The sequence below is a fragment of the Phyllobates terribilis genome, unplaced genomic scaffold (genome assembly GCF_046119375.1).
Source record: "Phyllobates terribilis strain yellow unplaced genomic scaffold, ASM4611937v1 Scaffold_12__6_contigs__length_324123572, whole genome shotgun sequence".
NCBI lineage: Eukaryota > Metazoa > Chordata > Amphibia > Anura > Dendrobatidae > Phyllobates > Phyllobates terribilis.
Window position 1 is genome coordinate 173,148,074 of NW_027362772.1, and position 72,089 is coordinate 173,220,162.

At 47.3% G+C, this 72,089-nt stretch overlaps 1 protein-coding gene across 1 annotated transcript; it reads left to right on the plus strand.

The window, feature by feature from the left end:
- The first annotated feature begins 17,217 nt into the window (after positions 1–17,217).
- LOC141171745 (prostamide/prostaglandin F synthase-like) lies at positions 17,218–36,953 on the plus strand. The gene is made up of 5 exons (XM_073655389.1): positions 17,218–17,316; positions 22,586–22,790; positions 31,545–31,596; positions 32,123–32,186; positions 36,843–36,953. Exons 1-5 carry the CDS (start codon positions 17,254–17,256, stop codon positions 36,951–36,953), a joined length of 495 nt encoding a protein of 164 aa, XP_073511490.1. The 5' UTR covers positions 17,218–17,253.
- Positions 36,954–72,089: the final 35,136 nt, after the last annotated feature.

Genomic DNA, 72,089 nt, shown 5'->3' on the forward strand with positions numbered 1-72,089 from the left:
TCAGGGGGACGCTCCTGCCTCCTGCCCTTCAGGAAGGTTATTTATACCATCTGATCTGTGCCGCAAAGTAATTAAGGAACATCATAACTCTGTGCTTGCTGGGAATCCAGGTGGTAAGGCAACCGCGGACCTCCTTTCTCGTCATTTTTGGTGGCCGGGGTTGCATCAGGATGTGATTGAACACATAGCTGCTTGTAGTATTTGTGCGCGTTCTAAGGTTTCGCATACCCGTTACCTATCCCTACTAGGCCATGGACACATGTGGATTTTGTTAGTAACCTACAGGTTTCTGCAGGCAAAACGGTGGTTTTGGTGATTGTAGATAGGTTCAGTAAAATGGTTCATTTTGTCGCATTACCTTCACTTCCAAATGCCAAGACTCTTGCTCAGGTCTTTTTAAATGAGATTGTGAAGCTTCACAAGGTTCCCTCCAATGTGGTGTCAGATCAGGGGACCCAGTTTGTTTCCAAACTCTGGAAAGAATTCTGTTCTCAACTGGGGGTACAGCTGTCCCTTTTCCTCTGCCTTCAACCCTCAGTCGAAAGGACAGACCAAGCCTGTCAATCAGAATCTGGAGACCTAACTTAGGTGTTTCGTCTCCGAAAATAAGGAGGATTGGGCATCCTACTTACCGCTGGCAGAATTTGCCATTAATAATCATCGTCAAGAATCCACTGGCAGGTCACCGTTCTTCGGTGCATACAGTTATCACCCATAGTTTGGTACATTTAGTGGGGAAGGAGCTTCAGGAGTTCCTGAGGAGGAACGGTTTGCGTCGTCGCTCTCTTTGGTATGGCAGGGTGTTCTGAGTAATTTAAAGATCATGGGAGACAGGTATAAACCTATGGCTGTCTGAGGGGCTCAGGGTGGTAGTTGTGGCGAGGGGCTGGTGTGTGCCTACACCCTGGCTCCCTGACAAAGACAAATGTCCCAATTCTCCTGTGCTGTTCGTGTGGTGCAGAACACTCTCACGTTTTGGTCGCAGATCTCTGCTGTCTTCGGTTCTTCCACCTCAGGAACTGCCTCACAACACATTTAGGGACTTCCATTCCACTTTATAAAAAAGAACTTTACTTGAACACTTGAAATCAACTTCATACAGCATGCAGCATTTATCACATACTTTTCCAGGGTTACCGTCCGATGCACCGCACGTAATGATGTTCACTGTCCGTTTGTCCTGAGCTGTCCCTTCCATAGTCGACCTTCTTAGCCTATGAGACACTCGCAGTTCTAAGAATCCCGTACTGTCTTTGTACTATTTCCCGTCTGACTTACCCTTCTGGGAAGATTTCGAAACACACACTTCTCTGTGGCTTCTGTGGACTATAGGCCCCAAACTTTGAGGAAATATCTGCTTCAGAGTTTCTGACTGAGGCTTCTTTGCTGTTGGACAGACCGTGCACCCCGGACAACCAACTGCTATGCTGTCACATCTCTCTTACTAGAACTGCCTGCAATCAAGAAGTGTCTCAGTTCTTCACTGAACCTGCTCCTCCCACACTGGAGCAGCTCCTGAACCCCTTAACTCTTTCCTATCTGATAACTAAGTAGTTCCTATCCTATAGTGCCCAAAGCTACACTATCCCATTCCTAATTTAACACCCTATCTACACCTATCCTATACTGACCCTGTAACTGACACATCAGACAGTCGGTCATAACACATACTCATACATTAAACAGGGTATAACATTATGTGCATACAGATGGAAAAGGTGCATGACCATCCAGGTCACCCTCTTACAGCTGACAGAAAACGCTTGCCAGGTCCGGACCTGAATGTGAATGACTTTGTGTGGGTGTCTACCAGGAATATAAGATTGAATGTTCCTTCTTGGAAGCTGGGACCTAGGTTTATTGGTCCCTATAAAATAACTGCCATCATTAACCCAGCAGCATTTTGTCTTGAAATTCCTCAGGCCCTTAAGTTCCACAACATGTTCCATAGGTCCTTTCTGAAGAAGTATGTTGAACCTCTTGAGCCCTCACCTCTACCACCGCCCCCAATAATGTTTGACGTTAATCTGGAGTTCCAGATTTCGAGGATTGTAGATTCTCATTTCCAATGTCGTTCTCTACAATACTTGGTGCACTGGAAAGGCTATGGTCCAGAGGAGAGGATGTGGGTTTCAGCATCAGAGGTGAACGCTCCCAGGTTGGTTCGTTCATTTCACACCTCTTATCCTGAAAAACCCGGTTCTGAGTGTCCGGAGGCCACTCATAGAGGGGGGGGGAGAAGTCACGAGTGTGTCAGAAGTGACAGACATTTGACCTGCAGTGTGTTGCAGGAGATCTCTATCTTTGGCATTGCAGAAACCTTCTTAGAGGCTGTCTCTAGGACCCAGCGGCTACCTTCCTCTGGCTAATTAACACCCTGGCCTGGGTGTATAAATACCTGTTGTGTTCCAGAGGGAAGTGCCGGCGATATTCATTACTCCCTCTGAAGGCTTTAGCAAGAGCAGTACTTCTTCATCTCTGGTGCTGAGGACATGTGTGCATTTGTCTGGAGTCATCTAGAACTAAGCAATTTCCCCGTTTGTCCTCCCTTGTCTTTAGTTTTGAGTGGGGATCGACCAGTGCTCATCTCCTCCCTTCCCTAGCCTTAGCCAAATGCCAGGGAAAGATAGGGCGAGGAACTCGTGCGGCGATTGGTGAAGAGCCATTATAGGGATGTTAGGGGAGACAGGGTGATATTCTATCAGCCAGGAGGTTTCCACTTCCCCCTTTCCCGTGAGTCTGGGCTTCCTTTCCTTCTTCCCTTTGTGTTGCACTAAGTCTTTCCCACACCTTGTGTGACAGCAGCCTTCGGCTCGTCTGCATTGTTAGGTCTGGTGTCTCTCATCTTCCTCTTGACAATACCCCATAGATTCTCTATGGGTTTAAGGTCAGGCGAGTTTACTGGCCAATCAAGCACAGTGATACTGTTTTAAAATCAGGTATTGGTACTTTTGGCAGTGTGGACAGGTGCCAAGTCCTGCTGGAGAATGAAATTTCCATCTCCAAAAAGCTTGTCGGCAGAGTTAAGCATGAAGTACTCTAAAATTTCCTGGTAGACGGCTATGCTGCCTTTGGTCTTGATAAAACACAGTGGACCTACACCAGCAGATGACATGGCTCCTCAAACCTTCACTGATTGTGGAAACTTTACACTAGACCTCCAGCAGCTTGGATTGTGGCCTCTCCACTCTTCCTCCAGACTCTGGGACCTTGTGGAGTGTGTCAAAGACTGCCTTCTGGACATCTGTCAAATCAGCAGTCTTCCACATGATTGTGGAGCCTACTGAAACAGACTAAGGGACCTTTTAAAATGCTTAGGAAGCCTTTGCATGTGTTTTTTGTTAATTATTTAAATTTACTGAGATAATGACTCTTGTGTTTTCATTGGCTGTAAGCCATAATCATCAACATTAACAGAAATAAACACTTGAAATAGATCACTCTGTTTGTAATGACTCTATATAATATGAGTTTCACTTCTTGGATTGAAGAACTGAAATAAATTAACTTTTTAATGATATTCTAATTTAGTGAGATGTGTGTGTGTGTGTGTGTGTGTGTGTGTATATATAAGAAAAAAAAGAGATGAAAGCAGCACAAGCAAACAATAATGTGAATAGCTGGGTGCCCGTCCTCCAGGTAAGTACCAAACCTTCTTGCATATAGAAAAAATAGTAGAGACAGCACTCCAAAAATAGATGATTTATTTGCTCAGCAAGAGCTGTGCCAACGTTTCGGCTGAATAAGGCTCGAAAAGGCAGTATTCAGCCGAAACGTTGCCACAGCTCTTGCTGAGCAAATAAATCATCTATTTTTGGAGTGCTGTCTCTACTATTTTTTCTATATATAGAGATAGAGAGATCATTGGAATTTTCCCATTAGGCTTTGAGTAAGAATGCTGCTTGCAGTCAAAACGTGTCGCCATGTGTTTCCTTGCTCCCCACTTTTAGTATATGGAATTTTAATATTATGGAAAAAAGAAGATTTTTATGGATTTCACCAGAAGCTGGACTCCTTTCCTTCTATTTCATACATATTGGCTGTGTGCCCACGATGCGTTTTTTCAAGCGTTTCCGCAGCAGCAAAAAACGCTGCAGAAACGCTTAAAAAACGCATGGTAGAAGGCCTGCCATGGTCCCCAATGATAATCCACATGTGCTGTGCACATGCTATGGAAATTTCCGCTGCGGATTATCATTGCAGAAAAAAACGCAGCACTACCAATTAATTTGCGGAAGTGCTGCGTTTTTGCCACCATTGACTTGCATTGAAACGCATGGATTACGCATCACTGCATATGTAGAAGCGCATTCCACGCGTTTCAATGTGCAGTTGATACCCGGGTGTGGAGGACAGGAGACTCTCCTCCAGACCCAGGTACCATAGAACCTGTGAAAAAAAGAATAAAATAAAAAATAAATGTTATATTTACGTTCTGATGGCCCCCGCTGTGCTCGTCCTCCCATGCCGGCAGATCGCTGTGGACTGAAGGACCTGCGCTGACGTCATAGTCATGTGACAGCAGGTCCTACAGTGTACCACTATCTGCCGGCAGCCAGGACAGAGCGAAGCAAGACAGTGCGGGCCATCAGAAGGTAAGTATAGATTTATTTTTTACCATTCTTTAAGGTCACAGTATATAAATCCATGCCGTTTGCATGGATTTATATAGTGTGACTGACGCGCCCCCTGGGCCGTGTGTGGGGGAATACCTGGAGCCGGGTCTCTGTGTAATGCTGGGGGTTGTAGTCTCCGTGGCGGCGACCCAGTCCCGTGGCTCAGGGTGGTCAAACCAGTGGCGGATCTGTTTATTTGGTTTTCAATGTTTAAATGTCCGACTACGCCACCCGTGGATCGCGGCCACTGAGAACCGCCGCTGCGGGGCAGACCGCTGAGGCTGATGTTGGGTGCGCAGCAGAGGGTAGTATAACTCCCCACGGGAGGAGTATAGCCTCAGGGCAGCGTGTGTAGATGATGAGGGTTGTGGTGCATGGGCGCAGCAGAAATGACTCAGAGTCCGTGCAGTGCAGTTCAGAGTCTTTACTGTTGGTAATGAAGAAGGCCCTGCCGGGAGTACTGGCTAACATTAGAGGCCTGGTCAGTCTGTGAGCGAACAAGAGTCCCCCTGGCCAGGTGGAGGTGTAGGCCTTCCCGTCTGACTGCACTCTTCCTGGCTACCTTGCTGTAGTCGTGTAGTAGCCCACGTCCCTGAGTGTACCGTGTGGTGCTCACCCGTATGGCTGGTGACTTGGGGCTTTTGGTAGCCTCCGCTCCTCGATGGCGGTGCCGGTACCTTGCGTGTGACTGAGCCTCTGGGCTTCCTATGGCCAGAGGACCTGAAATCCCCTGCCAGGTGGTTTCTGCTGCTGGATGTGGAAATCCTCACAGCCTCGGACTCCTGTGTCCGGTTCTCTGCGTCTTCGGCCAGGACAAGCTCTGCTAGCTCAAGTCCCTGGCCTTCAGCTCCTGTCTCCTACAGAGCTCCTTGCTTGCTGCTTTGACTCTCACTAGACTCTGACTCACTAACCCCGCCCCAGACCCAGTTTATAAAGGGCAGGTTCCTCAGCTCCCTGGACTGGGGCAGGAGGTGTTGCATGTTACAGTGCTCCTGACAAGGAAAACACATGCTCGCTCTCAGACATGGTATTTCTACCACTGTGGCAACCAGACCCCTGGGGTGCCACATTTCCCCCTAGAAAATTTTAGTACTCCAGGACTAAACATAACTTTCATTAAAACATAACAGGGTATAAGCAATAACACAACATATATACAAGAAGTTTAGTCTTTATAGGTCACGGCGCTTCCGTAACCAGGTGTCCATGTCACCCAAGATGCACTTTGAGGGTCCCATCCCAAACCCTCCACGTAGGCCCTGGGGTGGCTACAGGGCATCGATGATCCGGAGTTGGACCACGTCTTCCGCCACCTCCACGGGTTTTTGTTCTGTGGTCTGGACAAAAGGGGCACTTAACAGGTGCAACTATTTACAAGGTACAGTTCCGGTTATTCATTGTCCATAACCTGTCAGTCCATAAACCCTGTCGGGTAACTTGAGAAACATAATTATTATTCATGCAACAAACATTAAACATTTCAACATTTGCAATGTACAGGTATATATCACTTTTTAGATTCTCCAGTGAGCGGGCATCTGACCTCTAGTGCTCCTGGTGGACCTACGTAACACACTATCTGGTGGTGTTCTTTCTGGGTCCCCTGTTTCCACCTCTTGTGTAGAGGGATCGCTAGTGTCTGCACTACAGGTGTTTGGAGATGTTACGGGTAGGTTGGGCAGCTTTCTGCGTACTCTTTGGCTTACCACGGGCACGGCAGGCTCACTACTAGCAGAGGGTTGATTCTCCTGGGCTGCTGGTATGGAATCTTCTGCCTCCGGGGCCGGTTGCCCTTCCAACACTACTTGCTCTTCTGTAGGCCCTTGAGGGGCTGGCTGGAGAAAGGTAAGGACGGGTACCACAATAGCATTGTTAATTTGTGTCCAGGACTGGGGAAATTCTCCGAGTACTGTACTGACCATTTCTTCCCTTTCCTCTGCGGGTTGAGGGCTATCTTGGTCTTCATCAGTGCTTTGCAGCTGTTCGGGACATTTCTTCTGGTGGTCTCAGGAGACAGTGGCTGTGGTCTCTCCTCCATCCTTACTGATAATGCATTCTTTCGGATTTTCATGGCTTGAGGGCAGTACTGTGTACGGGTCTTTCTCCCACTGGTCATCCAACTTATGGAGCCGCCTCTTCCTCTTCAAGACCTGCTCTCCGGGTGCCAGGGGAACAGCGGGAGCATGCTGGTTGTAAGTCCTCTCTTGCCTTTCTCTTGCTTGAGACAGACTTCTCTCAACACTCTCCTGCACTTTCCGGTACTGCTGCTGCTGTTCTGTATCCCAGTCGGCCTCTGGCGAGGTGTCCTCGGGTGTCAGGACTCCCATATCCAGGTCAATAGGCAGCTTACTAGGTCTTGCTCTCATTAGGTAAGCCGGGGTGCAGTTGGTGGAATTTACTGGGATGTGGTTATACAAGTCCACCAGATCAGGCAGTTTTTCAGGCCACAGACTGAGTTCTTCCAGGGGCAACGTTTTCAGCAAGTCTATCACCACCTGGTTCATCTTCTCGCACAATCCGTTGGTTTGGGGGTGATAGGGCGTTGTCCTTATCTTCTTGCAGCCATACAGGTTGCAGAACTCCTGGAAGACCTCAGCTTCGAAGGCTGGACCTTGGTCAGTCAACACTTGCTTCGGTTACCCGTGTGGACGGCAGAAGTGCTGCTGGAAGGCTCTAGCTGCTGTCTGAGCCGTTAAGTCTTAGACAGGGACCACCACCAGGAACCGGGAGTAGTGGTCTACGATGGTGAGGGCGTAGACGTACCCGAACCTACTTGGAGCCAGCTTCACATGGTCCAGGGCTACCAGTTCTAGTGGCTGCTTGGTGATGATGGGCTGCAGGGGAGTCTTCTGGCTGGCACAGTCCTTTCTTCTCAGGTTGCATGGGCCGCAGTCTCTGCACCATCTCTCAATGGCCCCTCTCATGCCTACCCAGAAGAACCATTCACGCAACAGGAACTCCAACTTCTTCCATCCAAAGTGCCCTGCTCTGTCGTGGTATGCCTCCAGGACCATAGCCGTGTCCCGTCTCGGGACCACTACCTGCGAGGTCAGCTCATGTGTCCGGGAGTTGACAATTCTCCGCCACAGCTTCCCCTTGTAGAGAAACAGTTTACTCTTCTCCTTCCACAGCTGTTTGGTCTCTTCCGGGGCGTCTGGGTCAAGGCGGGCATCTGCCTGTGTCAGCATCTCTTTTACCAGGCGGACGGCTGGGTCACTGTCTTGTGTCTCTGCCCAGCTGTAGTGGGGTAAGGGATTGAACGTGGCAGAGTGCTTGTCCCTTACACAGTGGGAATACTGGGTAATCCCATGACGGTGGAATGCAGGGAGTTCAATCTCTTCCAGTTCTTCTGGATCTTCCCCTCCGTCCGGCAAGTTTGGCATCCTGGACAGGGTGTCTGCATTGGCATTTGTGCGTCCCGCCCAGTATTTGATGGTAAATTCATAGTTGGACAGCCGGGCCATCCATCTTTGCTCCAGGGCACCAAGTCTTGCAGTATCCAGGTGCGTCAACGGGTTGTTGTCTGTGTACACAGTGAACTTGGCAGAGGCAAGGTAATGTTTGAAACGTTCCGTCACTGCCCACACCACTGCCAGGAACTCTAGCTTGAAGGAGCTATAATTCTCAGGGTTTCTCTCTGTTGGCCGTAGTTTTCGGCTGGCGTAAGCAATTACCCGCTCTCTGCCCTGCTGGATCTGGGATAGTATGGCTCCCAGCCCCACGTTACTGGCGTCCGTGTGGAGGATGGAAGGCTGGCCGTAATCAGGGTAAGCCAGGATCTCATCCCCTGTGAGGGCCATCTTCAGCTGGCGGAAAGACTCCTCTTCCAGCTTGTCCCACCTGAAGGCCGGCTTCTGATTCTTGGTCTTTGACTGAACCAACAGGAGATCTTGCATAGGGGCTGCCATTTTGGTGAACCCGGGGATGAATCTTCGGTAGTAGCCTACCAACCCGAGGTACTGCTGCACTTCCTTTATGCTGGAGGGTCTTGGCCAGTCCTTAATCACCGTGATCTTATCAGGGTCTGGAGCTACTCCGTCAGCACTCACCACATGTCCCAGGTACTGTACCTTTGGTTTCAGTAGATGACACTTGGAGGGTTTCCCCTTTAGGCCGTAGCCTGCCAGGGCGTCAAACACTGCCAGGTGCTTCAGATGGTCCTCATATGTTTTGGAATACACGATGATATCGTCCAGGTATAGCAGGACCGTCTAGAAATTCTTGTGCCCCAGAAAGCACTCCATCAACCGCTGGAAGGTTCCTGGTGCATTGTAGAGTCCGAACGGCATACAGTTGACTTCACTGAGACCCATCGGGGTGGTGTCACGGGTGTGTCGCCACGAAGATCGTCGCGATTACACAGCCTGACTTCTCGCAGCTGAGTTTTTGGTGCTTGGTGTTTTTCGGCAGGGAGGGAGTTAATTCTCTCTCTCTGTGCTAGACGAGGCCCAGCCTCGCCCAGCTGTAGTTAATTCTGCAGTATTGGGACTCCTTCAAATACCTGCCGTTCTGATAGGGTAGTTGTCGGTGAAAGCTTCTCATGCAGACTATCAGAGCGGTACGTGGTATTGTGGAGTTGGGAGTGAAGGGTACTCGGTGTGGTTTTTTCCCTTCCTCGCTTTATTCTTTATCCCCTTACCCGTTGGTGTTCCCTCCGTTGTAGTGGTGTAAGTTTTTGTATGCGAGGTGGTTTTTGGTTTGCCCCTTGTACAGTCTCGTTCGTCTTGTATTGTGTTTGGCAAATACGGTCCTGTCCCCAATTGTTGTGATCGGGGTCCTTCTCAGGACTAGATTACTGAGGTTCAGGGATTCTCAGGAGGTAGGTTTACGCTGGCGGCCTGGACCTCTGTACCATCAACAGTACCTCCAGGTAGAGGGATTAGGCAGGGCCTCAGTGTAGGGTCAGCATAGGCTCCTGACCTCCTGAACGCCGAGACAGCGTGACATTTTCACCGAAACACTAAAAGATTCTCTCCAGCCACCATGGATCCAATAGCCAATATAGCTCGGCAGTTGCAGAGTTTGTCCTTGGAGCTGGCGGACGTTAAGTCCAAGGTTTTGCATCCCCTGGAGCAAGCCGGATCAGAACCCAAAGTAGCTCTCCCTGACAGGTTCACGGGGGGGCGGGACAAGTTTTTTGTTTTCCGGGAGGCATGTAAGTTGTACTTTTGGCTGCGGCCTCGGTCATCGGGGAGTGAAGAACAAAGGGTGGGAATTGTCAACTCGCTCCTTCAAGGGGACCCCCAATCTTGGGCGTTCTCTCTTCCCCCGGGCTCTCCGGCTCTCCGGTCAGTGGATGGGTTTTTCTCTGCTCTGGGTCTCGTATATGATGACCCGGATCGGATCTCCCTTGCTGAATCTAAGTTATGTAGGATCCAGCAGGGAGATCGTCCAGTGGAGGAATTCTGTTCAAAGTTCCGTAGGTGGGCCACGGACACCCAGTGGAATGACCCGGCTCTTCGGAGCCAGTTTTGTCAAGGTTTATCTGACAAATTAAAGGATATGTTGGCACAGTATGACTCTCCCGCGTCGCTGCAAGCCTTGCTATTCGCATTGACAGACGGCTTCGGGAGAGGTGTGGGATAACTCCACCCCCTGTGATGACTCCACCTTCTACAAGGGTCCCTTGTATGGAGGTTCCCCTGGTCAGTCCAGAGGAGCCTATGCAGTTAGGAGTGACATCCTTTCGGGGGGGTGGACCGGTTGTGCGCCACAAGACAGGAAGGTGTTTCTTATGCGGGAGAAAGGGACATTTTATTGGGGGGTGTCCTTCCCGTCCTTTGCAGAGCAAAGAGTCGTCGGAAAACTATTGATCCCAGGTTGTGTGGTGGACGGCAATCTGGGAGTAGGTATTTCGTCCCTAGGTTCGTCTCAGTTTCTTGTACCGGCGGAGGTGGTGGTGGGTACGAGAACTGAGAGGTTATCTGTTCTTCTGGATAGTGGGGCCGGGGCTAATCTGGTGGATGCTCGGTTTGCTCGGGTTCAAGGTATGCGATTGAGTGTGTTGGCTAAACCCATCTCCATATTCTCGATCGATGCCAGGCCTCTCGGTCAGGGAAGTTTTTCGCAAGTGGTGCATAACATAAATCTTCAGGTGGGGGCGATACATAAAGAACTGTTGCCTTGTTACGTGTTGGAGGGTCTTCCCACTCCTATTGTGTTGGGCCTTCCTTGGTTAATTAAGCATAACCTGGTTATTAATTGGCAATCCAGAGAGATAAGTCAATGGAGTAAATTCAGTAAAAAAAACTGCATGAATACGGTCATCGGTACGGTCGCTCCTAGGGTCTTACTCCCATTTCTGGCTGACTTTGAGGATGTGTTCTCGGAAAGAGGGTGTCAGGAACTACCTCCTCATCGCGTGTGTGACTGTTCGGTAAAACTGCTACCTGGGGCCAAGTTACCTAAATCTAGGTTGTATAATTTGTCTGGTCCGGAGAGGCAGGCCATGAAGGATTATATTTCTGAGAGTCTGGCTAAGGAGCATATTAGACCTTCATCTTCCCCGGTGGCCGCAGGGTTCTTCTTTGTGAAGAAGAAAGATGGAGGCCTACGCCCTTGCCTGGATTTCCGTGAACTTAATCGGATTACGGTCCGAGATCCGTATCCACTCCCACTTATCCCCGATCTCTTCAATCAGATCGTGGGCGCCAAATGGTTCTCTAAATTGGATCGCAGGGGGGCGTACAATCTGATTAGGATGAAGGAAGGGGATGAGTGGAAGACGGCTTTTAACACTCCGGAGGGACATTATGAGAACCTTGTCATGCCATTTGGTCTGACTAATGCCCCGGCGGTGTTCCAACACTTTGTTAATGACATTTTTCACTGCCTGGTGGGTCAGTTTGTTGTTAATTATCTGGATGACATCTTAATTTACTCGCCTGATCTTGTGTCTCATCAGGAGCATGTTAGGCAGGTGTTACAGATCTTGCGGGATAATAAACTGTACGTCAAGTGGGAAAAGTGTGTGTTCGCCGTTCAGGAACTCCAGTTTCTAGGCTTCCTGGTGTCAGCGTCTGGTTTTCGTATGGACCCTGGGAAAGTGCGGGCAGTTCTTGAGTGGGATCGGCCAGAGAATCTTAAGGCACTACAACATTTTCTAGGGTTTGCTAATTATTACTGGAAATTCATTCGTAATTTCTCGTCCATGGTTAAACCTCTCACAGACATGACAAAAAAAGGGACGGATTTTTCTAGGTGGTCTGACAAGGCTTGTCAAGCTTTCTCCTCCTTGAAAAAATGTTTTGCCTCGGCACCCATACTCATTCAACCTGATGCGTCACAGCCATTCATTGTAGAGGTAGACGCTTCTGAGGTGGGGGTAGGGGCAGTATTATCACAAGGTTCGTCTCCTGGTGAATGGCGTCCGTGCGCTTTTTTCTCTAAAAAATTGTCGTCCGCTGAGAGGAATTACGATGTCGGCAATAGGGAACTCTTGGCCATTAAGTTAGCTTTTGAGGAGTGGCGCCATTTTTTGGAGGGGGCAATCCATCCGGTCACCGTCATCACCGATCACAAGAACCTGCTATATCTGGAGTCCGCAAAACGTCTGAATCCCAGACAAGCTAGGTGGTCATTGTTTTTTACCAGGTTTAATTTTGTCGTCACATATCGTCCTGGATCAAAAAATGTAAAGGCGGATGCCTTATCTCGTAGTTTCCCTGGGGCCGGTAATACGGATGACCCGGTTCCTATCCTTCAGGAGGGGGTGGTGGTGTCGGCAGTATGCTCTGAGCTTGAGGAGGAAGTATTGGAGGCTCAGGGGGACGCCCCTGTTGGACCTCCTGGGAGACTGTTTGTTCCAGATCAGTTGCGACAAAAGGTGATCGAGGCACACCATAACTCAGCTTTGGCAGGACACCCAGGGAGTAAAGCAACTGTGGATCTCCTTTTGCGTCGGTTTTGGTGGCCTAATTTACATAGGGAGGTGGGAACTTTTGTTGCATCCTGTGGGGTTTGTGCACGCTCTAAGACCCCACGTACCCGTCCGTCTGGGGCTCTCTTACCTTTGAAGATCCCGGAGCGTCCTTGGACTCATCTGTCTATGGACTTTATTACGGATCTCCCGCCATCTTCGGGTAAAACGGTCATACTCGTTGTAGTGGACAGGTTCAGCAAGATGGCACATTTTATCGCTCTTCCTAATGCTAAAACTCTTGCGCAGGTGTTCATTGGGGAGATTGTAAGGCTTCACGGTGTACCCTCTGATGTGGTGTCAGATCGGGGGTCTCAGTTTGTGTCCAAATTCTGGAGGGCTTTTTGTACACGGCGGGGGATGCATTTATTGTTTTCTTCGGCTTTTCATCCTCAGACCAATGGTCAGACGGAACGTCTGAACCAGAGTTTGGAGACATATCTCTGGTGTTTTGTGTCAGAGAACGAGGAGGACTGTGCTTCTTTCTTACCTCTGGCGGAGTTTGCTCTTAATAATAGGCAGAGTGAGTCCACTGGTAAGTCCCCGTTTTTTGGGGCATATGGTTTTCACCGCCAGTTTTGTTCTTTCAGTAGGGGGGGCTCTTCGGGGGTTCCTGAGGAGAAACGATTTTTGTCATCACTTGCTTCGATATCAAAAGGGGTGCTGAATAATCTAAGTACTATGGGGAACCGATACAAACGTATGGCTGATAGGAAGAGAGTGTCTGGTCCGGACCCAAGTGTGAACGATCGGGTATGGTTGTCTACCAAGAATATTAAACTTAAGGTTCCCTCCTGGAAACTGGGTCCCAGGTTCATCGGGCCGTATAGGATCTGCTCTATAATTAATCAGGTGGCATTTCGTCTTGACCTCCCCTCTACTTTTAAAATTCACAACGTGTCCCACAGATCTTTGCTTAAAAGGTATGTGGCGCCGGTGATACCGTCACCTTTACCTCCTCCTCCTGTGGTGGTCAATGGTAACTTGGAGTTTCAGGTATCGAAAGTCATCGATTCACGTTTTAATCGCCGGTCCCTTCAGTACCTGGTTCATTGGAAGGGGCATGGTCCTGAGGAGAGGATGTGGGTTCCTGCGTCGGATATTAACGCAGACCCTCACCCGGATAAACCTGCGGCACGGGCTGACCATTGCTGGCTATGATGCTCAAATCGTTATCTGGGTAGCGGGTAATATCTGAGTCATTCCAGTACCGCTTAAAAAGCACATAGGGGATGGTGGTTACCTGTGACCCGGTGTCCAATAGTGCACTCATAGGAATGCCATCCAGCACCACAGGCAAGACCGGTCGTCCCCCTATGTACTTATCACGCCAGCTCGATGGGCCTGATGGTCTTATGCCTGGGGGTCGGCCCTCAGCCCCAGGTTGAGCCCGTTTAAATGACAGTACCTTGTCATATGTCCTGGTTGGTTGCAGCGGCGGCAGATAGATTGTCCGTCCTGGTCGTAGCGGTCGCTGGGCCTTCCTCTGGACGATGGGACCCTCCTCTGTCGGCGCAAAGGGGCATCCTCCGGACTGGAAGCCAGCTGGCTCTTTCCTGGAGGGGACACCTGTAAAGACTGCACAGTTCTGGTTAGCGCGGCAACGCTTTTGGTCAGCTCTTGGACCTGATGGTGCAGGTCTGCAGCCAGGGCTTTGTCCAAAGCCTGTGCATCAGCTCCCACAGGCTCTGCAGACAAGGGCGCCGCCTCCTGGTGATAGGGGGGCGCCTGTGGGTTACAGCGCCACCTGGTGCCGGTTCTTGGAGCACCCGGATGGCGCTGTCTTTAAACTGCGCAAAGTCTAAATCAGGGTTCTGCAAGGCCATTACACGCAACTGGGTTCGGTGGGCGCTGGACAGCAGACACTCAATGAACTGTTCAGTCAACAGCTTATCCTCATTCCGCACGCTGTCAGGGTCTGCCTGCTTAATGGCTCTCAAGGCCTCCTGCAAATTCAAAGCATAGTCCTGTATACTGTCTTGTGCCCGCTGTTTGCACCCATAAAATTTTAGCTTGATCTCTGCTGAGGTGCGGGTATCAACAGTGTCCTTTAGACGGGCCAGTATTTCCTTTACAGTCCCCTTTTCCCTGGCTGACCAGGACTTTACTTCTCTTTGGGCTGCTCCGATTAACTGGCCTATCAGGATGCTCACCTTTTATTCCTCGGACAGGGGGTATACTTTGAATAGGCTATTCAGTATTTCCTTAAAGTCGCTCAGGGTATGCGACTCCCCTGAGTATTGGGGTAACCATGCCGCTCCGGGGATATACGGCATCGTGAACGGCATCACTGCGGCAGCAGCCGCGCTGGCAGCTCCCTCCATTCCTGGTGTATTCCTCCCACCTAGTTAACCGCGGCCTACCTTCCGTTGCTTTTTCTCCGTAGGCCGCGGCTCTGCAGGTGATCGTCGGGGTCGAGAACCTTGCGTCGTGTGCTGATGACGTCGGCGTCTGCTGGGCTCCTTCCAGGACCTTGCGCAGCGTCAGTACGGAAGGCGGGGCTTCAGCTCTCGCGCGCTTTTTGGCGTCCACGCCCCTCTTCTTCCCGTGCGGCGTCACGAAAATGGCGCCCAAAGGCGGGAAAATGTCTGCGGATGGCGGGAAAACGGCTGCCGATGGCGGGAAACTTCACCACGGTAAGTATCACAGTCTTTCTTCAGGCACGCAGTACCCGGTGGTTGCGGGCACAAAATCCTGCCGACTACGCCAAAGTTGACGCGCCCCCTGGGCCGTGTGTAGGGGAATACCCGGAGCCGGGTCTCTGTGTAATGCTGGGGGTTGTAGTCTCCGTGGTGGCGACCCGGTCCCGTGGCTCAGGGTGGTCAAACCAGTGGCGGATCTGTTTATTTGGTTTTCAATGTTTAAATGTCCGACTACGCCACCCGTGGATCGCGGTCACTGAGAACCGCCTCTGTGGGGCAGACCGCTGAGGCTGATGTTGGGTGCGCAGCAGAGGGTAGTATAACTCCCCACGGGAGGAGTATAGCCTCAGGGCAGCGTGTGTAGATGATGAGGGTTGTGGTGCATGGGCGCAGCAGAAATGACTCAGAGTCCGTGCAGTGCAGTTCAGAGTCTTTACTGTTGGTAATGAAGAAGGCCCTGCCGGGAGTACTGGCTAACATTAGAGGCCTGGTCAGTCTGTGAGCGAACAAGAGTGCCCCTGGCCAGGTGGAGGTGTAGGCCTTCCCGTCTGACTGCACTCTTCCTGGCTACCTTGCTGTAGTCGTGTAGTAGCCCACGTCCCTGAGTGCACCGTGTGGTGCTCACCCGTATGGCTGGTGACTTGGGGCTTTTGGTAGCCTCCCCTCCTCGATGGCGGTGCCGGTACCTTGCGTGTGACTGAGCCTCCGGGCTTCCTATGGCCAGAGAACCTGAAATCCCCTGCCAGGTGGTTTCTGCTGCTGGATGTGGAAATCCTCACAGCCTCGGACTCCTGTGTCCGGTTCTCTGCGTCTTCGGCCAGGACGAGCTCTGCTAGCTCAAGTCCCTGGCCTTCAGCTCCTGTCTCCTACAGAGCTCCTTGCTTGCTGCTCTGACTCTCACTAGACTCTGATTCACTAACCCCGCCCCAGACCCAGTTTATAAAGGGCAGGTTCCTCAGCTCCCTGGACTGGGGCAGGAGGTGTTGCATGTTACAGTGCTCCTGACCAGGAAAACCCATGCTCGCTCTCAGACATGGTATTTCTACCACTGTGGAAACCAGACCCCTGGGGTGCCACATGACCAAGTTGACAAGCACTTTCCAAGTGATGCTAAAATCGCTTAGAAAGCGCTTGACAACCCGCATGCGGAAATGCATGTGAACAACGCTTCACATCTGCATGTTCCAAGCAAGAAAAACGCATGTACAATCCAATCCGCATGTACAATCCGCATGCGTTTTTTCTGCCAGGGAGATGCAGAAACACTCAGGAAAAATCCGGAGCATTTCTGCATCGTGGGCACATAGCCTTAGACACATTATGTAGTACACACAAGCATACACAGGTATATACGAAACCTTCATATGTACACATACCCTATAATATACACAGGTATACATACAACACTCACATTTACACACACTATAAAGTATATAGACACACATATACACACAGGTATACACACACCACTCACATATACACTCATACTATAGAGTATAAACACATATAGACACTTTATATAACATACACAGGTATACACACAACATTCACATATACACACATACTATAAAGCATTTACACACTATAAAGTATATACACATAGACACTTTATATAGCATACACAAGTATTCACACAACACTCACTATAAAGCATATACACACATACTATAAAGTATATACACATAGACACAACACTCATACACACAGACACTTTATAAGACATACACAAGTATACACACAACACTCACATACACACATAGAAACGACATACACAAGTATACACACAACACTCACATGTCACACACACAGTATACAAGGACTGTTCCACCACCCGCTGTAGCAGCAGTTCTGCCGGAGCCGTTATCTTGTCACGTGTCATCTTTTCAGAGCGATGTTATGAAAGATACATTGTATCGACTTATACAACTAAGCCCCGCCCACATACCATATAAGGCTCTACAGCTCGTCCTTTCAACCCCATCCCGGCGAGGTCCTGAGCTGTGATTGGCTGAGGGGATACCGCTGCAGGACCAGTAGTAATACTACCAGGAAGCAACTCTCCAAAACACCGTACGATATGGGCGATGTGGACCTGGTGAAGCTGGGAGCTCTCCCAGTGAAGAATGCTCTGACCGGGGAGGTGAGCTGGGGTCTGGTCATAGTGTTCTGGGGTCTTAATACCATTGTTTCCTTATCCTCGCTGTCTAGATCACACCCAGATCCGCAGTCTCAGCTGTGGTAATGAATTAGGGGATTTCATCACTCTCTGCAGTGCCTGGTTATATAGCAATGCTGGTGAGTGATCATTATACATGCTCTGCAGTCATTATGCACATGTCTGCACATTATATACCCTATAGACTAACTATGGGGCTCACCTGATCACCCACATACCAGAAAGTGGGTACAGTCACCCAGAAGTGAGGTACAACTGTGGGGCTGCTTTCAGATTGCTGTGGTCTCCACAATGAGGTGATGGGGCTCCATGCAGCAGTCTGCGGGGGAGTCTATTCTTACCCACCTTCAACTAAGGCCTCATTCAGACCTCCGCTTTTCACATACCTGTTCAATCCGTATTTCACGTTAACCCATTATAGTCTATGGGGCTATTCACACATCTGTAGTTTTTTTTTTCTTTTTGTGGACGGAGTGTCCATGATGAAAAGAATAAGGGACATGTTTGTTTTGGATTCAAATCAATAAATCTGTGAACATAAGGCTACGTTCCCACAATGGGTTTTTGGTGAGGTTTTTTTTTTTACGCTGTGTATTTTAACCCCTTTACAGCCTGTGGCGTAATAGTACGCACCACGCTATCACCTCCTGTTCAGCGCTGGCTCCGGCGCTGAGCCCACACTGAACCGGGCACATGTCAGCTGATTTATACAGCTAACATGTGCCCGCAACAGCCGCGGGTGGAATCCCGATCCACTCGCGGCTGTCAACATGTTAAATGCCGCTGTCAATCTCTGACAGCGGCATTTAAGGCTGCGTGCCCACTTTGCGTTTTTCAAGCATTTTTACCGCTGAATTTCCGCAGCGAAAACGCTTAAACGCTTGGTAATACGTGCCCAATGGTCCCCAATGATGATCCACATGTGCTGTGCACATGCTGCAGAAATTTCCGCTGCTGATTATCATTGCGGAAAAAATACACAGCATGTCCATTAATTTTGTGGACACGCAGCGTAATTGCCGCCATTGACTTGCATTGAATCGCTTAATATCCGCATGACTACATATGCACATGCGGATATTAAGCGATTCAATGTGCGGATGGTACCCGGGTCTGGAGAAGAGGAGACTCCCCTTCAGACCCGGGTACCATAGTACCTGTTAAAAAAAGAATTTAAAATAAAAAATAAACATACTTACCTTATGATAGCTCCCGGTCTTTTCTCCGCTGCGTCCAGTCTCTTGTACGGCTCTCGGTGGTGGGAAAGGACCCACCATGACATAGGCGGTCACGTGACCTGTCACATGACTAAATGACACCATGAAATGTCCTTTCACACCACTTCCAGACGTACAAGAGATTGGACGCAGCGGAGAAAAGACCGAGGGCCATCAGAAGGTAAGTATAATGTTTTTTCTTTTAATCTTTTTTTAACTATTACTTGGTCACACTATATAAATCCATGCCGGTTGCTAAAATCGCTTGGAAAAGCGCTTGATAACCCACATGAAGAAATGCATGCAAAAACGCTTGACAAACGCTTCTACCTGGAGGGAAAAACACATGTAAAATCCGCATGCATTTTTCCTGCCAGGGAGATGCGGAAAAAATCTGCAGCATTTCTGCATCATGGGCACTTAGCCTAAGGCTATGTGCCCACGATGCAGAAATGAAGCAGAAAATTTCTGCAGCATTTCTGCATCTCCCTGGCAGAAAAAACGCATGCAGATTGTGCAAACGGCATGGCTTTATATAGTGTGACCGTAAAAATAAAAAAATAAAAGCTATACTTACCTCCGATGCCGCCGCGTGTGCTGTCGCGCTCCTTCCTGGTTCCTTCCTGGCTTGCCGGCATCTCGGGAGACAGCCTGCGGTCACATGACCGCGACGTCATCTCAGGTCCTGGAAGGAGAAGCGCTGCAGGGGCCGCCGGACAGGTGAATATAAACATTATTTATTATTTTATTCTTTTTTCACAGGTACAATGGTACCCAGGTCTGGATGAGAGTCTCCTCTCCTCCAGAACTGGGTACCATCCGCACATTGAACCGCATATAATCCGCTTGTACAAATGTACAGACACGGATTCTATGCGTCTCAATGCAAGTCAATGGCGGCGCTTCCGCTGCGCTTCCGCAAAATTAATGAACATGCTGCGGATTTATTTGCGCTGCAGAAGCGCTGCGGAAAAATCCGCAGCATTTGCATTGACATTGCGGAATGCCATTGGGGACCATGGGGTGCGGATTACCATGCGTTTTTGATGCGTTTCCGCTGCGGAAATTCCGCAGCATAAACGCATGAAAAACACATCGTGTGCACGCAGCCTAACAGCGCCGCCCCGGAACTGCGTCACTTACCCCACCCATCGGTGACCCCGTTCACGTGATCGCGGTTCACTGATGGGTGGGCATGACAACCCTGGGTCTGCAGCAGACCCCAGTGGTTGTCATGTATTGATCGCTATGAGCGCCATCTGGTGGTTGGCGCTCATAGCACAGGAGCATTTCTGCTACATAGAGGTGATCTGCTCATCACCTCTATGTAGCAGAGGCGTACGGACAATTGCTGCTTCTAGTCTCCTATGAGACTATAGAAGCAAGCAAAAAGTGTAAAAATGTTTTTAGAAATATTAAAACAATATAAAAGTTTAAATCACCCCCCTTTTGCCCCATTCAAAATAAAATACTAAAAAAAAAAACCACATACACATATTTGGTATCGCAGAGTTCAGAATCGCCCGATCTATCAATATAAAAAAAAGAATTAATCCGATCTGTAAACAGTGTAACGAGAAAAAAATTCCAAACGCCAGAAATACGTTTTTTTTTAAAACATCGGATCTACCCCAAAATGTCAATAAAGCGAACTCTAAAGCGAAATCTCGATCTGCGCATGTGCCGCCTCGGCGCCATTTTATTGAAGTCCTGCACATAAGACACCAGCTCTCACTGTGCACGTGTCGCCCACACAATGATGGCGGCGCAGAATTTCAAAACTGAGTCAGGTCACTGAATAATCAGTGACCTGTACAAGAAGCAGAGGAGGCTTGGGGTGTGGGGGGAGAAGATCCTGCCCCCACGTTACGCCCTGAAGCACACAAGACGTCATTTTCTGAAAAGGTGAGTATTCAGCAGCCACTGAGTGGATCCCTTCATATCAGGTATCAGATTAATCAGCTTCGCTGTGCCATTATAACCCTGCCTTAATTTAAAGGGCTAAATACTGCTGACAGGTTCTCTTTAACGAGTAGGAGCAGTTTGAATTTTTTTTGTCTTTTTTAGAATTAAACAGGATTACCACACTGATGGTAAAGATGGTCACTTGGATCAAAAATGTATGAAAATGTAATTCTGCACATTGAAGAGAATCTTATTTTTCCTCTTATTTAAAGGAGTACTCAGAATTTTTTAATTTCTTCCATTGGTAGCTGTTAGGTGTGTATGTCCAATGAGCGCAGTAATATATTCTCAGGTTACCGTTTTCAGCAGCGCACTGATATGACCACATTTGTGTCCTTCTGAACCTCACTTTCTGCTGTATGGAATGGAGGTCACTTTTTGAATTTTCTCAATGTGTAAGGGCTAATGCAGACAACCGTATGATCTGTCCATATAAAATCCAACAAAACATTGTATTACACCCAGACCAATGTTAGTCTATCGAGCTGTTCAATAATTATTTATGCATGCTCTAGTTTGATCTGATATTCACATCGCACTCAGCCATGCAATTCAGTGAGTGCGTGGGAAACATTGGACTGCACTCGGATGACATCTGAGTGCAGTCTGATTTCCGATCACTGACCGAATGGAGAACATTCAGACATTTTTTTTTTCTTCATCTTCTCCACTTGTGCTCCGATTCTCTCATCTGAGAGAATCTGAGCACACTGATCGGAGTGTGATTTGCATAATCGGCCCGATGAGAGAATCTACGGCAGTCTGCACCTGCTCTTAGCCTATGAGACACTTAACGAGACCTCATACTGAGTCTCATAGACGTAAATAGAGAAAGCATCCACCGCTCCACACAGAAGATGCAGTATGATCTGATGATTTACAGATGCGGTCACGTGGTACCGGCATGGACCAGAGTGCTGCTGAAAACAGCCAAAGATGGCGACCAGTGAGAATTATTTAAAAAAAAAAAAAAAAGCCTTACTTCTAGATTTTTAATTTTATATTTTTGAGCATGATATGCTGCTCGGTGGAGAATTATTGACTGACAGGTACTAGAACATAAATAGAATAGGGCATCACCAAGTGCAAGCGTAGGGAGCTCCACGGTGCATTGCACTGATAGTGGCCCACATTCAGAGCAACGCCAAATTTAAAGGGTGGTCCTAGAAGACCTTGGTTTGTGCGGTATTTATCTGCCTTAGCCACCCTATACAGCAGGAGGCTTACAGGTTTCCCTCCGCTTTTTGCTTTCATGTCTTGGAAGATTTTAATGACTGAAGAAGAGACTGGCTTAGAGTTTATGTAAATGGTAATGTGTCCTGGCACCAAAGTCAGACTGGATGGCATAACAGATACGTAGAAGGGCCAACTGCCCCTAGGGATTTGTGTAACAGCTTTATTTTTAATAGGAACTCGTGTACTAACAGGTCTCCCTAAGGATAGGTTTATGCGATAGTATAAAAAATAGGTCCAAACTTTCATCCAGAAAAGTATGGTGAATTTTTTTTTTCTCTCACTTGTCAGCCTTATACAATCCGATAGATTATATATATATATAAATATATATATATTTTTTTTTTTTGACTGATAACAGTTGTGTGTACGAGCCCTGAGTAGATCAAGACTGCTTGTCTAATACCCAAAGCCCTACCTAGCAGCTCGGGGGGCCTGTAGGGTAGCACTGCCCAGATATGTACCCTGCCTGAAGATTTCTGTGGCGTAGATCCCGTTCTGTGCTGCTTGTAAGTTCTGTGATCCGGAGCATGGACACCGTATCTGCCATTCGGAGGAAGAAAGGTGGTAATCCTAAAATGTTCTTTTATTAGCTATGCATACAAACTGGTGACAGGTCACCATGCGGACATCTACCCGTTTTGTGTGCTGAGACAGTCCTTGGTCATGATGGGAGGTCATGTATGTCCAGTGTATATGTTACATGTGTATCTCAGATGCAGTGGACATAGGGGAGTCTAACCATGATGAATATACAGATGTCTGGACGCTGCTGATAGTCAGCTGTGGGGATTACATTTGGCATTTTGCACCTTCAGACAGTTGAGTTGCAGTCGCTGTGGAGAGACCACACCAGCGTCCTGTTCTTCCTGAGAAGATTCGGCTGCCAGGTTTGCCGCTGGATGGCAAAAGAAGTTTCCAAGCTGCAAGATTCGTTCGGTGACAACCAAATCCGTCTGATCGGGATTGGACCGGAGAGTTTGGGGCTGGAAGAATTTGTAGATGGTAAATTTTTCACAGGGGGTAAGTGTACATATAGGCAAGTTTGGCTTTTTACAGGCAACATGTTGGTCAAAGACCCCAAGACATGGCAAGGAAGCTGATGTACTGATTTGCATTCACTGACATGGAAAATTATTGGCTGCCTGGTGATAAAGTAAGACTCCTGTAAAAATGAATACACCGTGTTGTGTCTGTCTGGCCAGACTGGACAGAGCATGATATGAAATAACCAATTGTGACTGACACCCTCCCTGTGCCATATTTCGCCCCTCAAGGTATATATTATATATTGGCTGGAGTTTTCCTTTACATTCTTCCACTATTAGTATCAATGGCATCAATCAAGCTTCTGTAATGTCAAAAAACATCTCTATGATCTTGTCTTATTAAGCTTTACATTTTAAATACAGTTATATGAAAATGTTTGGGCACCCCTATTAATCTTAAGCTTAATGTTTTATAAAAAGTGGTGTTTTTGCACCAGCTATTTCAGTTTGATATATGTAATAACTGTTGGACACAGTAATGTTTCTGCCTTGAAATGAGGTTTATTGTACTAACAGAAAATGTGCAATCTGCATTCAAACAAAATTTGACAGGTGCATAAGTATGGGCACCCTTATCATTTTCTTGTTTTAAATACTCCTACCTACTTTTTACTGACGTACTAAAGCACTTTTTTTGGTTTTGTAACCTCATTGAGATTTGAACTTTATAGCCAGATGTATGCAATCATGAGAAAAGCTACTTAAAGTGACCACTTGCAAGTTGTTCTCCTGTCTCAGAGATTTAACCTGTCAGTTTCCACTATGAGGAACATAGTAAGGAAATGGAAGAACACAGGGACAGTTCTTGTTAAGGCCAGAAGTGGCAGGCCAAGAAAAACATCAGCAAAGCAGAGAAGAAGAATGGTGAGATCAGTCAAGGACAATCCTCAGACCACCTCCAGAGAGCTGCAGCATCAACTTGCTGCAGATGGTGTCACTGTGCATCGGTTAACTATACAACGCACTTTGCACAAGGAGAAGCTGTATGGGAGAGTGATGGGAGAGTGATGCGAAAGAAGCCGTTTCTGCAAGCACGCCACAAACAGAGTCGGCTGAGGTATGCAAAAGCACATTTGGAGAAGCCAATTTCTTTTTGGAAGAAGGTCCTGTGCACTAATGAAACCAAGATTGAGTTGTTTGGTCATACAAAAAGGCGTTATGCATGGCGGCAAAAAAACACAGCATTCCAAGAAAAACACTTGCTACCCACAGTAAAATTTGGTGGAGGTTCCATCATGCTTTGGGGCTGTGTGGCCAATGCCGGCAACGGGAATCTTGTTAAAGTTGAGGGACGCATGGATTCCACTCAGTATCAGCAGATTCTTAACAATAATGTTCAAGAACCAGTGATAAAGTTGAAGTTACTTAGGGGATGGATCTTTCAGCAAGACAATGATCCAAAACACCGCTAAAAATCTACTCAGGCATTCATGCAGAGGAACAATTACAATGTTCTGGAGTGGCCATCCCAGTCCCCAGACCTGAATATCATTGAACATCTGTGGGATCATCTGAAGAGGGCTGTCCATGCTCGGTGACCATCAAACTTAACTGAACTGGAATTGTTTTGTAAAGAGGAATGGTCAAAAATACCTTCATCCGGGATCCAGGAACTCATTAAAAGCTACAGGAAGCGATTAGAGGCTGTTATTTTTGCAAAAGGAGGATCTACTAAATATTAATGTCACTTTTCTGGTGAGGTGCCCATACTTATGCACCTGTCAAATTTTGTTTAAATGCAGATTGCACATTTTCTGTTAGTACAATAAACCTCATTTCAAGGCAGAAACATTACTGTGTCCAACAGTTATTACATAGTTCAAACTGAAATAGCTGTTGCAAAAACACCACTTTTTATAAAACATTAAGCTTAAGACTAATAGGGGTGCCCAACCTTTTTCATATAACTGTAGCTGCTCTTGTCTAAGAATAGGTGCTGAATTATCAGATGTTGGAGCAAAGATCTGGTTAGGAGTCACTACTGCAGATCATTTTCACAATCTTCTCATTTACAAGCCCATAACAACTTGTTTGGCAGTTAACAAAATATGTTTTTCCCCTTCTCCCATGACCGCACCACCTGAGAGAGGGTATCCGCCCACCAAGGACAGGAACCTACTGAATAAAAAGGCGGTACCTCTCCTCCGCATCAGTTTTGGTTCCTGTCCCTTATGGGAGCCTCACCAGGTGGTACCTCACGCACCTGGATTATGGACGGTGCGGCCTGGAGGCCGTGGAAGCAGCAGATGGTCCCTGTTCCCAGCCCATCTGGCTGCTGCCCGGGTCTGCATGTGGGGAGGAGGTGCTGCTTTTTGGATTCCTCCCCGCGTGCGCCGGTGCCTGCGGCCGGGTCTGCGCCTCGCAAAGCGAGCTGAGCGCGCCGGCCGGCAGGTCTTCCAGGTCTGCGCACGTGGGGGTCGTGTCGCATCCTGTGACGGAGCGCGCCGGAAGTCCGGGCTGCGCATGTGCGGGTGGGAAGCTGTCATCCCGCTGCAAGCGCGCTGGGTGCCGCTGGGCTGCGCACGCGCAGAAAGGAGCGGATCTGCGGTGTAGCGCGCCAGCTGGCTAAATTTAAAAAAAAAAGGGAAATGGAATTGAGCACGCTGCCGGAAGGGGAAGAGCCTAAAAGAGGTGGAGCCCTACTGCTTTTAAGGATGGGGAGCAATCAGAGATGGCGGTGTCTGCATCCCCGCCATGATGAATGAGGAGCCGCAGTCACCTGGGCAGCAGCTGTCACCGCCACAGGAGGTACAGCAGCAGCCACATCCATCAAAGCAGCGCAAGCAGCTTAAGCAAGTGGACTGGTGGACATGTCCGGTCAACCTATCTTTGGGGGTTCCTTGGACCTTCCAGGTGTCGGATACAATTACAACAGACACAAGTGCAGAAGGTTGGGGAGCTCACCTAAGGGATCGTTCTGTACAAGGCCTCTGGTCGGACAGCGAGACAAGTCTCTCTTCCAACATGAAAGAGCTGTTGGCAGCCAGAAACGCTCTAAAAGAATTCAGTTCTGTTCTTCATGGTCCTCACATCAGGATAATGTCAGACAACAGATCAACAGTCGCCTACATCAATCATCAGGGGGGTACCAGGTCTCTCCCTCTGATGTTAGTAGCAGATCAGATCTTCAGGTTTGCCGAGAGTCGGCTGGTTACGCTCTCGGCACTGCATATAAAAGGGGAAGAGAACATAAAGGCCGATTTCTTGAGTCGTCACATCTTGAAACAAGGACAGTGGGAGTTGAATCCAGCCGTTTTTCAGCAGATTGTGGGTTGGTGGGGACAGCCCCAGATAGATCTATTTGCAAACAGACACAATCGGAAGACCGAAACCTTTTGCTCCCTGAATCCAAAAGAGGGGGCGTTTGCGGTGGACGCGCTGCAGATTCCGTGGGATTTTACTCTAGCTTATGCCTTTCCCCCTTTAGTACTGATCCCTACTATCCTGAGGAAGATCCGAGAGGAACGGGCGAGTGTTATATTGATCGCCCCGTTCTGGCCCAAGAGACCATGGTTCACTTGGATGAAGAGAATGTCCCAAGCAGATCCATGGGTTCTTCCGGACATCCCGGATCTCCTCAGGCAGGGCCCAGTCTGTCATCCCCAAAGAGCGGGCCTGCATTTGACGACCTGGATTTTGAGAGGTCGCTATTGATGCAAAGGGGGTTTTCTCCGGATCTTGTTACTACCCTTCTGGCAAGTAGAAAGCCGATAACAACTAGAATCTATGGTAGAACCTGGGCTAAGTTCTTGTCTACCTCGGGTCAGTCCGCCAAAGGGAGGATTCCTATTGAGGCCATACTAGAATTCCTCCAGAAGGGGTTAAACATGGGACTAGCCACCAGTACTCTTAAGGTACAGGTATCAGCTCTGGGGGCACTGTATAATTATGACTTGGCAGCAAATAGATGGATCATTAGATTTATTAAAGCTTGTCATAGATCCAGACCTATTCCTATTCCAAGAATGCCTCCTTCAGACCTTAATTTAGTTCTGGAAGCATTAACCAAACCTCCCTTCGAGCCCTTAGAGAAGGTTTCAGAAAAAATCTTAACTTTAAAGACTGCTCTACTGGTAGCCCTGACATCAGCTCGTAGAGTGAGTGACTTACACGCACTATCCGTTAACTATCCATTCACTCAAGTATGTACGGATAGAGTAATCTTAAGACCAGACCCGGCCTATCTTCCAAAGGTAGCCTCCAAGTTCCATAGGGCGCAGGTAATCACTCTCCCTTCCTTCTATCCTAATCCTAGGGATTCTGAGGAACATAAGCTTCACACCTTAGATGTTAGGAGGGTGTTAGTCCAGTATTTGGAAGTGACAAAAGCCTGGAGAAAGAGTGACGCCTTATTTATATCCTTTCAGGGGGCTAGGAAAGGACTTAAGGTTACAAGAGGGACCATAGCTAGATGGGTCAGGGATACTATTACCTTAGCCTACTCTTGTAGCAATCTGCCGGTTCTAGAGAACCTGAAGGCCCATTCCACCAGAGCGGTAGCTGCTTCCTGGGCTGAGAAGGCGGATGTGCCCATCGACATCATATGTAAGGCGGCAACTTGGTCATCCCCCGCTACATTTTACAGACATTACCGTCTTGACCTTTCCTCTTCTACTGATCTGTCCTTTGGTAGAAGGGTGTTGCAAGCGGTGATCCCTCCCTCTGGTATTTGATCTCTATAAATCTCTCAGGTGGTGCTGTCATCGGAGAAGGGGAAAAGATCCTAGTTACTTACCGGTAACGGAATTTTACAGAGCCCATGACAGCACCCTATTAATTCCCTCCCCTTTATCACTATGGTGTGCACTTTTTAAGGTGTTTAGTACAAATATTGAAGTGGTGGTTATGTATTAACCTGTCTTCGGAGGCCCTCTCATGCTCTGAAACAAAACTGATGCGGAGGAGAGGTACCGCTTTTTTATTCAGTAGGTTCCTGTCCTTGGTGGGCGGATACCCTCTCTCAGGTGGTGCTGTCATGGGCTCTGTAAAATCCCGTTACCGGTAAGTAACTAGGATCTTTACTGTTTACGCTGGTCTGTATCCCCCTTACTTAAAGGGGTTGTCCAGGACTAAGTTTTTAGGCTCACAGTAAAAAGAAAACAGTGACCACTACAGTGGCATATAAAAGTTTGGGCTCCCCTGGTCAAAATTACTGTTATTGTGAACAGTTAACAGTTGAGCAAGTTGAAGATGAAATGATTTATAAAAGGCCTAAAGTTCTTTCAATAAGGTTAACGCCCCCTGGAAGAAGCGTGGCGAAACGGCGCCGTCGGGGTACAGCACCGCTTAGCGTGGGACACTGGTTTCGTTTACTTCGGCTGTAAGTAGTTCCATCTAATGGCTTATCCTTATTTATATTTGTCTCGGTGGTAATGGTCTGGTTTAACACTATCTATTATGCCCAATGGGGAATATCTGGGGACCTGGACTTACTAATGGGCACGGTCTGATAGGGATCTAGTCAAGACATGATTGCTGCGAGCATGGTCACTTTATGAGGTACCGCTCAGGCACCTATTCAAGGCTACTGACACAGTCACTTTACTGCATTGATACTTTATTGCATTGACACTTTGAGATAGCTTTGAATAACATATTGAAACTTTGATTGGAGGAAGCCTAGCCCTAGTATCACCTGTTCCATTTTGATACAATTGTATTGGATAATCTGTCATACAGCCCGTTGTGTTGTAACCCACTTGCATAAGCCCAGGTGCTGATTTATTAATCAATTTTCCTGTTTAATTTTATTCATTTTGTGTACATTTTAATTATTATTGAATAAAAATGTAGATATTTTATCGCTTAGCTTGTGTCTGGACTCCTATGTACTCCTTGGTATTGCCTCTAAGGAGATTTGTGTAGTATATAGATAATTTGGGAGTGACTATGCTAATACAGTGACTTATGATTGTGGTTCTAAAGTTAAGAAGACAGATTTCCTTTCTATTTTAGGCAAAAAAAATAAAAGTTAAAAAAATATATTATATGTGTGTGTGTGTGTGTATATACATACATACAGAGGATACGGAAAGTATTCAGACCCCTTTAAATTTTTCACTCTTTGTTTCATTGCAGCCATTTGGTAAATCTAAAAAGTTCATTTTTTTTCTCATTAAAGTACACTCTGCACCCCATCTTGACTGAAAAAAAAGCAGAAATGCAGAAATTTTTGCACATTTACTAAAAAAGAAAAACTGAAATATCACATGGTCATAAGTATTCAGACCCTTTGCTCAGACACTCATATTTAAGTCACATGCTGTCTATTTCCTTGTAATCCTCCTTGAGATGGTTCTACTCCTTCATTGGAGTCCAGATGTGTTTAATTAAACTGATAGGACTTGATTTGGAAAGGCACACACCTGTCTATATAAGACCTCACAGCTCACAGTGCATGTCAGACCAAATGAGAATCATAAGCTCAAAGGAACCGCCCAAGGAGCTCAGAGACAGAATTGTGGCAAGGCACAGATCTGGCCAAGGTTACAAAAGAATTACTGCATTACTCAAGGTTCCTAAGAGCACAGTGGCCTCCATAATCCTTAAATGGAAGAAGTTTGGGACTACAGAAGTCTTCCTAGACCCGGCTGTCCAGCCAAACTGAGCAATCGTGGGAGAAGAGCTATGGTGAGAGAGGTAAAGAAGAACCCCCAATATCACTGTGGCTGAGCTCCGAAGATGCAGAAGGGAGATGGGAGAAATTTCCACATAGTCAACTATTACTGCAGCCCTCCACCAGTCGGGCCTTTATGGCAGAGTGGACCGACGGAAGCCTCTCCTCAGAGAAAGACATATGAAAGCCTGCATAGTTTGCTCAAAAACACACGAAGGACTCCCAGACTATGAGAAATAAGATTCTCTGGTCTGATGAGACGAAGATAGAACTTTTAGTGATAATTTTAAGCGGTATGTGTGGAGAAAACCAGGCACTGCTCATCACCTGCCCAATACAATCCCAACAGTGAAACATGGTGGTGGCAGCATCATGCTATGAGGGTGTTTTTCAGCTGCAGGGACAGGATGACTGGTTGCAATTGAAGGAAACATGAATGCGGCCAAGTATAGAGAGATCCTGGATTCAAACCTCTTCCAGAGTGCTCTGGACCTCAGACTTGGCCGAAGGTTCACCTTCCAACAAGACAATGATCCTAAGCACACAGCTAAATAACAAAGGAGTGGCTTCAGAACAACTCTGTGACCATTCTTGACTAGCCCAGCCAGAACTCTGACCTAAACCCAATTGAGCATCTCTGGAGACACCTGAAAATTGCTGTCCACCAACGTTCATCATCCAACCTGACAGAACTGGAGAGGATCTTCAAGGAAGAATGGCAGAGGATCCCCAAATCCAGGTGTGAAAAACTTGTTGCATCATTCCCAAGAAGACTCATGGCTGTACTAGCTCAAAAGGGTGCTTCTACTCAATACTGAGCAAAGGGTCTGAATACTTATGACCATGTGATATTTCAGTTTTTCTTTTTCAATAAATTTGCAAAAATTTCTACATTTCTGTTTTTTCCAGTCAAGATGGGGTGCCGAGGGTACTTTAATGAGAAAAAAATGAACTTTTTAGAATTTACCAAATGGCTGCAATGAAACAAAGAGTGAAAAATGTAAAGGGGTTTGAATGCTTTCCGTACCCAGTGTGTGTGTGTGTGTGTGTGTGTGTATATATATATATGTACTAGATGGTGGCCCGATTCGAACACATCGGGTATTCTAGAATATGTATGCGGCCGACCGGGCGCAATCAGCAGAGCGTTGTTTAAATTTGGTGCCAATCAGCGAACCGTATTACTGAGGACTGGGCAGTGGAGCCGTCCCTCCCTTCACACATGCCGTCGGGAGATCAGCGGCCCAAGCCGCTGATCTCCCGACGGTAGCCGCATGGAGGTTAGCGGCGCCGCCCGTCGGGGTACTTGTGCTGCCAGCAGCGGGGAGATGAGCGGCTAACGGCCGCCATCTTTTTCTGAAATCCTGCATCGCTGATTGGCCGCGGCCGGACCAATCAGCTACGCGGGATTTCCTGGACAGACAGACAGAGACAGACTGGATAAGACGATTATATTTATTAGATATCTCTTGCTTAACTGTACACAATAACAGTAATTTTGACCAGGGGTGCCCAAACTTTTACACGCCACTGTGCCTGCCGGCGAATCAGCTGCTCCACATCAACAGAGCAGCTTTTCTTCCAGGCTACTTTTTCGAAGGGGTGTGATTGCTGAAAAAAAAAATAGTCCTAGATAACCCCTTAAGTGCTGTAAGAATGCACACAGTAGTTTTGCCCACAGAACATAAGATACTGCATTGTTTTAAGGGGAATCTGCATAAACAGCACCTATGTCTTGCAGACTGTACGTGAAATAAAATGATCAGAAAATAAGATTTCCCACAATCCTGTGATGTTATTGTTATCCCCCTTAATAAAGGAAGGAATGGTTAATAACATTTTATTGAGAAGTAGCTAATTATGCAATGTCATGACATGATGCATCCAAGGAGGAGCTTCAGCCTGTGGTGGGCATATGATATAAGTCGTCCTTGAATTACTCCAGGTTTTGCGCAATAGGTTTATGGCTTTTTGCACAACCCTGATTGCCATTCCCTTATCTTGTTAATGAACATCACGCCTTGTAAACTCAGCAGCACTCGGCTGCCTTTTATTCTCTGTAGTTTTCCGGCTTTTGATGTTGTGTAACTACAAATCTCTGCTTTATTTCAGAATTATATCTGGATGAATCCAAGCAGAGCTACAAGGAGCTGGGATTCAAGAGGTCGGTGTCTGAAAAGTCCATAAAGTTGGGCTACGACCGATGGTTATATTAGACAACCTTGTGTCCTAACCTAAGCAGAGGTGGGCTAATTCGTAGTTTTCGTTTAAAGGAAACTTGTCCCCAAGTTTTCCAAATATAAAGTACAGGAAAAGGGGAAATCCAGCATTCGAATCTTCGTATAAAAGTACTATTTTATTTAAAAGCACGCAGATGTGTATGGTCATATCCAATAAATTAGTCCCAAAAAAACATGAATAAGGGGGGAATTATTCACTGGCAAAAGCGATTCAAACTGAAGTTCCTAATCATTGCAGTGATGACAGCCCTTGTGACAGGTACCCTTTTAAAGCCATGTGTTTCTGTTTTATGCTATTAAAAAAAAAAAAAAAAAAAACGTACATACATATAAATAAATCTTTTTTTTAAATACCCGTGGCCACATAACCTTCTGCTAGGAGCACTATATTAGGGAATCTTTTTCTATGCAATATACTGAGGGTTCACTTATATTTATTTCTCATTGTAGGTATAATGCTCTTTCTATAGTTCCTGCAGCTCTTGGGAAAAAGGTTCGAGATATTGTCACCAAGGTGAGAATATACTTATGCAGAAAATATATACAGTATAGACCAAAAGTTTGGACACACCTTCTCATTTAAAGATTTTTCTGTATTTTCTTGACTATGGAAATTGTACATTCACACTGAAGGCATCAAAACTATGAATTAACACATGTGGAATTATATACTTAACAAAAAAGTGTGAAACAACTGAAAATATGTCTTATATTGTAGGTTCTTCAAAGTAGCCACCTTTTGCTTTGACTGCTTTGCACACTCTTGGCATTCTCTTGATGAGTTCAAGAGGTAGTCACCGGAAATGGTCTTCCAACAATCTTGAAGGAGTTCCCGGAGATGCTTAGCACTTGTTGGCCCTTTTGCCTTCACTCTGCGGTCCAGCTCACCCCAAACCATCTCGATTGGGTTCAGGTCTGGTGACTGTGGAGGCCAGGTCATCTGGTATAGCACCCCATCTCTCTCCTTCTTGGACAAGTAGCCCTTACACAGCCTGGAGGTGTGTTTGGGGTCATTGTCCTGTTGAAAAATAAATGATGGTCCAACTAAACGCAAACCGGATGGAATAGCATGCCGCTGCAAGACGCTGGGGTAGCCATGCTGGTTCAGTATGCCTTCAATTTTGAATAAATTCCCAACAGTGTCACCAGCAAAGCACCCCCACGCCATCACACCTCCTCCTCCATGCTTCACGGTGGGAACCAGGCATGGAGTGTCCATCCATTCACCTTTTCTGCGTTGCACAAAGACACGGTGGTTTGAACCAAAGATCTCAAATTTGGAATCATCAGACCAAAGCACAGATTTCCACTGGTCTAATGTCCATTCCTTGTGTTCTTTATCCCAAACAAGTATCTTCTGCTTGTTGCCTGTCCTTAGCAGTGGTTTCCTAGCAGCTATTTTACCATGAAGGCCTGCTGCACAAAGTCTCCTCTTAACAGTTGTTGAAGAGCTGTGTCTGCTGCTAGAACTCTGTGTGGCATTGACCTGGTCTCTAATCTGAGCTGCTGTTAACCTGAGATTTCTGATGCTGGTGACTCGGATAAACTTATCCTCAGAAGCAGAGGTGACTCTTGGTCTTCCTTTCCTGGGGCGGTCCTCGTGTGAGCCAGTTTCTTTGTAGCGCTTGATGGTTTTTGCAACTGCCCTTGGACACTTTCAAAGTTTTCCCAATTTTTTGCACTGACTGCCCTTCATTTCTTAAAGTAATGATGGCCACTCGTTTTTCTTTACTTAGCTGCTTTTTTCTTGCCATAATACAAATTCAAACAGTCTATTCAGTAGGACTATCGGTTTTGTATCCACCTGACTTCTGCACAACACAACTGATGGTCCCAACCCCATTTATAAGGCAAGAAATCCCACTTATTAAACCTGACAGGGCACACCTGTGAAGTGAAAACCATTTCCGGTGACTACCTCTTGAAGCTCATCAAGAGAATGCCAAGAGTGTGCAAAGCAGTCATCAAAGCAAAAGATGGCTACTTTGAAGAACCTAGAATATAAGACATATTTTCAGTTGTTTCACACTTTCTTGTTAAGTATATAATTCCTCATGTGTTAATTCATTGTATTGATGCCTTCAGTGTGAATGTACAATTTTCATAGTCATGAAAATACAGAAAAATCTTTAAATGAGAAGGTGTGTCCAAACTTTTGGTCTGTACTGTATTTGTCAAGCATTTTTGCATGCATTTCTGCATGCGGGTTATCAAGAGCTTTTCCAAGCGATTTTAGCATCACTTGGAAAGTGCTTGACAACTTGTTCACACTATATAAATCCATGCAACCGGCATGGATTTATAGTAGTGTGACCAAGTTAGTTAAAAAAAAAGAATAAAAATGGTAAAAAATTTTATACTTGCCTTTCGATGTCCTTCCAGTGTTTTCTCCGCTCTGTCCAGTGTCTTGGGCGGTTCGCGGTGTTGTGAAGGACCTGCGGTGGCGTCATTGAGTCATGTGTCAGGTCACATGACTCAATGGCATCATGGCAGGTCCTTCACAACACCGCGACCCATACAGCAGACCAGACGGAGGGGAGAAAACACCGGGAGGACATCAGAAGGTAAGTATAATCTTTATTTTTTATTTTAAATTCTTTTTTTAACAGGTTCTATGGTACCTGGGTCTGGATGAGAGTCTCCTCTCCTCCAGACCTGGGTACCATCCGCACATTGAAACGCATAATATCCGTGTGTACAAATGTACTAACACGGATATTATACGTTTCAATGCAAGTCAATGGCAGCAATTGCGCTGCTTGTCCGCAAAATTAATGGACATGCTGCGTATTTTTCCACAATGATAATCCGCAGTGGAAATTTCCGCAGCATGTGCCCAGCACATGCGGATTATCATTGGGGACCATGGGGCACGTATTACCAAGTGTTTTTTAAGCGTTTTCACTGTGGAAATTCTGCAGCAAAAACACTTGAAAAACACATAGTGGGCACGCAGCCATAAGGTGTCCATATCCCAAAGCGCTCACATTATTAAATAGGATAAGCAATTCTGCACAAGAATTTGCTCAGGATACAGGGTGTTAGCAAAGGATTAGAAACACATTAGATGATGTGTACACAGCGCACACTTAACAAGTAAAGCTAAACATGATTAGATTGCAAATAGTGTGCCAAGGTAGAGTGGATAATGTAACAATAATACAGGCTAATTACCATATCATTACAGTCACAGGTCAATATGAACAGCTTCACATCCTAGGCCAACCTTGATCTTTATTTAAAAAAAATAAAAAAAGGTCCAATTGAGGAAGTTTTTCCTTCTCAAATATAACCATGAACCTTGTCATATGGAAACTGACTTGGGGCTCTTTCACACATCAGTATTTCCGGTACGTGTGCTGAGTTTCCACACGTACCGGAGACACTGGCACATGTAGACCCATTCAAATCTGTGGGTCTGTGCACATGTCAGTGTGTTTCCACAAACCATGTGTCTGTGTGCTCCACAAGCTCACATGTCCGTTTTTTGAACGACAGCACGGATAACACGGATCCATTCAAGTCAATGGGTCCGTGTAAACACGTGCCTAACACGGATGCCATCATTGTGACACGTACCGGCGCTTGGGAATCAGTGTACAGTTAGCCCTGTTCCCAAGTGCCGGGTGCTGAATTCTGTACTCTTCATGGTTTCCTGCCGTCGCTGCGATCAGCACCAGCAGGGACAATGAGAGTAGTAGGGTCTGCTCCCGCAGTGTCCACCTGTAAAAATAAAATTAAAAATCCTTATACTCACCTGTCCTAAGTGTTCCCGTGTATGCTGTAATCCATGCAACTCATCAGTAGAGGAGCCGGGCAGAATGTGCGGGTCCTGGAGCTGTGCTTAGTGAGAGACGGACTTTGCTCCTGAGCTCAGCAGAGCTCCGGGGCCCGCTCACGACAGCGGCTCATTCTCCTCGGCCTCAGCGGTCGTATGGATTACAGCCAGGGACACATAGGACAAGTGAGTATAAGGATTTTGTATTTTATTCTTATTTTTACAGGTGGACACTTCGGGAGCAAAATACTACTCTCCATTGTGTCCCTGCTGGTGTCGATCACAGTGCCTGCGGGGGACAATAATGAGGGCAGTGTTCAGCACCCTGCATTTGGGAATAGCACTAACTGTACACTGATTCCCAAGCGCCGGTACGTGCGCTCTTGATGCGGCACACGGTTGCCACACGTGTGACACACACGGACACGGATATCTCCACTACCGGAAATATACGGACAGACATGTGAAACTAGCCTTAAAGTAGTTGTCCTACAAACAAAGTAAATTTTAAGTAATAGATCTTAGAATAAAATATTTGGAATATGTTATGTAAGAGCTGTAGAAAGCATATGGCCTAATTTAAATATGTAATAACAAAAGTTAAAAGCCTTGAATAATACAGATCATAAAGTCTAATGCAAACAAGTGCCCCCCCCCACTCCCAAACACAGTAAGATACCTCCACAGTGAATTCCTCCATATTATGGTGACCCCATCACAGTATGATTGCTCACACAGAGTAATGGGCCCCGCATAGCGCTCTGTGCGGAGTAATGGGCCCTGCATAGCTGGTCCCACATGATCCTCTGTAGAGTATAATAGGCCCCACATTAAACAAAAAAAAATACCCCCTTCTCCTCATTCCACTTCCCCCTGCTCCAGTCTCTGCAGTGCATCTTCTGATCCTTTGCACTGCTTGGAACAGTGGGTGCGTTGTAATGACATCATCGCGCCCGCTGCGCTGAAACGTCAGATGTAGAGGGAGAATGATGGGAGAGGGAGCGTCAGCAGAAACTCCTTCCATCATTGCTTTCAATTTTGTCGGCATCCAGGATGCTGATACAGTTGAAAGTGCGATGCCGGGCGGGTGGCCTGCCTGGCGTTGTGGGCTAAATATAGTTGCCCTGCTGACCAGAGTTTGAGATATGTGCCATAGAGTATAAATCCCTGTACATTGTGAGCCCTGGTGGGCAGGGTCCTCGCTCCTCCTGTACCAGCCTCCGGCTTGTATTGTTCAAAATTTACTGTAATTGTTTGTGCTACTGTATGTATATCCCTTTCACATGTAAAGCTCCATGGAATGAATGGCGCTATAATAATAATGAGTTTTTCTTGACAGATGATAGTGTTTACCTAAGTTAGACTTTATTTCAACTACCTTACATTTTACAGGCAAATGCAGATGGGGTGCAAGGAAGCTTCAGTGGAGATCTCCTGCAGAGTGGGGGGATGTTGATTGTCACTAAAGGTAAAAGGATTTTATATGAATTGTTCACAAATTAGAATTGTAAGACTTTATCTAAAACAACCACAAGATGGCAGGATGGAGCTTATCAGGCGAAGATAGTGAGGAAGAAGGGTAAAACCTGTCATAAACCCATAGAGCTGGGGGTCCACAGCGTGTGGCTCCCCAACTCTTATGAAACTACAGCTCAGTATGTTTTAATAGGAGATATCCATCACTGCTATTTTTTTTATTATTTAGCTGAAATTAAACTGTTTAACTTGCTCTATCCCCCTTTTTTGTTTTTTTGTTTTTTTTTTTTTACAAGGAGGAGAAAAAGTTTTGCTTCATTTTGTACAAGATTCCCCTGGGGACCACATTTCTCTAGAAACCTTAGTGAAAACTGTGGGAATTTCTGCAAATGTGACTGAAGGACAGCGCCCTCAGGTAACTCATATGGAGCAGGACCTGTTAGTGGACTGCTCTATTCTACCTTTTTCTACTCCCCTTACTTTAAAGTGAATTTTCGCCTTTTACTTCCATATAATTTCTAGCTTCAAGATTAATTTAATCTACAAGACTATCCCTACAGCACGGGGTGCTCTGAAACAGAGCTCCAAATCTTCTACAATAGGTTGATTTGAAGTTGATGTATTAAGACTGACTTTGTGCATTAAAGTTTTTAATGAAGGGCTCGCTGGTGTACGTTGTGCCAATTCATTAAAGGGGTTATCCAGGACTATTTTTAAAAATTTTTTTAGTACAGGCCTAAGAACTAACAGGTAAGTAGTTGCGCCGATCTCTGCCGACACAGACCGCTTCTGCAGGAAATTCTACTGCTTCCGCTCTGCTCTGTTGACAGGGCGTGACTGCCAATTTCATGCTGACTGACAGCCGGCTCCCCGCTGCCTAACTGCAGGGAGCTAGGTGTCAGTCATTATGACATTGGCAGTCACACTCCATCAACTCTTAAGTGGAGCAGCTGAATCACTGGCATGAGCGGTTAGTGGCCGCTCTGAGCCGGCGCCGTGTACGAGTAGAAGAGGCAGGTAGTTTCCTCTGGTAGTAATTACCTGCCTGTTAGTTTTGAAGCTCATATTAAAAAATAAAATAGTCCTGGATAACCCCTTAAAAGGTGCACGCCACTTAATGAATTTGGAGCATCTCCTCTGTGGCCTGCACCTCGCCAGGAAAGCTTCATCCAGTCTCGGTCTGGATTGGCATTTCTGGCTTAAAAATGTCAGCACTTTTTGTGAATTTGATGGGTGGGCATAGCCATGTCCAGTGCCACACCAGCTGCGGCCATTTTGGCAGAGCTACTTTAATGTGACTTCTCCTGCGTGGACTTCAAGTCATTAATTCTGTCTTAGATTCTGTATAAAATATTCATTTTGATGCGGTCTCTAGAAGAAGTGAATTATAGTGCGTGTGTAGCCATATTGACATCACCTTCTTGTTTCTCCCCACAGTGTAATGATGATGTGTGCACATACTGAATGAAGAATCCTTTCCCGTTTCTTATGGGAGTTGCATCGTGTCTCTACTTATCATATTTCTTGCACTGACTGGAATCTTCATTGCTTGAAATCCCACTTCTGACTAGAGGGGTCTCACACTATTCTAATGGGCCATAACATGAAGGGAGGGTCCCCTTTGTCACTAAAAAACGTTTTCATTGTAAACTCTAATGAAACAAACTGTAACTCCCTAATTGTATTTGTTTTTATTCATTGCTGTTTTACAAGATCTCTGCTTGCTGTTAGCAAATGGAAATCTTATTCCTTAAAGGGGAACTATCATGTTTTCTCCAGAGCAGCTCACAGCTCTGCAGTTTCTGTGCTTTCTTGTTGCTTGGGGGAGGGGTGGGTGCTCCATGTTGAGTGACAGTTCTAGCCAGGGTCTTCGTCCTGCTACAACACATTAATGCTCTGTCAGTGTTTGTTCTTCCTCTTTACTCTTATCACTATATTTGCACTTAGACATAAGGTGCATTTGAACAATTACAGTGGTGGCTAAAAGTATTGGCACCCCTGCAATTCTGTCAGATAATACTCAGTTTCTTCCTGAAAATGATTGCAATCACAAGTTCTTTGGTATTATTATCTTCATTTAATTTGTCTTCAATGAAAAAACACAAAAAGAATTGTCCTAAAGCCAAATTGGATACAATTCCACACCAAACCTAAAAAAGGGGTGGACAAAAGTATTGGCACTGTTTGAAAAATCATGTGATGCTTCTGTAATTCGTGTAATTAACAGCACCTGTAACTTACCTGTGTTGGCAATAACTAAATCATACTTGCTGCCAGTTAACATGGATTAAAGTTGACTCAACCTCTGTCCTGTGTCCTTGTGTGTACCACATTGAGCATGGAGAAAAGAAAGAAGACCAAAGAACTGTCTGAGGACTTGAGAAACCAAATTGTGAGGAAGCATGAGCAATCTCAAGGCTACAAGTCCATCTCCAAAGACCTGAATGTTCCTGTGTCTTCTGTGCGCAGTATCATCAAGAAGTTTAAAGCCCATGGCACTGTGGCTAACCTCCCTAGATGTGGACGGAAAAGAAAAATTGACGAGAGATTTCAACGCAAGATTGTGCGGATGGTCGATAAAGAACCTCGACTAACATCCAAACAAGTTCAAGCTGCCCTGCAGTCCGAGGGTACAACAGTGACCACCCGTACTATCCGTCGGCGTCTGAATGAAAAGGGACTGTATGGTAGGATACCCAGGAAGACCCCACTTCTTACCCCGAGACATAAAAAAGCCAGGCTGGAGTTTTCCAAAACTTACCTGAGAAAGCCTAAAACGTTTTGGAAGATTGTTCTCTGGTCAGATGAGACAAAAGTAGAGCTTTTTGGGAAAAAGCATCAACATAGAGTGTACAGGAAAAAAAAAGAGGCATTCAATGAAAAGAACACGGTCCCTACAGTCAAACATGGCGGAGGTTCCCTGATGTTTTGGGGTTGCTTTGCTGCCTCTGGCACTGCACTGCTTGACCGTGTGCATGGCATTATGAAGTCTGAAGACTACCAACAAATTTTGCAGCATAATGTAGGGCCCAGTGTGAGAAAGCTGGGTCTCCCTCAGAGGTCATGGGTCTTCCAGCAGGACAATGACCCAAAACACACTTCCAAAAGCACTATAAAATGGTTTGAGAGAAAGCACTGGAGATTTCTAAGGTGGCCAGCAATGAGTCCAGACCTGAATCCCATAGAACACCTGTGGAGAGATCTCAAAATGGCAGTTTGGAGAAGGCACCCTTCAAATATCAGGGACCTGGAGCAGTTTGCCAAAGAAGATTGGTCTACAATTCCAGCAGAGCATTGTAAGAAACTCATTGATGGTTACCGGAAGCGGTTGTTCGCAGTTATTTTGGCTAAAGGTTGTACAACCAAGTATTAGGCTGAGGGTGCCAATACTTTTGTCTGGCCCATTTTTGGAGTTTTGTGTGAAATGATCAATGATTTGATTTTTGCTTCATTCTCTTTTGTGGTTTTTCCTTGCAAGCAAATTAAATGAAGATAATAATACCAAAGAATTTGTGATTGATATCATTTTCAGGAAGAAACTGAGTATTATCTGACAGAATTGCAGGGGTGCCAATACTTTTGGCCACCACTGTACATGGCTCAAGAAAGTGAGAGCAGTGATTAAAAAAACTGCTGATTTGGGGGGATACTGGTGATTGTAATTATGCTGGACTGATAACCCTGTCAGGTGCTGAAGGGGAGGGAAGTGAGCAGCTAACTGCTGTATAGAAATCAATGTGCTGGAGAGAGCTGGCTGGTATCTCTTGAGTTAATTCCCCTTCTGAAATTTAACTACTGCAAATACTCAGCAAGGGTCTGGTGGTTAAGCTCCTTGGAAGCCAGATGTACATTCTGTAAGATAAAAGTTCTCATTGCAGGAGAATGACGGCAGATAGAAAAGTCAATTGAAAACTTGCCATTGTTTATGCTGTCTAACTAATTTAAAGCAATTTAATAACATGAGACTACCCCTTTAATGAGTTTTCAGCCTCTGGATTTGGATAACATGATAGTAATAATTTAAGCTTTATTTACCTTAAACTGGAAAACCCCACAAACTGCTGCTGATTTTTTAGTTGTAATATGGATTCTAAAATACAGCCGTTTAATGTCTGTGTGAAGTTGGCCTTTAAAATGGTTGTCCAACCTTAGGTGCAAGTTGTAGCGTCGGCGTCCCTGCCTCCTGCTAGGCAGGGACGCTGTTCCCCTCACCTCTTCCTCCCGCTCTGCTGGCAGCGCGCGCTCCTTCCCGGCCACTGTGCTTAGGGCACGTGCGCGCTCCCCCTCTCTTAAAGGGGCCGCGCGCACCGTCCTAAGGAGTCCCCGGCCAATGGCCGGAGGACCTCTCCATATATAAGGCACCTTCTCCATAATGGAGGTGCCCGAGCAATGTTGTTGCATAGCCTATCACTCTGCTTCAGCGCTCAGGTCCCGTTACCAGATACCTGCCAGTTTCCTGTTTGATACTTGCCTGATACGTGTCTATCTGCTGACATTCCTGCGGTCCGACAGTCTGCCTACCAGCCCTGCCAGTCTGTCTATGGATCCGTCTGCCCGCTCACCTGGGAGCGCTCACCTGCTACCTGCCCGCTAGCCTTCCTGGAGGCTCTGCCGTCACGTGCTGTGACCACCTGCCCGTCCAGAGACTCTTACCCGCTCACCTGGGAGCGCTCACCTGCTACCTGCTTGCTAGCCTACCTGGAGGCTCTGCCGTCACGTGCTGTGACCACCTGCCCGTCCAGAGACTCTTGCCCGCTCACCTGGGAGCGTCCACCTGCTACCTGCCTCTTAGCCTACCTGGAGGCTTAGCCATCACTTGCCGTGACTACCCGCCTGTCAAGAGACTGTCCCCGTCACTTGCCGTGACCTCCTGCCCTCTTACCCAGAGACTGTCCCCGTCACTAGCTGTGACTGCCTGCCCGTCTTCCCTGGGTGTCACCCGCTTCCTTACAAGGACTGCCCCTTTGTATAGTTGCTCAGTGGTTCCACCTCCCAGACCCGTTACACAAGTCTTCAGTCACTGTGACTTGCATACATGCGGTCACATGCCAACTAGTTTGCATTGAGGGAGGCCGCGGACATTGTATAGAGCAAGGCCAGATGCGTATAGTCAAAATGTAGCCGGGAGTATGCAAATTGCATACTTGTGGTCCCATGACCACCAGGCACTGGCATTCACAGTGCGCGAATCGTTTGGATTCACAAGTCTGCAGTCACCTCTTCTGATGCAGGATAACTACCTCGTGTCTTGCTGCTGTGCTCAATATTGACATAGTATATGATCTGTGATCTAAAACGGTCTTCCACAAACTCACCTTCTTTAAGCTACCTACACAGCTATTTCTGTTTCAGTCAATGACTGTATTTCAACTTGCATGATAAGCGGTATCACTTGTTTGGTATAATTGGTTACTCATACACCTGACTATAATCCTAGAAAATCCCTGACTTTTTGCAAGTGTGCCTGGATGAATTGATGCTGTTTTAAAAGCAAAGGGCGGTCACACCAAATATTGACTTGATTCCGCTTTTTCTTTTGTTCATTCACTTAGTTTTTTTATGAATTAACACTGCATAATTAACACTTCTATTTTTGAATGCATTCTTATTTTGCAATATTTTTCCACTTCTGCCTAAATGTTTTGCACAGTATTATCGTATGTAATTAAAGAACATGAAATCAGTGTAAAATGACATGGACATTCATTCCTAAACTATTGTGAAGGACATAAACCACCGCACTGACAAGTCTTTATTAGTCAATGTACTTAAATTCATTATTTTTACATTTTTTATTACCACATGTGATCAGTTTTGTTATTTAGTAATTGTATAATAATTATAAATTATATTACACAGTGGTCTATTTGTCTTTTTTTACCACTTTTTTTTTAGAAGTTCTTTGCACATCTGTATTTTGCAAATGAGCCGCTAGTGAAACGGGGCTGAAACTACACTTTCATCTCCCCTCTGTCTCCACCTGCCTGTGTCATTGACTGACAGGTCACTCTTGTCTAAGTTGCCCATTTTCCCCTCCCGATGGGTCGTCTTGGTGAAGAAGACTGTCAATGTCTAGCCCTGTCTGCAAGCTAATCAGCTAATGCCAGATACTGACAGCCTTCTTCATCAGGACCGTACTGTGCATGGACTGCCCCGCTCTACTTGTAGCTCATGGGTCTTTACAGCTACTTTACAGTTGGAGGTGAAAACCTACTGACGACAAGTCCCCGTTGAGTTTCTTGGATTAGGTATAGAGCAGCAAGCTATGCCCATCATAGGACATTAGGTTACTACCTAAAGACACAGTACACAGTGCAGCACAGCTGGAGTCACTGATTATAGCTGAACCCTAACAGATCCTAGGAATACATGTTCATCTTAAACAGCTTTTTAAGAGGTAAGGTTTCTCTTTGTGGAGAGCGCCACATTGTCGTAAGGAGACTTCCAGGCCATGCAATGATTCTCTCGCAATTTAAATGTGCAAATAGAGGAAAAGGACTAGAACTCTAGTGCCATCTACTCACCAGTTCTCTTGCTTTGCACTGATGAGGATCAAACACCATGAAACATGTGTCTAGTTTGGCTTCTTAACCATGTGACAATGTTAAAGGCTCAATATTGACGTTTGGGATTGGTACATCCAGTAGGTGGCACTAGAGTCCTTGTCCTCTTTCTCTCTGAAGAGGTTATTTAAACAGGTTGTCTGGCCTTATGTAGTGCCGGCGTCCCTGCCCTCTGCTAGGCAGGGACGCTGTTCCCCTCACCGCTCTGCTCCGTGCCCGGCGTCCCTCTCCCGCTCTGCTGGCAGCGCGCGCTCCTTCCCGGCCACTGTGCTTAGGGCGCGCGCGCGCGCCCTCCCTCCCTCTTAAAGGGGCCGCGCGCGCCGTCCTAAGGAGTCCCCGGCCAATGGCCGGAGGATTTTACCATATATAAGGCACCTCCTCCAAAATGGAGGTGCCCGAGCAATGTTGTTGCACCGTTCTACTCTGCTTCAGCCCTCAGGTCCCGTTGCCAGTTACCTGCCAGATTCCTGCCAGCTTGCTTTCCTAATCCTGCCTGATTTCCTGTTACCTGCCTGCCTGCCTGAGGTCCGACGGTCTGTCTTACAACTCCGGTCAGTCTGTCTATGGACCGGCTTGCCCGCTCACCTGGGAGCGCTTCTCCGCTGCTTGCCTGCCCGGAGGCTCCGCTGTCACGTGCTGTGACCACCAGCTATTCCAGACTCTTGCCCGCTCACCTGGGAGCGCTTCTCCGCTACCTGCCTGCTTGCCTACCTGGAGGCTCCGCCGTCACGTGCTGTGACCACCTGCTATTCCAGAGACTCTCGCTTGCTCACCTGGGAGCACACATCCTCCATCTGCCTTGCTAGCCTACCTGGAGGTTCAGCCATCACAGGTCGTACCAACCCTTTATCCAGAGACTGCCCCGGTCACTTGCCGTGACCTCCAGCCCGTTCTTCCAGAGACTGCCCCGATCACTTGCCGTGACTTCCTGCCCGTACACCCAGAGACTGTCCCGGTCACCTGCTGTGACTGCCTGCCTGGTCGCCACCCGCTCCCTTACAAGGACCGCCCCCTTGTATAGTAGTCCAGAGGTTCCGCCTCCCAGACCCGTTACAGTTTGCTCGGGCCATGGAACCCGGTGGCACCCAAGCTCCCTCGCTCTCGGACCTGTGTCATGAACTGTCCCGTCAAAGGTCTCAACAGGAGTCCATCCTGGGTCACCTGCGGAATGTCAATACTCGCCTGGACACTCTGACTGCTCCACCAGCAACCTCCGCCAGTGCCATGTCTCGCAATCCGGCAGCTCCGCTGCCCACTAATACCATGGTATCCTACCCTGGACCCCGGCTTTCTGCACCTCCTCGCTTCGGAGGCGACTCTGCCCAGGCTCGGGGCTTCATAAATCAGTGCACCCTGCATTTTGAACTTTTGTCCCACCAGTTTAACTCCGACCGGGCCAAAGTTGCATTCATCATGTCCCATCTCACCGGGGAGGCCCTGGTCTGGCTAAATCCTCTATGGGAGAGAGGAGACCCCCTGGTGTCCAACTTGCCTGCTTTTCTCACGGCTTTCCGGAAAGTCTTCGACGAACCCGGACGGAAGACCTCATCCGCATCATCTCTGCTACGCCTCCGTCAGGGAAGTCTCACCGTGGGCCAATATGCCATACGGTTCCGTACCCTTGCCTCGGAGCTGGCCTGGGATAACGACGCTCTGGTATCCGTCTTCTGGGAGGGTCTGTCCGGCCGTATTAAAGATGAACTTGCCGGTCGGGACATTCCTACCACTCTCGATGACCTAATAACTCTTGCCACCCGGATTGACCTACGGTTCCAGGAGCGTGCCAAAGAGGTCACCCGTGAGAGGAGGTTTCCACGTCTAGCTCCTACTTTTCAAAAACCCGTCACTCCCTCCGTCTCTCCCCAGGTACTCTCTCCTGAGCCTATGCAGGTCGACCAGACCAAGATGGTCAAAACCCGTCAGGACTTACGCCGTGCCGAGGGGAGCTGCTTCTACTGTGGCAGTAAGGAGCACCGGATCCGTGCCTGCCCGGAGAGGTCGGGAAACGCCTGTGTCTAGGTTCGCTCAGAGAGGTCCACCTAGACAAGAATAAATCCTCTCCATCCCTGCTGTTGTCAGTTTCAATCGTCTACGGGGAGAACCGTTATTTCGAACTAGCCCAACTGGACTCTGGAGCAGCCGGGAATCTTATTTCAGAGTCCCTGGTAGAGAAATACCGCATTCCCACCAAACCTCTGGCTGTACCCTTGTCTGTTGCTGCCGTGGATGGGGGGCTCTTACCACGCCCCATCCAACTCATCACCGAATCCATTACTCTGCAGGTGGGAATGCTGCATTCTGAAAGTATCTCCTTCCATGTTCTGCCTGGACTCTCTCACTCCCTCTTGCTAGGCCTACCTTGGCTCCAGAAACATGCACCCGTTCTTGACTGGCAGACCGGAGAAGTCCTTCGCTGGGGACAGGGCTGCCATAAGACCTGTCTGGTTCCCGTTCATCCCGTCCGTCCTTCTCCTACCCCAGCTAATCTACCTGGACTTCCGATTCCTTATTGGTCTTATGCTGATGTCTTTAATAAAAAGGAGGCAGAGACACTACCCCCTCATAGACCATACGACTGCCCTATCGACCTGTTACCTGGTACTTCTCCTCCCCGTGGGCGTATTTATCCATTATCCGCTGCTGAGACCCGGTCGATGTCCGAATATATTGAGGAGAATCTGGCCAGGGGATTCATCCGGAAATCTACCTCCCCGGCGGGAGCAGGCTTCTTTTTCGTCAAAAAGAAGGACGGCTCTCTCCGTCCCTGTATAGACTATAGAGGCCTTAACCAGATCACGGTGAAGAATAAGTACCCCCTTCCGCTCATTCCGGAGTTATTTGATCGTCTGAGGGGGGCTAGAATCTTCACCAAACTGGACCTCCGTGGGGCGTACAACCTGGTTCGTATCCGTCAGGGGGATGAATGGAAGACGGCATTCAACACCCGGGACGGCCACTATGAATATCTGGTAATGCCCTTTGGCCTCTGTAACGCTCCTGCCGTCTTTCAAGAGTTGGTCAATGACATCTTCCGGGACCTTCTCTACTCCTGCGTAGTGGTGTACCTGGACGACATCTTGGTCTTCTCTCCAGATCTCCAGACTCACCGGAGGGATGTTCGTCAGGTCCTGCTCAGGCTCAGGCAGAACCATCTCTACGCTAAATATGAGAAGTGCCTCTTTGAGCAGACCTCGCTTCCGTTTCTGGGCTACATTATCTCTCAGACCGGCCTACAAATGGATCCTGAGAAACTGTCTGCCATCGAGAAATGGCCCCGACCAGAGGGGTTGAAGGCTATTCAACGGTTCCTGGGCTTCGCCAACTATTACCGCCTCTTCATCCCGCACTTCTCTTCCCGGACTGCCCCAATTTCCGCGCTCACCCGTAAGGGTACTAATCCCAAAGAGTGGCCGCCCGAAGCAGAGGAGGCCTTTCTTTCCCTAAAACAGGCCTTCTCTTCTGCCCCGGTGCTGCATCGCCCGGACGGCAACAAGCAGTTCTTCCTGGAAGTTGACGCCTCCTCCTCTGGAGCCGGAGCGGTACTTACTCAAAAATCATCTTCCGGGAGAATGGTAACTTGTGGCTTCTTCTCCAAACTCTTCTCCTCTTCTGAACGCAACTATTCCATAGGAGACCGAGAGTTATTGGCCATCAAGCTGGCGTTGGAGGAGTGGCGTTACCTACTCGAGGGGGCTCTTCATCCGGTAATAATTTACACTGACCACAAGAACTTGGCTTACCTCCAGCATGCCCAGAGACTTAACCCGCGCCAAGCCCGGTGGTCCTTGTTTTTTGCTCGCTTTGATTTTGTTCTTCATTTTCGCCCGGCTGACAAAAACGTCAAAGCAGACGCCTTGTCCCGATCCTTTCTGGTGTCCGATCTCAAGGAAGAACCTAAACATATCATTGATCCCGCCAGAGTAATGCAGGTGGCTCCCGTGAGTCTAAATCGTCTCCCTCCCGGTAAGACGTTTGTTTCAGTATCTGATCGGGAGAAGATCCTACACTGGGGCCATTCGTCTAAACTAGCTGGCCACGCCGGTCAGAAAAAGACCCTCCAGCTTATTGCCCGGCACTATTGGTGGCCTACCCTACACAAGGACATAATAGACTTTTGTTTCTGCCTGTGTGTCCTGCGCCCGCAACAAAGTCCCGAGACATCTGCCAGCCGGACGCCTCCTTCCGCTTCCTGTACCTGCTGCCCCCTGGCAGCATATAGCAATGGACTTTATAACTGATCTCCCCGTCTCTGCCGGTTGTACGGTCATTTGGGTGGTCGCTGACCGCTTTTCCAAGATGGCTCACTTTATTCCCCTGCCAGGCCTTCCGTCTGCACCCGAGCTGGCTAAAGACTTTATCCGCCACATCTTCCGTCTTTATGGCCTGCCCCTCCACATCGTGTCGGATCGTGGGGTACAGTTCACCTCACGTTTCTGGAGAGCCACTTGTAAACTACTAGACGTCACCCTGGACTTCTCTTCCGCTTACCACCCACAGTCCAATGGTCAAGTGGAGCGGATCAATCAGAACCTGACCAGTTACCTCCGGCACTTCGTTAATGCCCACCATTCTGACTGGGTGGATCTCCTACCATGGGCCGAGTTCTCTTATAATAATCACGAGAGCGAATCCTCCTCCAAATCCCCGTTTTTTGTAGTCTTTGGTCAGCATCCTCGGATTCCTTTTCCTGTCTCCACCTCTGTGGTCAACCCGGCTGCGGAATCTCTCGTTAGCAAATTTTCCTCCATATGGGAGAGTACCCGGTCCGCACTCCTTCTGTCATCCGAGCGTATGAAAAGACACGCTGACAAAAAACGCCTGGATCCTCCAGAATTTCGTCCAGGAGATAAAGTCTGGCTCTCATCTAAATATGTTCGACTCAAGATACCTTCTTACAAGTTAGGGCCTCGGTTCATCGGTCCTCTGGTCATCAGTCAGATCAACCCGGTGGCCTATAAATTGAAACTCCCGGCCAACTTACGGATGCCTAACTCCTTCCATGTATCTCTCCTCAAACCCGTGGTGCTTAACTCTTTTTCCAAGTCTACAGGTACGCCTCCTGCTCTGGTTTCTGCTGAGGACGAGTTTGAGGTAGAGAACATTCTTGCCACCAAAAGGGTAAGAGGAAAGACCTTTTTTCTGGTAGATTGGAAGGGGTTTGGTCCTGAGGAGAGAACGTGGGAGCCCCGAGAGAACATCCATGCCCCTCTCATCCTAGCTAAATTTCTATCTGGCCTAAAAAAGGGGGGGCCTAAAGGGGGGGTACTGTAGTGCCGGCGTCCCTGCCCTCTGCTAGGCAGGGACGCTGTTCCCCTCACCGCTCTGCTCCGTGCCCGGCGTCCCTCTCCCGCTCTGCTGGCAGCGCGCGCTCCTTCCCGGCCACTGTGCTTAGGGCGCGCGCGCGCGCCCTCCCTCCCTCTTAAAGGGGCCGCGCGCGCCGTCCTAAGGAGTCCCCGGCCAATGGCCGGAGGACTTTGCCATATATAAGGCACCTCCTCCAAAATGGAGGTGCCCGAGCAATGTTGTTGCACCGTTCTACTCTGCTTCAGCCCTCAGGTCCCGTTGCCAGTTACCTGCCAGTTACCTGCCAGATTCCTGCCAGCTTGCTGTCCTAATCCTGCCTGATTTCCTGTTACCTGCCTGCCTGCCTGAGGTCCGACGGTCTGTCTTACAACTCCGGTCAGTCTGTCTAAGGACCAACTTGCCCGCTCACCTGGGAGCGCACATCCGCTACCTGCCTGCTTGCCTGAGGTCCGACGGTCTGCCTTACAACTCCGGTCAGTCTGTCTATGGACCAGCTTGCCCACTCACCTGGGAGCGCTTCTCCGCTACCTGCCTGCTTGCCTGCCCGGAGGCTCCGCTGTCACGTGCTGTGACCACCAGCTATTCCAGACTCTTGCCCGCTCACCTGGGAGCGCTTCTCCGCTACCTGCCTGCTTGCCTGCCCGGGGGCTCCGCTGTCACGTGCTGTGACCACCAGCTATTCCAGAGACTCTTGCCCGCTCACCTGGGAGCGCTTCTCCGCTACCTGCCTGCTTGCCTACCTGGAGGCTCCGCTGTCACGTGCTGTGACCACCTGCTATTCCAGAGACTCTCGCTTGCTCACCTGGGAGCACACATCCTCCATCTGCCTTGCTAGCCTACCTGGAGGTTCAGCCATCACAGGTCGTACCAACCCTTTATCCAGAGACTGCCCCGGTCACTTGCCGTGACCTCCAGCCCGTTCTTCCAGAGACTGCCCCGATCACTTGCCGTGACCTCCTGCCCGTACACACAGAGACTGTCCCGGTCACCTGCTGTGACTGCCTGCCTGGTTGCCACCCGCTCCCTTACAAGGACCGCCCCCTTGTATAGTAGCCCAGAGGTTCCGCCTCCCAGACCCGTTACACCTTAGAATGAATGCAGACTTGTAGCCTATGCTACTGTAGAATTGTGAATCCTCTCAGCGAGCGCACTGCATGGATTCTCCAGCGCTGGTGCTGGGAGTGGTGGGTGTATGACTGCAACTATGTGATTTGCATACATGCGGTCACGTGCCGACTAGACGTGCATGACCACACTCTGGCAGCATACTTGTACTAAGGATGGACAACCCCTTTAAAGCATTTTTAGAGAGACTTCAAATGTGTGAGCAGGTTTAGGAATTGTTTACATCCACTAAAAGAAGAAATACATACGCTATATGTGTGTGTGTGTGTGTGTGTGTGTGTGTGTGTGTGTGTGTGTGTATGTATGTGTGGAGATATATATATATATACACACACACACACACGTGGTCAAAATTGTTGGTACCCCTCGTTGAATGAAAGAAAAACCCACAATGGTCACAGAAATAACTTGAATCTGACAAAAGTAATAATAAATTAAAAATCTATGAAAGTTAGACATTGCTTTTCAACCCTGCTTCCACAGAATTTTTAAAAAAATTAAACTCATGAAATCGGCCTGGACAGAAATGATGGTACCCCTGAAAATAATATGAAAAAAGAGACATGTTAAATCAAGTTGTGTCCACTAATTAGCATCACAGGTGTCTACAATCTTGTAATCAGTCAGTGTGCCTGTATATAGGGCTACAGATACTCACTGTGCTGTTTGGTGACACGGTGTGTACCACACTCAACATGGACCAGAGGAAGCAAAGGAAAGAGTTGTCTCAGGAGACTAGAAAGAAAATGATAGACAAGCATGTTAAAGGTAAAGGTTATAAGATCATCTACAAGCAGATTGATGTTCCTGTGACTACAGTTGCACATATTATTCAGAAATTTTATGATCCATGGGACTGTAGCTAACCTCCCTGGACATGGCCGCAGGAGGAAAATTGATGACATATCAGAGATGGATAATACGAATGGTAAGTAAAGAGCTCAGGATAACTTCTAAAGAGATTAAAGGTGAACTTCAAGCTCAAGGAACATCAGTGTCAGAGCACACCGTCCGCAGTTGTTTGATCCAAAGTGAACTTCGTGGGAGATGACCAAGGAGAACACCATTGTTGGTAAAAAAAAAATTCATAAAAAAGCCAGACTGGAATTTGCCAAGCTACACGTTGACAAGCCACAAAGCTTCTGGGAGAATGTCCTATGGACAGATGAGGCAAAAATGGAAGTTTTTGGCAAGGCACATCAGCTCTATGTTCACAGACCGAAAAATGAAGCATATCAAGAAAAGAGCACTGTCCCTACTGTGAAACATGGAGGAGGCTCTGTTATGTTCTGGGGTTGCTTTCCTGCATCTGGCAAAATTTTGGAGGAAAAAAGTGCGTCTTTTATAGTCCGAAAAATATGAAATATATAATATATACATATATATACAGTACAGACCAAAAGTTTGGACACACCTTCTCATTTAAAGATTTTTCTGTGTTTTCATGACTTTGAAAATTGTACATTCACACTGAAGGCATCAAAACTATGAATTAACACATGTGGAATTATATACCTAACAAAAAAAGTGTGAAACAACTGAAAATATGTCTTATATTCTAGGTTCTTCAAAGTAACCACCTTTTGCTTTGATGACTGCTTTGCACACTCTTGGCATTCTCTTGATGAGCTTCAAGAGGTAGTCACCGGAAATGGTTTTCACTTCACAGATGTGCCCTGTCAGGTTTAATAAGTGGGATTTCTTGCCTTATAAACGGGGTTGGGACCATCACTTGTGTTGTGCAGAAGTCAGGTGGATACACAGCTGATAGTCCTACTGAATAGACTGTTAGCTGCTTTTTTCTTGTCATAATACTAATTTTAAGTAAAGAAAAATGAGTGGCCATCATTACTTTAAGAAATGAAGCTCAGTCAGTCCGAAAAATTGGGAAAACTTTGAAAGTGTCCCCAAGTGCACTTGCAAAAACCATCAAGTGCTACAAAGAAATTGGCTCACATGAGGACCGTCCCAGGAAAGGAAGACCAAGAGTCACCTCTCCTTCTGAGGATAAGTTTATCTGAGTCACCAGCCTCAGAAATTGCAGGTTAACAGCAGCTCAGATTAGAGACCAAGTCAATGGCACACAGAGTTCTAGCAGCAGACACATCTCTTCAACAACTGTTAAGAGGAGACTTTGTGCAGCAGGCCTTCATGGTAAAATAGCTGCTAGGAAACCACTGCTAAGGGCAGGCAACAAGCAGAAGAGACTTGTTTGGGCTAAAGAACACAAGGAATGGAAATTAGACCGGTGGAAATCTGTGCTTTGGTCTGATGAGTCCAAATATGAGATCTTTGGTTCCAACCACCGTGTCTTTGTGCGACGCAGAAAAGGTGAACGGATGGACTCTACCTGCCTGGTTCCCACCGTGAAGCATGGAGGAGGAGGTGTGATGGTGTGGGAGTGCTTTTCTGGTGACACTGTTGGGCATTTATTCAAAATTGAAGGCATACTGAACCAGCATGGCTACCACAGCATCTTGCAGCGGCATGCTATTCCATCCGGTTTGCGTTTATTTGGACCACCATTTATTTTTCAACAGGACAATGACCCCAAACACGCCTCCAGGCTGTGTAAGGGCTATTTGACCAAGAAGGAGAGTGATAGGATGCTAAGCCAGATGACCTGGCCTCCACAATCACCAGACCTGAACCCAATCGAGATGGTTTGGGGTGAGCTGAACCGCAGAGTGAAGGCAAAAGGGCCAACAAGTGCTAAGCATCTCTGGGGACTCCTTCAAGATTGTTGGAAGACCATTTCCGGTGACTACCTCTTGAAGCTCATCAAGAGAATGCCAAGAGTGTGCAAAGCAGTCATCAAAGCAAAAGTGGCTACTTTGAAGAACCTAGAATTTAAGACATATTTTCAGTTGTTTCACACTTTTTTGTTAAGTATATAATTTCACATGTGTTAATTCATAGTTTTGATGCCTTCAGTGTGAATGTACAATTTTCATAGTCATGAAAATACAGAAAAATCTTTAAATGAGAAGGTGTGTCCAAACTTTTGGTCTGTATTGTATATACGCATGTTTTTATAGAGCTACTATATTTTTATATACCAGCTGTTGGACGTAAAAGCAACACATGCTATACTAAATATTTTATGATTCCATTTCAATGTTTCCGATTTCATTGCTCAATTGAATTTTCATAGATTCAGATTTAGATTTATTTTGATTTCATTTAATTATTTCGTCTGACATTGCATTGGAATTGAGCTGTGTTGTTTACCATAGCGTTCATTTCGTGAGTATAATTTATTCTGCGTTTGAATTGAAATATTTCGTTAGCATGTTTTTATTTATTTTTTTGTTTTTTAGTCCGTGCTTCCTCCTTTTTTAACTTTCTTTCTTCTTTTTCAGTGCAATCGATCTGCTTTAGTTCACCCAAATAATGCCTGGCAGAACATCAAACTTAGGTTGTTGTACTCGCGGAGCGGAAGCAGTGCGACGAGTAATTGTAAATCAAACTGAGGAAGAATGGACATCAGCGAACGAGTGAAATAAACAAAGAATGGCTCAAATACGTTACGTGCCGAAGAAGCAGCAGAGCGACATGCAGCCAGACTTGAGGATGCACGGCGATCGCGTTCTGCAGCTTCAGATCTGCTTCGTTCTCAACAGAATGAACGCGACAGGCTGAGAGTGGCTGAAAGACGTCAGCGAGAAAGAGCAGATAAGCGTCAAACACGACTCCGTGCCTCCAAAGGTGAAGATGTCCTCATTCCTCGTATTCCTATGATTCCAATGGATATGCCATTTCAATTTAAGAGATTGCAATTCCCAATTTGAATGGCGTTTATAGTCACCATCAACAAAGCTCAGGGCCAGTCTTTAGAATTGTGCGGTTTACATCTAGACACGGATTGCTTCTCACATGGACAATTATATGTTGCGTGTTCTAGAGTCGGCAAACCAGACAATCTCTATATCTACACAAATAATGGAACAACAAAAAAATATTGTATGCCCACAAGCATTGTGAAATTAAATATTTTAGAAACGTGCGTTTTCTCTTTTCTTTCTTTTCCATTTAACCAGACTGAGCCACAGCAACGCGTGGCCGGGTACAGCTGGTAAATAAATATATATTATATATATTTTATACATTTTTTTTTGTTTCATAACTTAAAATTGAGAAATTATTTGCAAACAGATCTTGTTTTACTACATTTTATGCAGTGTCAGTTTTTCCCACTAGAGGGCGCTTCTACAAAGGAATCTACAATGCAGGAGTGTAGACACTTCAATTTCAGCAGCCATTACTGAAGTCAGCAGATAATGACATCTATCTGAAACCTCTTCAATACAACAATAATAGAAATTATCAAGCATGTTGAGATAGTAAGGTCCATAGAGAAGAAAGGGGTGTATGATGACCAGAACCTATATACTGAGAGTGCGGAAACTTGTGTATCTGTTTAGATACCCTCTAGTGCTGTATGCCCATAGAGTAGGTGGTCATACTGACTCATATAACAAGAGTTCTCACATATCTGATTGGTTATTTGAGGTCTGAAAAAGGTTGGAATTCTCCAACTGTTCTGGACCAGATTATAGGACTTTGTGGGATATTAGAAGACAGAGTAAAGGAAATTGTTACTTTGTCATAAAAATAGAACATTTAATTATCTTTTTAAAATGTATTATTACATGTTTTTTATGTTGTTTTTAAACTAAACCTGGCATGTTTTTTATAATCTAAAAACCCCTTTTATCTGACCAGCAATAATGCAGTCTTTTCTACGTTAAAAGTGAAGCCGAAGTGTGCCGAAGACACCATTATTGACTATTAATATAAAGATGCATGCTGGGCCACTAAGAGTTCTGTGAAGACAAGGAATAAGTAAGAGTATGTTGGTAGTTTTAAAGTTTTTTTTCTTACCAGACTGAAAGAAAATGCCTGCATTTGCTCTATGTGACTGCAGACTGCCGAATATGACGGTGTGCAACGCTCATGCTGTCACAACTCCCCTGAATTTCTTGTGTGGGTGCGTAGGTGGCGGTTTGCACTCATCTGACTTCTCTCAATAAAGAAATGTGAGAACCATGGTGAGTCTAGTCGGCACGTGTTTGCAAATCGCACACGTATGATCACCCCGCTCCACCCCCACATGAGGAATACTATGAAATTATGACAAGATGCGGATCACGCTGTCATGATTCGGCAGTCTGCAGTCATTTCAGTCAGTACAAGCTCTTTTAAACTGCAAATGTTTCAGGAGAACTTGAAGTAGAATATCTATGTCTGCCTCTAGCTCCTCACCCTCCATAGAATTTTATGAGCACCAACTGTCCTCTTCTATCTCAGTAATGGTAACATCCACCTGAAAAAAAACTGAAGGGTAAGTGCACAAGATGTGTTTTTTTTAGGCAGGTTACCTTAGGACCCTGCCTGAAAAAGTGCTTAACAGATACTAAAAAGAATGAAGATATGCACTCAATGGCACAACTGTGCATTTGTTTACACATTTTTTAGCTTATTTTTACTCTTTCAGGTTGTAAGGTCAGAATTTTCATTGTTGTAATAACCAGCAAAATAGGTGCATAAGGTATCAAAAAAGACGCTCCAGGAAGAACACCTGCATTGTCTTCTACTTGAAAAACCCAATGGATACACCAGGGTCTAAAATGCGTTGTGTACACTTCACCTTGAATGGTTTGTCCACTACTTGACATCCCTTTAATAACCGCTCCCTGTACAGCATAACATAGAAATATTGAATACTTACCTCTGATATCACCCCGGTGTCCCTCAGCAGTCAAGTCGCATAATGTCACATGGCCCCTGATTGGCTGCTTTGTTCACATTGCTTCATGTGACCGCTGAGGGACATAGAGGTGACATTGTAGGAAATGCGCTAATCTGGGAGGTAAGTATTCAGGTATTTTATTTTACGCTGCACAGTGGAGCTGGTAGTAAGAGGTTGTCCAGACTAATAGTATTAATAGATTGGTGGTCTGAAACCCGCCAACCCTACTGATCAGCTGTTTGCAGATGAACTGCACTACCTGACAGCTGTTGTCAGAGGAAATAACTCCCCAATTAACCACACTCTGTTGGGTGACTTATGCAATCACCTGAAATTTGTAAAATTGCTACTGCTGATTTTTTTAGGAGATTCATGTGAATCGAATCACTCATCGTTCGAAATTGCTGGTAACTGCAATAGCCATGTGCCAATATCCATGTCCCCTTCCCAGCCTATTAATATCAGCCCACACAGCTGTCTGCATAGCCTTTTCTGGTTATTAAATATAGGGGAGACGCCACATAATTTTTTTTTTGGGACCCCCTTTTCAATAACCAGCAAAGGCTATGCAGAGAGCTGTGAGCTGATATTAATAGGCTGGGAAGATCCATGGAGAAGATCTGGCCCATTCCCAGAATAACAACACCAGCTCATAGCTGTCTGCTTTTCTTACTAATATGATGACATTGATAAGAATAGTCTACATTGACTTACATTGTTTTTGGACTGTGTGTTGTCTAGCCTCACACCATTTTATTGATTCTATCCACTCAATGTTTACTGACTAATTTAAGGGATTTATGTCATTTTTCTATCCACTACAGAATATAATACAAACTTGTCTCTCACTCAAAGGGCTCTCCACAGATCTGCATCACCCTACATCTCCTCCATCATCTGTCTATCTCCCTACCTGTGCACTCCACTTCGCAACTGATCTAAGATTAACATCCTCCATAATTCAAACCTCCCAATTCCATCTCCATGACTTCTCTCATGCTGGGCTAGTTTTCTGGAATTCACTACCCAGGACCATATGACTAATACCTAGCCCACACATTTTTAAGAGTGCTTTAAAAACACATCTCTATAGACAGGCCCATCACCTCAATTCACTAAGCAAACTCTCCCCTGTTCCCTTTTTCTACATTTTCCTCAGAATATTTGTCCACATCCTCCATGCACCCAATAGTACTTGGTAACTGTACCTACACAGATACTGGCTGATGACGGGATCATTCAGCTTTATATCATAACCCCTATTTATAATAATAATGGCTGGACCGTACATGACAAGCACTTTTTACCTATTGTGTGCCCCCCTACAATCCTTATAGATTGTAAGCTTGGGAGCAACAGGGCCCTCACTCCTCCTGTAACTGTTGAATTACGTGTTCCTTTGTGATGTATTTATTGTTTGTACATGTCCCCGCTTAGTTGTAAAGTGCTGCGAAATGTGTTGGAGCTATATACCGTAAATAAAAGTATTTACTGAGACAAGGTGCTTTTGTGCCCTCGGCAGATGAAGCCGATGCCATCCCCCCACCCTCAGCCCCATGAAGAGGAATGGGTCAAAGATTAAGGTAACAGGACCCCTAATGTACCTCCCCTGCTCCCCAGATGGGTCAGGTAACAAGCTCCTGATGATCACTTCCACTAGAATTGTTACCTGTTTCACCAAAAAATACCAGAAAAAGTAAAAATAAAAAAGTGGTGTACTTTAGAGCTGAGGATCAACAGGGATTGTGTTTTCATAGATATGGAATCATTCATTGCTTGTAGACCATTTACATGATGCCAGTGAAAAATAGCAATATTCATCCCATACATCCTATATTTTAAATGTCAAACCCAAGGACGGTCATAGAAACTAATATTACTTAATTATAATTGGGGCCATTTGGTGTCAATTAAGGTGTGTAGCGTTTGCCGGATACCCCAAAGGAAGCTGAACAGACCCCATTATAAAGGGATATGTATGATGGTTTTTATTTCTGTCATGCAATAAATACAGTTTGCAACAAAACTGATGGTGGTTCTGGTGCCATGTTATAGTATAGATAGTGGTTCTGGTCTTGAATTCCTGTACTGATGGTGGTAGTGATGGTTGTTCTTGTGCTGTATTAATGTACTATCGATGGCTTTGGTGATCAATTCACATAGTGATGATGATTCTGTCACGTCTTAGCTGCCCTCTACACTGCCCCCATAGCGTTGTTAGTGATGCAATGCGCATCACTAACAAGCTGTTTTCATGAAAATTGGTGGTAATATAATGATTTTATAACATTTAATATACTTAGATCCTACCTGCGTTCTCAGTCATAGGGGCGTGCTTGTCATATTCAGTCATGGGCGGGCGCAGCATTCACTCACTGCTGGCATCGCCCACGTATTTGAATCCTGCTCCCGGCAAGCGCTGATATTGTGGGGCGCACTTGTACATGTCCGGCCGCCTGCGCAGTGAAGCTGTGTGATTACCAGCTTCACTGCGCATGCGCGGGGAATATAGCGCATGCGCGGGGAATAGAACATTATAGCGTATGTGCAGTGCAGCTGCGAACTACACAGCTTCATTACGCATGCGCTATGATGAGCTATGTTCCCCGCGCATGCGCAGTGAAGCTGGTAATCACAAGCCTCACTGCGCGGGTGGCCGGACATACAAGTGCGCCTGCGCCCCACAATATCAGCGCTTGCCGGGTAAAGGGTCTGAATACTTATGACCTTGTGATATTTCCATTTTTCTTTTTTAAGAAATTTGCAAAAATTTCTACATTTCTGTTTTTTTTCAGTCAAGAGGGAGTGCAGAGTGTACATTAATGAGAAAAAAAAATTTTTTTTTTTCTTTTTAGAATTTACCAAATGGCTGCAATGAAACAAAGAATGAAAAATTTAAAGCGGTCTGAATACTTTCCGTACCCACTGTATCTGTCCATATTGTGACCTAAATAAGTCTCCTATGGTATATGTCCTCCACACTGTCTGCCCCACTGTTTGACATGATCAGCTATACCCACCACACTGTTTGCCCCTATGAACCATGACCTATACTATGGCTGTCACCTCGCCACTGTTTTCTCTTACACTCTCTATAGCTCTACACTTTCCACCATGCTAACTTCTCCCCATACTGTGCCCCATTTCACTCTGCCCCTCTCCATATTCATACAGTACCCCTTTTTCACACTATGTTCTCATCCTGCCCACCACATTGTCCTCTCCAAACTGTACCCCCTCCTAAAACTGCCCACCTACATTTTATGATGGTCACCACAGCAGCCAATACAGTATAATATCCACAACAGCCCCCAATGTACACTATGATGTCCATCACAGCCCCCCATGCAGTATGATGTCCACCATAGCCCCTCCATTATATAGTGTGATGGTTCCCACAGCACTCCATACAGTCTTATGCCCCCCCTAGTCATCGATACAGTATAATTGCCCTACAGATCCTTATATAAAGTATAATAAACCCCACAGCACCCCACACAGTATGATATCCACCACAGCCCTCCAATATACAGTATGTCACACACAACCATCTATAAAGTAGGGTAATCATAGCCCCCATTATAAGGTCCCCAACAGCACCCAATACAGTATGGTCATCCTCCTGTTATGTCCCCACAGCCCCTCTTGTTATGTCCCCACAGCCAGTCCCCTCTTGTAATGTCACCACAGCCAGTCCTCCTTGTAATGTTCCAATATATAGCCCTTCTTGTGTCCCCCATAGCCAGGCTTTCTTGTGATGTCCTCCATAGCCAGCTCCTTATGTCCCCATAGCCATCCCCTCTTGTGATGTCCCCACAGCCCTTGTTATGTCTCCATATTCATCTCCTTAAGTCCTCATAGCCAGCCCCTCTTAGGATGTCCCCATAGCCAGCCTCTCCTGTGAGGTCCCCGTAGCCAGCCCTTCTTGTAATGTCCCCACAGCCTAGCCCCTCTTGGAATGTACTCATAGCCAGCCCCTTATGTCCCCATAGTCCCCTCTTGGCATGTACCCATAGGCCCTAGGTATAACAGCCTCCATTCATTAGGAAAATAATAGAAGAAAAATAAAACAAGGTTATACTCACCAAATCCAGGCTCCCTGTACAGCGCAGCTCTGTCTCCTCTTCCATCTGGTGCCGCAGTGGGCTCTGGACTGTGCTGTGACCTCACTGCATTGGGAGATCCGACGTCCTCTGCTTGCGCCAGAGTTCCTGGCAGAGCAGTGAGCTGATTACAGCTTCTCTGCATCTGTCCCAGGTGGCGCCAACTTCAATTGTAGCAATTGACGCTGCTCCTCTGTGTGTCCGCACCCCGGCCATCACTGGGCCGATTCCCTTTGGCCTGAGGAGGGTGACAAGCGTCTGTAGGTGTTTGGAAATGTCAGTGTTTTTTATCCTCAGGACTGCTCCCTCCTCGGGTAGGCAGGTGCCTGCCCTACATACCCCTGATCCCGGCCCTGATTAGCAGAACCTGGCTGCTACTTACCATTTTAATTTCTTTGGAAGCAGGAAGGGTGTACTTAATTTTTTGCATGTTGCTTATGTATTTCTACCTAATTTTTGTATAATAATAATTGTATAATATATAATGACATGGTGTAATTTGTCATATGTTGTTCTTCACTGAAGTTGTATTTACTTAATTTTAAGACCTTCTAATGACCGGAATTTTTTTTATTATCTCCTGACATGTAAAACAATAGAATTCAAAGAGGGTGCACTTAGTTTTTCTCATGACTGTGTATATATAGTAAGTAAAGAATTAAATGTGCACACTGGGTTTAGAGGTCGCAATACAACAGATGTCAAATCCCACCAAGGACAACATCTGCAAGAAGTTTGAATGTTCTCCCCGTGTTTGCGCCGGTTTTCCCCAGGTTCTTCGGGTTTCCTCCAACACTCCAAGACATACTGATAGGGAAACTAGATTGTGAGCCCCAATGTGGACAGTGATAATGTGACACCCCAGGGGTCTGGTTGCCACAGTAACGTAATGTTATGTCTGAGAGCAGGTGGGAGGTCCTTTGGTCAGGGATCCTGTGCATGCCACACCTCCTGCCCAGTCTTGGGAGGGGAAGAACTTCCCCTATAAAAACCTGGGGCTGAGGCAGGGTGAGTGAGTAGAAGAAGAGAAGAAGTAGAGACAGCATAGGAAGAAACAGCAGTTACAAGGAGTCAGGGGCTGGCAGCTGCAGAGTTCGCCCTGACTAAGAAGGCTTTTTACCGGACCCGGAGTCCGAGGCTGTGGGGACTAATTCCTACCCAGCAGCAGAATCCGTCAGGCAGGGGATTTCAGGTCCTCTGGCCCAGAAGCCCGAAGGCACGGTCACACGCGTGGGACCAGCACCGCCATCGTGGAGCGGAAGCCATTAGAAGGCCCCGAGTCACCGGCCATACGGGTGAGCACCACACGGTACACTCAGGGACGTGGGCTACTTACATCAGCTCCTAGCAAGGTAGCCAGAAGAGTACAGTCAGTTTGGGAGGCCTACAACTACGCCTGGCCAGGGGAGATCCCATCTGCTCAAGGACTGACCAGGCCCCATCCGCTAGCAAGTACTCCGGGAGGGTCTTTTGTTGTTACCAGTAAAGACCCTGAACTACACCGTACCGTCTCTGAGTGGTTCCTGCTACCCCCATCATCCACGTCGGCTGCCCCGAGGCCATACCCCTCCCGTTGGGGGTTATACTATCACGCTGCACAATCCCACCATCGGCCTCAGCGGTCTGCCCTGCAGCAGCAGCCCCCTGGCTGCACTCAACGGGTGGCGTAGTCATCAACCATTTACTACTAATGGACTGCCGTCTAGTTTGACTCCGTGGGCACGGACCGGGTCACCGCCACGAGACTACAACCCTCCACAGATCCGGCTCCGGGTAAGCTCCCGCATGCGCAGCGCAGCGCGACACAGGCCCAGGGGCGCGTCAACTTTGGCGTAGTCGGCAGGATCTCGTGCCCGCAACCACCGGGTACTGCGTGCCTGAAAAAGAGACTTTTCAAACTTACCAGTGGTGAAGATTCCCGCCATCCGGCGCCATCTTCAGCCTTCTTCCCGCCATCGGTGAAGTTTCCCGCCATCCGGCGCCATCTTCGGCCTTCTTCCCGCCATCCGTGGAGTTTTCCCGCCGTTGGACGCCATCTTGAGGACGCCGCGCGGGAAGAAGAGGGGCGTGGACTCCGAAAGCGCGCGAGAACTGAAGCCCCGCCTCACGTCCGGACGTTGCGTAAGGTCCTGGAAGGAGCCCAGCAGACGCCGACGTCACAGGAGCGCGACGGAAGGTCCTCAACCCTGACGATCCACTGCGGAGCCGCGGCCTACGGAAGAGGATCATCGCAAGGTAGGCCACGGTCCACTAGGGGGGAGGAAGATGTCGGATACGGAGGAGAGCTTCACTACCTCGACCCCCGCCAGCGCCACCGCTGCTGCAGTTATGCCCTTCACCATGCCATATATCCCAGGAGCAGCTTGCCTACCCCAGTACTCAGGGGAGTCACATACCCTGCATGACTTTAGAGAAAAGCTGGATAGCCTCTTCCAGGTGTACCCCCTCACAGAAGAGCAAAAAGTGAGCATCCTGGTGGCCCAACTAACCGGGGCAGCCAAAAGAGAAGTAAAATCTTGGCCACCTGGGAGGAGGACTGTCGCAGAGATACTAACCCGGCTGAGGGACACCTTCGATACCCGCACCTCAGCCGAGATCAAGCTTAGATTCTACGGGTGCAAGCAGCGAGCGCATGAGAGTATAAGGGACTATGCACTAAACCTACAAGAGGCCCTGAGGGCCATAAAGCAGACCGACCCTGATGGGGTGGGAAACGAGGACAGGCTGTTGACTGAACAATTTATAGAGGGTTTATATTGCAATGCCCACCGAACCCAGTTGCGGGCAATGGCCTTACAGGATCCCCATCTGGACTTTGCACAGTTCAAGGATAGAGCTATCCGGGTGCTCCGAGAACCAGCACCGGGTGGCGTTGTGACCCACAGGCGCCCAGCTATCACTTACCACCAGGAGGCGGCGCCCTTGTCGGCAGGGCCTGTGGGAGCTCATGCGCAGGCTTTGGACAATGACCCGGCTCCAGACCTACACCATCAGGTCCAAGAGCTAGTTAAGAGCGTTGCTGCGCTAACCCGAACTGTGCAGTCTTTACAGGTTTCCACCCCAGGGAAGATCCAGCTGGCATCCGGACCGGAGGACATCCCGTGGCGTTGACCAAGGAGGACCCCACCGGCCAGAGGAAGACCCAGTGACCGATACAGCGAGGACGGACGACCCATCTGCCGCCGCTGCAATCAACCCGGACATATGGAAAGGTACTGTTCTTTAAACGGGCACAACCTGGGGTAGAGGGCCAACCCCCAGGAAAAAGATCACCAGGCCCATCGAACTGGCGCGACAGATATGTGGGAGGACGTCCAGTCTTGCCTGTGGTACTGGATGGCATTCCCATGAGTGCCCTACTGGATACCGGGTCACAGGTCACCACCATCCCGTACGTGCTCTTCAAGCAGTACTGGAATGACTCGGATATTACCCGCTACCCTGACGACGACTTGAGTATCATCGCCAGCAATGGCCAGCCCGTGCCACAGATCGGATTTAAAGAGGTGACCCTCAAAATCGGTAGAGTCGAACTGGCCGCACAGGGACTGATCATTGTAGATATTGATAAACATGAGAGTCACCCAAAAATAACTCTAGGAACTAACGTAATTGAAAATTGTCTTGCAGAGGTGATTTTCCTTTTACAGCAGGTTGCCAAGAACGCCAGCTCCGGCGAGCAGCGGGTGCTCCAGAAAGAGATCCGGGCACTGATGCAACGGCAACAAGTGGAACTCTCCGGCGGTGAGATTGGTAGCGTAAGAATGTGTGACCCTTTTCCTATTGCCATGCCCCCAAAAAGTGAAATGATGATTTGGTGCCGGGCAGCTATTGGTCTGAGAGGTAGAGATTACCAGGCAATGGTAGAACCAGTTTACTCAGACAGTAGGCCCACCATTTTAACAGCACGGGGGGTGGTCAATGTACGCCATGGGAGGGTGCCCGTTCGCATAATAAATATCGGGGAGAGGGAAGTGTACCTGCCCCGGTATGCCACGCTAGCCAAATTATATACCACTAATCAAAATTCTATACAATCTGTGGAACCCTTGCCTCCATCTCACCCGGAGGAAGGTAACGGCTCTAAGAAAGACATGGAGGACTGGTGTCAGCAACTACATCTGGGTACTGACTCCACTCCCTCACATCAGAAACAAGGAGTCTATCGGGTGGTTCAAGAGTATGAGAGAGTGTTTAGTAAACACCCGTTAGACTTCGGGCGAGTCAAGGGGGTAGAACACCGCATCCCCACGGGAGATCATCCTCCCATAAAAGAGAGGTATCGACCCGTACCCCCTGCACATTACCAACACGCCAAGGGGATGCTTAGAGACATGAAGGAGGCTGGGGTAATCCGGGATAGCTGTAGCCCCTGGGCAGCCCCACTAGTTTTAGTCAAAAAGAAAGACAACACCATGAGGATGTGTGTAGATTACCGGAAAATCAACCGTATCACACACAAGGATGCGTACCCCTTACCAAGGATAGAGGAGTCATTGGCTGCTTTAAGATCTGCTAACTTCTTCTCTACCTTGGATCTCACTAGCGGGTACTGGCAGGTTCCTGTAGCAGAGGCGGACCGGGAGAAGACCGCATTCACCACCCCGATGGGACTTAGCGAGTTCACCTGCATGCCGTTCGGACTCTGCAACGCCCCAGGAACCTTCCAACGATTAATGGAGTGCTGTCTGGGCCACAGAAACTTCGAGACGGTCCTGTTGTACCTGGACGATGTCATCGTATACTCCAAAACTTATGAGGACCACCTGAAACACCTGGCGGAGGTGTTCGAAGCTCTGGCGAGTTACGGCCTAAAGGTGAAACCCTCCAAGTGTCACCTCCTGAAACCAAAGGTGCAATACCTGGGACACGTGGTGAGCGCTGACGGAGTGGCTCCCGACCCCGATAAGATCACCGCAATTAAGGGATGGCCAAGCCCCTCCAGCGTAAAAGAAGTGCGGCAGTTCCTAGGGTTGGTAGGCTACTACCGAAGGTTTATTCCCGGTTTCACCAAAAAGGCAGCGCCTATGCAGGACCTCCTGATAGGCCAGTCCCGGAAGGCCAAGAACCAGAAGCCGCCCTTCAAATGGGAAGAGCTAGAAGAAGAGTCCTTCCGCCAGCTGAAGATGGCCCTCACGGGGGATGAAATCTTGGCGTACCCAGACTATAGCCAGCCCTTCATCCTCTACACCGACGCCAGTAACATCGGGCTAGGAGCCGTACTGTCCCAGATTCAGCAGGGGAGAGAACGAGTAATCTCCTATGCCAGCCGAAAACTGCGACCCACCGAAAGGAACCCCGAGAATTACAGCTCATTTAAGCTAGAGTTCCTGGCCGTGGTATGGGCAGTCACCGAGCGATTTAGGCATTACCTCGCTTCTTCCCGGTTCACCGTATACACGGATAACAACCCGTTGACACACCTGGACACGGCAAGACTCGGTGCCCTGGAGCAGAGGTGGATGGCCCGTCTGTCCAACTACGAGTTCACAATCAAATACCGGGCAGGACGCTCCAATACTAACGCGGACGCCCTGTCCAGGATGCCCAACCTGCCGGACGAAGGAGAAGATCCGGAGGGACTGGAAGAAGTTGAACTCCCTGCGTTCCACCGTCATGGGACTATCCAGTATTCCCACCGAGTAAGGGGTAAGCAGGCTGCTACGTTGAACCCCTTACCCCACTACAACTGGGCGGAAACGCAAGACAGTGACCCTGCCGTCCGACTGGTGAAGGAGATGCTGACTCGGCCGGAGGCTCGCCTTGAACCAGACGCTCCGGAGGAAGCCAAACAACTATGGGCGGAGAAGAGTCGACTATTCCTTTACAAGGGGAAGTTGTGCCGCAGAATGGTCAACTCCCGGACGCATGAACTACTCTGGCAAGTAGTGGTGCCCCGAAGAGACGCAGGCATGGTGATGGAGGCATACCACGACGGAGCTGGACACTTCGGGTGGAAAAAGCTGGAGTTCTTGCTGCGCGAGCGGTTCCACTGGGTAGGCATGAGGGGAACCATCGAGAAGTGGTGCAGAGACTGTGGCCCGTGCAATCTGAGAAGGAAGGACCGGGCCAGCCAGAAGACTCCCCTGCAGTCCATCGTCACCCGGCAACCGTTGGAACTGGTAGCCTTGGATCATGTAAAACTGACCCCAAGCAGAAGTGGCTACGTCTACGCGTTAACCATCGTGGATCATTACTCCCGGTTCTTGGTTGTCGTCCCCGTCAAGGACTTAACGGCTCAAACAGCAGCTAGAGCCTTCCAGCAGCACTTCTGCCGTCCACACGGGTACCCGGACCAAGTGCTGACGGACCAGGGACCTGCCTTTGAAGCGGAGGTCTTCCAGGAATTCTGCAATCTGTATGGCTGCCGGAAGATAAGGACGACACCCTACCATCCGCAAACTAATGGACTTTGTGAAAAAATGAACCAGGTGGTAATGGATCTTCTAAAAACATTGCCCCTGGAAGAACGCAGTCTGTGGCCTGAGAAGTTGCCCGATCTGGTGGACCTATACAACCACATCCCGGTAGGTTCCACCAACTGTACCCCAGCTTACCTAATGAGGGCAAGACCTGGTAAGTTACCTGTTGACCTGGAAATGGGAGTCCTGACACCCGAGGACACTTCACCAGAAACAGACTGGGACACAGAGAGGCAGCAGCAGTACCGGAGAGTACAGGAGAGCGTGGAGCGAAGTCTCTGTCAGGCTAGGGAAAAACAAGAGAAGACATACAACCAGTATGCTCCCGCTGTTCCCCTGGTACCCGGAGAGCAGGTCTTGAAGAGGAAGAGACGGCTCCACAAGTTGGACGACCAGTGGGAGAAGGACCCGTACACCGTACTGCCCTCAAGCCACGAAAACCCGAAGGTCTGTACCATCAGTAAAGACGGAGGGGAAACCACAGCCATTGTATCCCGGGACCACCTGAAGAAGTGTCCCGAACAACTGAGGAACCCTGAAGAGGAACAAGAAGACCATCGACCCGTAGAGGAAAGGGAAGATATGGTTAGTACCGTGCTCGGGGACTTCCCTCGGTCTTGGACTCAAGTCAATGGTGCAGTTGTGGTACCCGTACTCACCTTCCTCCAACCATCATCCCAAGAACCTACGGAGCAACGGGTAGAGCTGGAAGAACAGCCGGTCCAGGAGGCAGAAGACTCCACACAAGCAGAACAGGAGAATCAACCCTCTGCTTATAGTGAGCCTGCCGTACCCCTAGTGAGACAAAGAGCCGGTAGACAGCTGCCCAGTTTACCCTTGACAGCTCCTACACCCTGTAGTTCAGGGCCAGACAGTCAGCTCCGTAGGTCCACTAGGGCCACTAGAGGCCAGTTACCCGCACGTTGGAGGATCTAAATGTTTAAGCTATTTTGTATGTTTACCTGTCTATAGTTGCTTGTGTGTAATTTTGTGTTTCTAGTTGTTTTTAGGAATCCTTGGTGGATTTACCGGGAATCCTTGTACATAGTTGGAGCGTAACCCAGGATGGACTAAAGACTGTCAAGGACTCGGGGTAGAACAGACCCCTACCTGGTTACGTCTCCCTGTTTCGGTGAAATGGACACCTTTGCTTTTCTTCAAAGACTGCACCCGGTTGCGGATACGCCGTGACCATCTTATTGTGTTTCCTTATTGTATTTTAGTGTTGTTGTTTTTACCTTGTTATGTTTTTCTATAATGTGTTTAGTCCCGGAGTACTAAATTTTACTAGGGGGGAATGTGACACCCCAGGGGTCTGGTTGCCACAGTAACGTAATGTTATGTCTGAGAGCAGGTGGGAGGTCCTTTGGTCAGGGATCCTGTGCATGCCACACCTCCTGCCCAGTCTTGGGAGGGGAAGAACTTCCCCTATAAAAACCTGGGGCTGAGGCAGGGTGAGTGAGTAGAAGAAGAGAAGAAGTAGAGACAGCATAGGAAGAAACAGCAGTTACAAGGAGTCAGGGGCTGGCAGCTGCAGAGTTCGCCCTGACTAAGAAGGCTTTTTACCGGACCCGGAGTCCGAGGCTGTGGGGACTAATTCCTACCCAGCAGCAGAATCCGTCAGGCAGGGGATTTCAGGTCCTCTGGCCCAGAAGCCCGAAGGCACGGTCACACGCGTGGGACCAGCACCGCCATCGTGGAGCGGAAGCCATTAGAAGGCCCCGAGTCACCGGCCATACGGGTGAGCACCACACGGTACACTCAGGGACGTGGGCTACTTACATCAGCTCCTAGCAAGGTAGCCAGAAGAGTACAGTCAGTTTGGGAGGCCTACAACTACGCCTGGCCAGGGGAGATCCCATCTGCTCAAGGACTGACCAGGCCCCATCCGCTAGCAAGTACTCCGGGAGGGTCTTTTGTTGTTACCAGTAAAGACCCTGAACTACACCGTACCGTCTCTGAGTGGTTCCTGCTACCCCCATCATCCACGTCGGCTGCCCTGAGGCCATACCCCTCCCGTTGGGGGTTATACTATCACGCTGCACAATCCCACCATCGGCCTCAGCGGTCTGCCCTGCAGCAGCAGCCCCCTGGCTGCACTCAACGGGTGGCGTAGTCATCAACCATTTACTACTAATGGACTGCCGTCTAGTTTGACTCCGTGGGAACGGACCGGGTCACCGCCACGAGACTACAACCCTCCACAGATCCGGCTCCGGGTAAGCTCCCGCATGCGCAGCGCAGCGCGACACAGGCCCAGGGGCGCGTCAATTATGTCTGCAAAGTCCTGTAGAATATGATGGCACTATAGAAGCAAGTAAAATAAATAAATAAAATGTCACATTCATGTCATTGAATCATAATAAATCTCTTTTCTTTTGTTTGTGTTTGCCTCCCAAGATATTCTATTAAAATGTATTTTTCTAGCCTTTTCTATTAGCTCTTAAGCAATTCCGCATGCAAATTACTGATTTATTTTTTTTGTCGGACATCAAAATGTTATAAATCTGATATCTTTGGCTTAGAAGTTGATGCTCTTCCAGAATCTTGGATAATTCTTCTGTTTATTTTTTTATAATCAAGAACATAGGAAAGAAAATTTGCAAATCTGTCTGACTATGTGTACAACCCACAACATTTTTGTGCTATGTAGTTACCTACAAGATAAAAAAAAGTACATTTGCTGGGAGAAGGATACATTGCAAAGCCAACTCCAGCAGTGACTTTTAAGTATCTTCTGACATGTCATTGAGGCTGAGGACTGTAAGTCAACACCTCAACTGGTCACTAAGTAGAGAAAAGGTTCTGCTGAGTCCTTTAACACTAGACCAAGAGAAGAGAACTTCACATATTTGTAAAATGAAGTTTTGATGCTCTCTGAAAAGTGCCTTATTTGATTCCACTGTGTTGGTGGTTCCAATGGATTAAAATCTCCAAGCACTGTCAAAAGGTTCCAGAAGCTGTGAAGAGCTCTATGTCCCCTTTTCTGAAAAATGGGTAGGTTTCTGCACAAGATATAAAATATACATAGTATTTGGACAAGTATCAAGAATATATCTGAGAGGTAAGTCTAGTTTAATGTGAACCTACTTACGGTAATTATTTCGCAAATGAGGTTCAGGGACTCTATATAGATTGGTCCAGTCCATTTAGTTTGAGCTTATCACCAAGTGATCTTGAAATGAATGAAGATCATTTTAATGGTAACTGAATTTCTTTTTTAGTTTTATTATCAAGAGCATTTGTCACATCTCTGGGATGCTGCTAGTGGCCCTGATGATGAAGGAGATGTTGGGACCAGAAGGTCTGAGTGGGGCAGGTGGTTGAGACCTGTAGTGCTGTCCAGTCTGACAATATGGTTGTGTGTGCTGCCAGCTGGAGTAATCATCTCCCGACCTTGGCCAGTTGGACAGCACCACACTCTACATAAGCTTCCAGCTTCCTACTATAAGCTGCCAGATGTAGTTCTGCGTGCCTGGTTCACACACCCTTATTTTCAGGTCACGGTTTCTAGTGGATTTTCTGTTTCTGACCTCAGTTGTTTACTGACTTCTCTTACTTGATGTTTTTGTACGTTGTCTGCTTTCTTAGTTCTGACCCACTTACCTGAAGTTTCTTGCCAGCCTGCACCACTCAACAACAGTCTACCCGTGGGACCAGCATAGGAGTCCCTCTGTAAGACTAGATGCTTATACAGGACTGGGTGTAGGCCAGAGCAACCCTTGGGATCTGGAAACCGAGTGGCTAGCGCTAAGCCTGCCTGTTAGCCAGCTTTATAGTTGGTAAGTTACTATGAACATTGCCCCCTCTTATACCTATTCTCTAATGAGACTTCACTGCTACTTTGATCTTAGATGGCTATTCAAGTAAATATATATATCCGATAATATTTTTGTGGAATACATGTCATTTTTTTATGGTTGCTTTAAGACCTACTGTATATGTGACACGTGCTTGTGAAAGCCCGAGATTTTATATAAAGGAGGTGAACTAAAAGAAGAAATGATGGGGTTTATGAAAACATGCACCTGTAATGTACAAGATTGGGGGAATCATTGTATCCTAATTTACTAGACAGCATTTCAACCAATCCGGTTTTTCCAAAAAGGTCTTATGGTGGCTTCTTTTGCCTTTTTACAGCACATTTAGTTTGAATGTGTTCCCATAAGAGCCCTCTCAGTCCATCGTATTATCCAAGAGGGATCTGGCTAGCTAATATCTTGTACTACCTTAAGTTCGGGGTTCATTTTGTGGGTCCTGATACTCTCACTTTTTGCGCTTTTTATGCATGCCCAAACAGTGCTTTGTGCATCCTCTCTAAATTAGTCTAATCTATTTTTCCTATGAGGTTTATTTATTATTTTATTTTACTCACTTATATAGCACCATTAATTCCACAGCGCTTTACAGACATGATCTTCGCTGTCCCCATTGGCATTGACAATCTACATCCCCTATCAATATGTCTTTGGGGTGTGGGAGGAAACCGGAGAACCCGGAGAAAACCCACGCGAACACGGGGAGAACATACAAACTCCTTGCAGATGTTGTCCTTGGTGGGCTAACCACTGAGCCACTGCGCTGCCCAGAACAGTTCTGAAACTGTTTTACAGGGACAACAATGAGAGGTCTCCTTCTCACAGTTAGTCTAAAAGGTTCTTTATTTGCAGCAAGTTATTGACTTGCATCCTGGTCTTTGGTTTGGATGGGGAAAATGGCTCCTGCCGTTGTAGAAAGACAGAAATTGTATGGGATGCAAGTAGGGGTTTTAGAAATTTTTGATTACATTACATTACGATTTTAATAGTACATCAAAGATCTAGGGTTAAAGGGGTGGTCCAAAACTAATATTGATTTTCATCCTAAATGTCTCTATCTATATTAATAATATAATAGTCTATCTAATATGCTTTAATTAAAAACTCCCTACCCTTCCTTCTCTAATCTAACTGCTTTATTTTAATTTTTTTTACCTATTTCCATTTTCATGATGCTCCATTTGAAAATCCCAAGTGCATGCTGGAATACTCAAATGGGACATCATCAGTAGATAGAGGCTGCCATCAATGCCACAGCCTCCATCCCCACCTTCAAATGAAGCCTTATCAGTGATGTCCATCTCAGGGGCTGGGCTACTTTCAGCTCTACTGAGCATGCGTCTGTTGACAATTCTGACATATGCTCCGTGCGAGCTCCTTTTTTACTGCACAATATTCCTATCACTGCACAGTGACAGTGCGCTGCCTTGCCAGCTCTAATAAGAAGTGATGAGTGGCAACAGAGCACACTGTCACTGTGCATTGTTTACGGAGAATGTGGCAAGCAGAGACCAATCCCTTGCTCTGAAACAGACTTCGCTTTCTTGGGCAGTGCTTGTCTTTGATCACCCCTAAAACTATTAAACATATTTTGTTGATATGTCTAAGGGCTCGCTCGCATGAGCGTATACATCAGATGAGCGCTATCTAATGTGTTATCAGAGAGCACTCGGACCAGTGGTATATTATGGGTAGTACAGATCTGTTATTTTGTCCTCATGCCGATTCAACATGAGAAAAAAAATCGCAGCATGCTGTGAGTGGCTCCGCAAATAGGATCACGCTCACCCATTCAAGTCTATGGGTGGATGTAAAACATCAGACTGCACTTGGATGAAATCCAGTTTACAATGGAAAAGATGGAGAAATAAAGTTCTCCAACTTCTCCGCACCTGTGATACGATTATCTCATGAGAATCGGACCACAGTAAACTGACACTCGGCTTAAACTCTGACAGAGTTTGAACCGAGTGCCATTAGCATAATCGAGTCGATTCTCTCTCCAATGAGAGAATCTACAGTCGTGTGACCCCGCCCTAATAGTAATAATTGTATACTTATGTGACTTTTCTCTAT

What these genes read in the sequence shown, in the direction of transcription:
- LOC141171745 (XM_073655389.1), top strand. Translation starts at nt 17,254, where the DNA reads ATGGGCGATGTGGACCTGGTGAAGCTGGGAGCTCTCCCAGTGAAGAAT. An exon ending in TGGTAAATTTTTCACAGGGG is followed by an intron (nt 22,791 to 31,544) that starts GTAAGTGTACAT and finishes GCTTTATTTCAG; the next exon opens with AATTATATCTGGATGAATCC. An exon ending in TTCGAGATATTGTCACCAAG is followed by an intron (nt 32,187 to 36,842) that starts GTGAGAATATAC and finishes TACATTTTACAG; the next exon opens with GCAAATGCAGATGGGGTGCA.